Genomic DNA, 72,089 nt, shown 5'->3' with positions numbered 1-72,089 from the left:
TGAGAAAAAGATTGAAAAACACCTAACATCTCTATCAGATTATTGTGTCTACATTCTTATGTGCCCCTGTGAAAAGAAATATGTTGGGAGCACGATGTTCCCCGCAAAGAAAAGAATACTAGAGCATATGCGGGCAATTGCCAATAAAGATAAATTGTCTCCAATAGCTCGCCATTTCGAAGAGTTGCACAATGGGAATCGCAATCTTTTACGGTTCTTCGTAATTGATAGAGTCCCCCAGTCCAACAGGGGTGGTGACAGAATCCGTAAGCTGCGACAAATGGAATCTAGCGTTATTCTAGAGCTAAACACTAAGATTCCAGAAGGATTGAACTCCTAAGAGGAGATGAACTGGTTCTTAGGAGAATAACCATGCTGTAAGAGTACCTACATTAGATGCATATACATGGTCAAAATGTTACAAATGGTAGAACTTCCTTTTTGAGGTTATATTGGCCATATTACACATGTCTTTTTGTGTCCTTCGTTTGACTTCCTAGATTATTTTAAATGAATTTTAATTCACTGATTTAAGAATGTTAACATTTACAAGATAGAATGAGCCACCAATAGATGTTTCGATTTTCTTTCAGGTGCACAAATGTGAAAGTATGTCTGAAGAAGTCAGAATTGAACACTAATGACTAATTTGAATTGGAGTTTACGCATTTACCGATTAATTCTTTACCCACTGGGGATTACTATCAGTCATGGAGACTATGAAATGTCCAGTGTTCAAGGTGATATAATTACCCACTTGGGATTGAGTACTCATTTTCTGGGATTGCACGAATACACCAGGACCATTTTAAATTATGTTAAAACCCACTTGGGTTTGTATAATTTGTTACGTAATTTTCTTAGCAAACGCTTGTAGTCCGTGTGTTGTCATATATACGTTAATATGACACTAAATAATTACAGACTTACGATTGTTGCCACAAATTGAAAAGAACATGCTAGGCGGTGTTAAAGCAAGCGCTGGGCACTTTAAATGGCTTATTTCTCAAAAATGGCTCTGCAGAGCATAGGAAACACGTGAAAAGATGAAATGTTTACCATGTTAAGATGGCCGAAAGGCTTTTGTTTGTGTGTATAGTCCTATGTTTATGTTCACATTCAACACTTTGTTGCACTTTTTTTCTTTATTTAATGTCGGCTAAAGATACAAACAAATCACCCGTGACCAAGGCGAGTGTGTCGCCGAAACGCGTTGGGTTTTTTGAAAGTTTGGCTTGATATGGAATAAAGTCTTCCAAAACCATATCATTGTTTGGCGGAGATTATTGCTAAGAGTGCATCAGTACTGGAAAGTACGAGGTGGAGCGGATATATATATATATATATATATATATATATATATATATATATATATATATATATATATATATATATATATATATATATATATATATATATATATATATGCAAAAAAGAAGCATAGAACTCTGCGTAGTTCTCAAGTTTAGGTGGAAAGCAGCTCCTGCATAGAGCACTCTCAACACCAGTGACATTCTAGATCTGCTCACCTCAAATGTCTGCTTTTCGTTTAAAGTTTTTAAGCATAGGATTAGCACAGTGCCATCCACTCCGAGATAGAAAGGGACAAATTATTTTGCTATTTCTACAGCAGAGTCTTTAAGCATAGGATTAGCACAGTGCCATCCACCCTGTAAAATGACAAAAGCCATTTACCACTCCAGGTACAGTATTACAGCTTTGAATTGGGAAAATACCAACCAAGTTAACCGGAAATGTCACTTTCTGTCTCGGTGTGGATAGCACCTTGCTAATCCTATGCTTAAAGACTTTGATGGGAAAGCAGACATTTGAGGTGAGCAGATCTAGAGTGTTGCTGGTGTTGAGAGTGCTCTAGACAGGAGCTGCTTTCCACCTAAACTTGAGAACTACCCAGAGTTCTCTGCTTCTTTTTTTGCATAATTTATGAGTCACTCTATGCCTGAAAGGGTATTGTTTTGACTTATACTGGGTGCTCCCTTGTGTCTGGACAAAGCTATACTTTTCTGCAGAGCTCTAAGTAGAGCGAAACACTGTGTCAGGGGTTGCTTTAACTTATTTCAGGTTGGCTTTGTTGATAGTTTACCAATTCAAATCAGTAATACTGTGCACTCACCTGGTAAGGGGGGGCGCTGTGGTAAGCAATAACTTATGATTTAAAAACACCTGAGGCAGATTTCCTTGTGCATCCCACTTTAAGGTAGCAATAAAAATTTCAAGATAACTCTTGTGATTAATGTTCCTGCTATAGAGAGAGATTGTAGTGTTGTCTAGTGGCAGTTTTAAAGCACGATGAATATGCTTCCTCCAAAGAAAGCGTACCATGCAGATCACAGATCTGTATTTTATTTGGATAGCGGAGTGGATTACTGCTTTTGTCACAGGCATCCTTTTCTTACCTCAATTCATAAGATACAATTTAATGAGCACTCTTTATTTTCAGCAGCTTCCAATGACACACAAAGCAGTTCTGTCAAATACATAAATTCAGGAGTATAAAGCACGGTTTTATGAATAAATGAAACTAATAAACAAACTGTTGGCAAGTTTCCTTATTGTGAATAAAAGAAAAATGATAACATTTGAAGAAAAATGTCTTCTCTGTGCTTAGGCAGGCATGATAGTGACTTACAAGTGATCGTACATCAAAATACATTAACAATTATTATGAACAAGGATTGGCATAGCCAATAGGTCTAATCTTTGGGATCATATAAGTGTTTAGCCAGAGATATTGCCTTTGCCAATCGGTGCTATATAATCTCATGAGATACTTCTTGCCAGCCTCAACTTAATAATAGGGCAACCAGCACATCTGCTACCCTCTGTTTCTGTCACTCCATAAACCCTTGCCAAAAGCTCTGCATTTTTTGATTTGTTTGCAGCAGAATTACAGCGCTGACAGTGGTGAGGTAACCAGAAAAGGGGTTGTTGTTTACCTATTCCAATTAAAATAAATATTCCATACAATAAGACAAGTGTATCTGTAGTATGTAAACACCACACCATGCGAGTAAGCTTGTAGTAAAGCTTTATTGAAGTCACAGGTGCTGCACAGCAGCCGGCTCAGTCCACGACCAAACAGCAACTGCCCACCATATTCGAAAGGCAATATTCAATGTTCTACAGTGGAATACTCGCTGCCAGATCATTATGGCACGGGTATTCTAAACATGAGGAGAATAGAGAAGACCACTACATTCTCCTCCTCCTCACAAACAGAAGAAAGAAAAGAAAAGGAGAGAAGTAGTGTAGAAGAAGGGGAGAGAAAAGCAGGAATAACAGAGAGGAAAGAAAATACAATCTAACCGTACTTAGCAGGAACAAAACGTTGCCTGCAACTTCTGCGTAAGCCGACAATTGGAGAAGGAGAGGGAAGACCCTCAGCTCGACAACAGTGTGAATCTTGATTTACAGAAAGTCCAGTGGCTTTTACAATTCTAGAGACATTCCAACAAATCTTGTGATTAACCCTAACAGCATTGCCGCAAACTTTATAAAAATACAAGGTTCAGAGAATTTCGAGCTTTCTTTTTTGCTGTGCACAGGATTTTCACACGTACTACATCACCAACAACAAATGATTGAGAAACTGATATTTTCCTGGCATCAAAATAAGATTTCTGGCAAAATTGTGCTTGAGACACATTGTCTCTCATAAACCCATCCACATCACTCACAGAGTCCATCTTCACCCATTTAGACATCCATCCAGGACATACTTTAGAACACAGTTTCCTGCCTCGCAAGAGTTCATAGGGAGACACTTTGGTAGATGAGTGGGGTGCGGTGCGATAGAACCATAACATGGACCTGACAGCATTCTGGACATTACACTTCCTAGCCAACGCCCACTGTACACAGTTGTTAAGAACCCTATTCATGCGTTCCACCAAACCGTTGGTTTGTGGATATTAGAGCACACTCCTGGAATGTGATATTCCTCCTTGGCGCGGAAAACATTCAAACTCCTGACTGACAAATTGTACACCATTGTCGCTTAAAATAGTGGAGAGAAACCCCTCACGCAGGAAGAGATCTTTTAAAAAGTCGATCACATTCCTAGAATTAGGTTCACTAATGAAACGTACTTCTGGCCATTCCGAATAATAATCGATGGCCACAATCGCAAATCTTGAAGGAGAAGGGAGCATATTGAAGGGACCAACAAGGTCAATGCCAATCTTCTCCCATGGATTGGCAGGTAAGTAAATGGGTTGAAGGGGAGGAGTTCTGATATTGAAACACTTCTCAGAATTAAAACATATCACAAACTCGCCAACGAACACGTCAACGTCTTTCTCCATCTGAGGCCACCAGCAATATTCACACAAACTTCTTTTGGTAAAATTTTTACCCAAGTGTCCCTCATGTGCACCCTTGATTAACCTAGCTCTAAGCACATCAGGGGGAACCAATCTGTCACCATGCACCAATAAACCATCCTCTATAGAAAGTTCCATCAAGACTTTAACAAAAGTCTGCAGGGAGTAGTGTGCATTCTTCTCTTTTGGGCAACCATTCTTCACACAGTTGACAACCTCACAGAGTAACACATCCTTGGAGAGTTCATCCCTCCATTCTGTATCATTCACAGCACACATGTCATCCAACACTAGGGAAGCAATGAAACAATCATCATCATCGTCGTAAGGACTAAACTTCCTTATGGCCCACCAGCACGCTAATAGCTCTCTTTCAATGACAGCAAAATTCAATTCTGTCCCACGTAGCACCCTAGAGGCATAACCCAATGTTTGTTCGGTCCTGTTGATACTCTGAGTGAGAATAGTACCTAGGCCAAGGCCACTAGCTTTCACAGTAATGGTACACATTGCGTTGGGATCAAAAGGTTTGAGGACCTTAGGGCTAATTAATTGAGCCTTGATCCACTCGAACACCTCCTGACAACGGTCATCCCAGACAAAAGAAACATTCTCCTTGTGCATGTTAGACAAAGGATGAACTCTAGAAGCATAGTCTGGTATAAACCGTTAGTAAAACTCACACAGTCCAACAAATGATTAATGACCAATCTTGTTTTTAGGAACAGGACTGTCGACAATAGCTTTAACAAGACCTGGTCTTGGCTCAACACCATGCTCAGAAAGTACATGCCCCAAATATTCCACCTTCTGCACACTGAATACACATTTTTCCTTTTTTAGGACAACACCGCTTTCTTGCAAAACATCTAGGACGCGAAACATTGTGTCATTGTGCGAGACACTTGACTCACTGTGAATCAACACGTCAGCTTGGAAGACAACAACACCTTTATCCCCTTAAGCATGGACAACATGATTCTTATAAATACTGCCGCCGCAGAGGCTATCCCAGACGGCATGCAGCAGTATTGGATAGAACCAATGGGTGAAACAAACGCAGTAAGATGCCTAGAAGAGGGGTCCAAAACCACCTGGTGGTAAGCTGACACCAAGTCTAACTTGCTAAACCACTTCGAACCATTGATTAACAATAACATGTCAGAAATCTTTAGAAGAGGTTGGGAATCTATCCAAATATTTTTATTAAGACTGCATAAGTCAACCAAAAACGTGAAGTTCACCATCTTTTTTCTTCGCAACGACTAAGGGGGAAAGCCAAAGGGACGATTCAATAGGCTCAATGATTCCTTTCTTGCAAAGACCGCTAAGTTCTTGTTCCAATTGATCCCTCACACTAAACGGAACATTTCTAAGCCTGTGTTTGACAGGTATGGCGTCATCTTTAACCTTGATGGCGTGAGTGAATCCTTTTAACTTGACCAAGACCCTCACCAAAAACAGAAGGGTAGCGTTTTGTCAACTTATCAGCAAAGTCATCTGATCGGAGAATGGAAACTTGATCTCTAGTGCCTGGTCTGAGTACCATCTTGAACAATCCCTGGTGGAACCACCCAAGAATGTTTAAACCTTTAATCGCCACATACACTTCCCCAAGTATCTTCCTGCCCCTAAATTCCAGTGTGTCTTCAAAATATCCAGCCAGTTCAATGCTCCTCCCTTCGTACAAAACTGGAGACCTATCGAGAGGCTTCAAAGAACGAGACCCCCAAACCTCATTAAACAATTCCTGAGTTAACATAGTTATCCTTGCCCCCGAGTTGACTAACTGGCATACATTCTTTCCACCGATCTCATCATTAACATTTGGATCTACACGCTCAGAGATGTCACCGGTAATGGTATTCATATCTCCCACAACGACAACCATGTCTCGCAGGTCATCTTGTATGTTGCTGTAATTATCACCAGAGCATTCAGAGACGGACACATTTGCAACAGAAGAAGAAGTGTTTGAAACATGTTTTCCATCTATTGAAGAGGAAAAAACACGCTTCCCACTCTGGCATACTTTTGCAAAATGTCCCAACCTCCCTCATACTCTGCAAACCACATTTTTAGCAGGACAACGTTGTCCTGATTTGAAATGAGAGAGATTCCCACATTTAAAACATATATTAGACTGTTTGAAAAACTTATTTTTAGAACGTGCCAACACACTGCTTTTAACATCCTTTGCCCTTACAACAGCCGCAGGCTCTTCCTTCGTGACTGTGACCTTCTCATCCAATTACTTTACAGAAGACTTTGAAAGCTCAATGCTTTTCGCAATGCAGATTGTCTCTTCAAGAGAGGGGTTACCAATGGACAGCATTTTCTCCTGAATGTTCTTATCAGAACATTTACAAATGTACTGGTTTCCTATGAGTTGTTCCGTAAATGCCTCAAATTGACATTCTGTGCTCAACATCCATAAAGCAGATATGAAATTATCAACATTTTCACTATGTCTTTGTTCACATTTGAAAAACTTGTGTCTGACTACTAGTAGACTGGGCTGAACGTCAAAACGCAGCTCTAACTTCTTGACTACCTCCACAAATTCGTCTATGTTCTCATCTTCTGTGGCACGTACTAAAGGAGGCAAATGTTTATATACCGATCTCCCTTCGAACCCCTGGGCATGCAGAAGAAGACATTTTTTTCTTTCAGCCCTATAGCGAGAAGCACCTATAGCACCCTGGTAGGTGTTGAAAGCATCATAATATTTTTTCCATGAAATGGGAGGATTTCCAGGTAATACAAGGAAAGGTGGAGGTGGAGATTAAGACTGCATCATGGTTACTAAATAAGAGAGGAACAAGTTGTATGTTTTAAAAATGATATGTAAAGTACTAAGGAGATAATGTGAAAAACCAAAGGCAAATGGAAACCGTATGCAAATGGGTAATACCAAGTAACAATAAAAGTTGAATATAGTCTCCGTGGAAATCCAAGTGGACTAAAATAAGTATCTTGCTAACACGTGCAGCAGAAAAGAATAGAACTTGTAGTTGCTATTGATGCCCTAATATTTTAAACACAACCCAAAATGTACACTTTATTTCTTAAGCATAAATGTTGAATGAGAGTTTAGTAACTCAACTGACATGCCTGGTGTGCGTGTTACCCCAATACAAAGCAAAACTCGAGAACTTAACCTCTTCACAGTTCCTTAAAAGGTTCAGTATGCATTTCACCGTGAAGATGGCATGCCTTTATATTTTCCATAAGAAAAAAAAACTAAGGAATAATCGGCACAAACCCAGTTGTAAATTTGTCTGATAGCACGCCTTGTGTGCGTACCACCGATGTCAAACAGCTGATCGTAAATTGAATGGTGCGTCTGGTGTGTGTATCACCGATGTGTGATACGCGTAATGAAAACTAACTGTAATATGCTTGTTTGGTGTGCGTGTCACCGATGACAAGCACTCAACACCTTCTCTTTTAACTTTAGTGGTGTGCTTATCACCGATTGATGATGTGTCAAACCATGCTCCTTTAGATAAATTGATGGACTTTTGCTAGTGAAAACTCTCCGTTGTACAAACAAGTTTGTTGTAGAGTTCCCTTTTCGCCACACACAAGATCGTGGTTAAGTTGTGCGTAATTTCGCCACCTCTAAAATGGCCGCATCCGCAGGTTGAAACGCAATGCGGTTCACTGAATTTAAAATGTCCCCCACATTGCGTAGTAACTACAAAGATGGCGCAAAGTAGATCTACGCCGAAAAACTAGTGCGCAGACTTAACTTAGTTCCTGACGTCGTGGGGGTGCAACTGGTTCCCTCGATGTGCCGGTGCTGCAATTGAAAATAAAAGCTATTGACAGTACCTCTTGATCCTGAGCTTCGCAGTGGGGTAGAACACCAATCGCACTTCACCGGAGATGGTTTCTCCTGTCGATCTGGATACCCTCAACAGACGGCAAAACAGGAATGAGGTCCGAACAACTTCCGTGGGTTCAGCAGTCAACTGAAGATTGTCGCCATAAATGCTTTAGTATGTAAACACCAAACGACGTGAGTAAGCTTGTAGTAAAGTTTTATTGAAGTCACAGGTGCTGCGCAGCAGCCGGCTCAGTCCACTACCAAACAGTAACTGCCCAACATATTCAAAAGGCAATATTCAATGTTCTACAGTGGAATACTCGTGGCCAGAACATCATGGCGCAAGCATTTTAAACATGAGGAGAATAGAGAAGACCACTACAGTATCATCTGTACAACAAAGGTAGGAACCAGTTGCACTATGGAAAGTTATGCTGGGAAAAGAGAGATTATTCAGCCCTAGTTTTATTACTTTTCCGTATATGTAAGCATATCGGTTTATTATACAAGATGCTTTTGAACATCGCAAACTGGATTGTATGAGATGCTCACAACCCAACATGAAATAACTTCGCTACACAGTCACAACACTTCGCCGAGATCACAAAGACTGTAATTTGTCATTGAAGTCACAGGATAGTATAACATGTCCCTGAAAATTGCTATTTAGTTAAGTTGTATATGATTATATAATTATGGCGGCGTCCCCTGTAGATGTAATGTAATATAGTATACTACTGGACAAAATTAAATAGAAAGTGTGTTGCAGCAAAATGTGATTTATTTTGGCCACAGATTAATTAATAACCTTAATTCCCTTGCTCTCTAAAATCAGTCAAAGGGGGCTCCTTCTAGGAACTGAACTTGAACAAGGGACCTATTAATTTGCAGTCAAATTTCCTACCACTAAGCTATAGACCCCGCACACATAAGTTCCTCCCTCTCCTGGTCATGACTGTTTATACAGCAGTGTTCAGCTCAGAACTGATAAAGTATTTATTATCTTATGCCAAGCATGGACAGTAGCCTGACGTCAGCATGTTGTCGACGCAAAGTCAGACTGCAACAAATCAACTAACTAGGAAGGAGGGCTGTTGTGCCAAGGGTTCTAACTGGCTAGCAGAAGTTGTGTCCTATCCTTAAATGTGAGTTAATGGGGTCATTAAGTTTGCAGATTTTTTTTATAAAACCTTTTTACTTGTACCTAAATAGGCATATTTGTGTTGCAGCAGTATTCTATGTATAAGTCAGAGGAAGCGACCGAGCACCTTTCGTTTAGCAACACAGCACCTTCTGTATGGCCGCTGTGCTTCAGGAAACATGAAGTGCTGTGACATGGTGGCCGGGAACTAGGCTCTGTGATGATAAATAGTGTGCGGCCGCAGAAGCACCCACAGTAGTGCCTGTTGTACTGGAACCGGTTTCAATGCGGCCTCTGATCAGTATCCTGACAAATAGCAGTCTTGTAAAAAGTTTCTGTTAAAGCCCTTCTTTAAAGTCGGAGGAAGCAGCCGCAGGCTCTTCTGTTAACGACACAGTGCCCGCTTCACACCTGCTGCGTTTCATGAAACAGGAGGCACGCTGTTCCAGCGGCCGTGAAGTGGGGGCCATGCTGATAAAAGGTGCATTGCTGCACAAGCGCTCACGGAAGACGGGGGTGGGTGTGTGTGCAAGCGAGGAGTGTGGGGAGTTTGTGGTGGCAGGGGGCAGAAACACAGAGATGTGTTGGTTGGGGTTTGAAAGAAGCGACACATTAAAAAATGCAGACTTCTCGCTGCACTTGATGCCCAGACAGGAGGTGTATGCGTGTTGCAGGGAGTCCGCGGGTCACATGATGTTTCGCCGCACAGTGGCTGTACAAAGGCATGCACAAAGCCTTTGAAAACATGATCGCATATGAAACTACTAAGAACATGGTTGCATCTGTACAACCCTGTTCAAATGTACCAAATAACGTCCCTGAACAAAATGTAATAAAGAAAAAGCAAAAGCCTACATATCCTGTGGCTTTTCTCCAGGGAAGTGAACAACTACAAAAAGATGAGGACCAGGAATCCCAATTACCCACTGACAAGATAGGATTTTTTACAAGAGAACGGAATAGGAATATCTAAAGCCATGGGAGGAGTCTAACACCACAATGTGCATACAACAGGTCACCTCAGTGCAGTGATGGCTGACATGAGTCGCGGGTGGGAGGATCGCGGCGGGGACGTGTGGGGGGGTTGAGCAAAATAAAAAAAAATAGCTTAACTTGTCACCTGGTGCCACGTCTCTGCTCCTGCTCTCCTACCTCTGACTTCAGGAACAGGAAGCAGGCAGCCAGGCTCCCTCCCCTAAACCAATCACAACGCTGTAATGCAGCATTGTGATTTGTCTGAGCGCTGTGACACGGCACTCAGTCAGGGGCTGGAGGGGTGGGCATGTTCTTCGTGCAGGCTGTAATGCAACCTGCATGGAGAACTGGGACAGTGAGCATGACTGGTTTGGGTAGCCCCAGAGGGCCGACCAAACAATCATTGTGCACTTAGGAGCGGACAAACCACTCCTCCCCTGCCCTGCTCTAACAGCAGACTAGCACCGCCCACCCGCCGGCAAAGCAGCACACATAAAATGAAAGTTATTATCATTTTATGTTTTTGCTTCTTGCACTGCTTGAAAGCAGTGAGGCACGCTCCTCCGCCATGACGGAGAAGCCACCACTGCCTCAGCACAAGCGCTATAGGCTCGACCTAATAATGGACTCCAATAACATTGTTCATTTTCAATGTATTTTCCAAATGAATAAATACAGCTTGTGATAACCAATATGATTTAAAAACAAAAATGTTTGCATAGCCATGTGATTTTTCAATATATCACTCTTTCGGGTACACATCAAGGAACTATCAAATCATGACTGTTTGCAGTATAAAAAAATTACAATTCCCAGTATGTTTCTGTGTTTTGTCGAGCTGTACTATATGAAGAAAAACATCCTTTTTCATGTAATAAAAAGAGAAATGAGGATTGTTGCCTCTCCTTGTATATCATGCCAGCACCCTAGTTAAAATATAGGTGTATCTAAAACAGAATTGTATCTTAGTGTTAGTAATTGTTGTGTTGATTAATAGCGCATTTATTGTGGGTTGTTAACCTTTACAGTGTCAATTATTGAGATGGCCAACCTGAAGGTCATGTGAGGTCACTTCCTGAAAAGATTCAGGTGCCAAGTCAGATGATGCCACTTCCTTTGATGTCATTGAGGTCAAAGGTTGAGAGATGTCTCTACCCCAGGCCTTTTGCTGAAGCGACCGTAGGGTTCTTTATCCTATTATTACATTCTAACCTGCACAGGTTTTAGATGACTCTTTCAGACAGATTGAAACATAGTTTTTCTCTTTTCTGCTCCTTCATGAGCTGTGATTTCTCACGTTCTCCAAACTGTGCGCGCGTCGAGTTGCAGATGCTCTGCCTGGCCTTGCTCCAGGTTGTCTGGCTGCCTGGCTGGGGCGCGGGGATGTCCTCTGGAAGGGTATGTCGGCGCACAGAGTCCCTGTGTCTGCTTCCCTCTGGTTCCCAGGGAGCTCTGCGTACTCTCTTCCCTGAGCCGAGGAGGGCACACTCCTAGGACAGCTGTCAACTCGTGTGATGCTTCCCATAACACAGCGCTGATAAGCTGTTGATCTGACCTTTTCCCCTCGCATCTTCTCCTTTCGTGACTACAGAGGCGGGGCCTGAGGGCATGCCTTGAAAAAAGCTTAATGTCTTGTTTCTGTCTTTCTCAACATGAGTCTTCAGGGTGAATCTGACAGGCTGAGGCTTAGGTGCAGAATTTTTATGAGAAGCAGGTGAAATGGAGTGTTTTTTTCAAACAGTAGATTTGAAAAAAATGTCTACTTAGTCCACCTTCTTTCCTTTCCTTTCCTTTCCTTTCCTTTCCTTTCCTTTCCTTTCCTTTCCTTTCTTTTCTTATTTTTTCCTTTCCTTTCTTATTTAATTCTATCTCTTTATTTAACTTTTAGAGGGTTATAAAGGTAAAAAGCTCTTACCACTTACTTGAGGTTTGTTATCAATGGCATCATTCGTTTTTTCTTTTTATGGTACTGCTATGATAATCCTTTTTTCCTAAACATGTCTTTTTCTTTCTTTCTTTCTTTCTTTCTTCCTTTTTTCTTTCTTTTTTTCTCTTTCTTTCTTTCTTTCTTTCTTTCTTTCTTTCTTTCTTTCTTTCTTTCTTTCTTTCTTTCTTTCTTTCTTTCTTTCTTTCCTTCTTTCCCCTCCCTGTTTCTTGTTTTTTGTGTCTTCTTTGGTTCTTTCTTTTGTTTCATCACTTGTATTTTCCTCCTTGTTTCGTCTGTATTCTTTGGTTTCATTCCTCTCAGTGGTATAAATGTATCTTGTTCTTTCTTTCTTTCTTTCTTTCTTTCTTTCTTTCTTTCTTTCTTTCTTTCTTTCTTTCTTTCTTTCTTTCTTTCTTTCCTTCTTTCCCCTCCCTGTTTCTTGTTTTTTGTGTCTTCTTTGGTTCTTTCTTTTGTTTCATCACTTGTATTTTCCTCCTTGTTTCGTCTGCATTCTTTGGTTTCATTCCTCTCAGTGGTATAAATGTATCTTGTTCTTTCTTTCTTTCTTTCTTTCTTTCTTTCTTTCTTTCTTTCTTTCTTTCTTTCTTTCTTTCTTTCGTTCTTTCTTTCTTTCTTTCTTTCTTTTTCTTCTTTTATTTCTTGCTTTCCACCTGCCATAAACCCAAGAACAAATACATGATTGGATAAGTAGATATTTATAGAGTCAAATGCGATTTTAAATGCCTTTTAAATGTTCTGGTTTGTCATTTTGACTATCAGCAAAATACATTTTATAATTCCACTTAATTGAAAGTCACCTTTTTTGCCTGTACTGCATCAGCAAGCACACAAAATGACCTCTTGTTACTCTGTAAATTTCCTTTGGGATGGTAATATAAAATGGTGCTCCCCTGCTCTCCCGCGTCCCTTTACTTGATCTTTACCTAATATCTTTTACACTACTGCCCAGCATTACCTTCTTAGCATTATTTATTTTATAGAGAAAGGGCTAAGAGGAGGATTTGTGTATTTGTAAGGCAGAGATTAAGGTTAGGATGGATTATGTCCTTGGGTAATGGTCAAAATTAAGGGACTGCTATTGTTGCTGTGTGTTAGAAATGTAGAAATGAGCTCTCTAGTTGGCAGCGGTTTGCAGCCTGTCCAAGTAGGGACCCACACTATAGTCACGGTAAGTGTAGCAAACATTACGTTTACCTGTGCTCACCCTCGGGTAGCTTGCCACAGAGCAGTCAGGCTAAACTAAAGAGGCAAAGTGTAACGTATTTGCGCGCACACAATAACACAGTGAATACACCACAAAAGTACTCCACGCAGGTTTATTAAATTAGCCAAGATATGATTCCTATAATATTAGATGCCCGATGGAGCTACCTGATAGCTATAGAGGAGATGGGTTTTGGGACTTCCCCTCAACCGTCACCTACCCAGCCGGACCTTGGGCAGACTTTCCTTTCGTCTCTCTGCCGCTTCTCCCTCCCACCCCTTTACCCGTACCCCTTCCCCTCTTCACCTCAATTATCTCGTCTCCTATGCTCTTGTCATTGTTTTTCTAGCAACTGATGTAAACTGGAACTGACTTAATCTTGTAAGGTAATTTTTGTGGAACCTCATGTAAAGCGCTCTGTTACCTCCGGGACTAGCCAGCGCTATATAAAACTCTTGAATAAATAAATGAATACTCTAGCTCAGAAGACCCATCAGCCTGGTGATGGGCCATTGTGATAGCAGAGCACACCTCAGCTCTATTTGTGTGTGACTGTCTAGAGTGAATTCACAAAGCCCAACTCTCATCCAACGAAAACATGTATTCTAGGGACAGGTAGAGCCACCAAATGGTTAAAGTAAGAAAATGCCAACTTTCCAAAAGGGGTGTTTTTAGACCTGCAATTTAAAAAAACAACTGCACTAAAAGATCTGTTTTTAAATTGTGAGTCCAGAGACACCAAACTCCAATTTTCTATCAGCTCCCAATTAGAAGATTCATGTGTAAAATGTGACAGAGTAGCTCCAATGCTAACCTATGGGAGAGATGGGCCTTGCTGTAGTGAAAAGTGAATTTAGCTGCTTTTCACTACCAAGACAAGGAAAACTTAAAGGCACATGTCCCACCTTATAAATACACAGCACCTGGCACCTGGGGCTATCTAGGGCCCACCTTAGGGGTGCCTTACATATAATAAAAGGAAGGGTTTGGGGCTGGCAAGTAGGTGAACTTGACAGGTTGATATGGAAGTTTAAAACAGCACCTACAGGCTCTGCAGTGACAGACCTGAGACAGGTGTGAATGACTACTTATGTGTGTGGCGCAATCAGTACTACAGGCCCACTAGTAGCATTTGATTTACTGTCCCAGGACACATGTAGTGCATTGTACTAGGAACTTAATAGTAAATGAAAAATGCCAATCATGTATAAACGAATTGCCCTTACATTTCAGACACAGGGCACATGCACTTTAGCAATGGTCAGCAGTGGTAAAGTGCCCAGAGTCCAAACACCAGCAAAAACAAAATCCAGCATGAATTAAAAAACAGGAGGTCAGAAGCAAAAAGACAGGGGAAACCACACCAAAGATGCCAGGTCTAAATCTGTGTTGTAGTATTTATTGTTTGGCTAAGTGTGTGTGTGAAACGAAAGGAAGATGATTATGTTGGGACAATGGCAAAGGTTCTTCAACAGGTTCTTTGACTAGTTGGCAGTATGATGAGAACCCTTCTTAGCTGGCCTTCCCAGCATGAGTACTGTAAGGTAAACTGAAGGAAATATCTGATCCAGGCATATAAATACAAAGGAAATTTCTTACACCATTCTCAAGGAAACTGTCCAAGTCAGCTGGTAAAATAGGGAGAAAAAGTTGATCCGGTATTACTGTTAATGTGTATTTTTTGGTCAAATACAAGTATGAAGCCCTTCAAGATTTTATCAAATTCCAGGACTTTTTCCTTACAAATTCCATGTGCTTGAGCAATCAGCAAGTGATAATACGTATTACTGAATTTCCGGATGCTAAAAAAACCACACCCAGTAACACTTACTGTTATGCAGAATGGAATTTTCATGTAAAACTATGCAGTAATGTCGATCCATAATCCTTTAAACGAAGGCCTTAATTGAAAGATATAGTGAATGTCTTGCATTCCTAAAAGAGAGTTAAGTACAACTCCTGAAGTGGTCAGAACTGTTGATGGCTCGATGTGGGAGGCCTCCAGTCCTTTGCATGTGTCCTCTGTGTATCATACAGAAGTGTTGCCCTTTGACATTATTTCCTCTCCCAACTATATAGCCATTTTTCCAAATCCTTTTTTTAAAGAGGATTAATCCGCATGTCAATTAGTGAACTTGAACAATATCTTTGTCGCCCATTTTGGTAATGCCACTAAATGAGGCGATAAAGGAGCCCATATCAAATTACATAGGGGCATATTATCAATGGCCAGCGATAATTATCGCTGGCCGTGCTTAGCGATAAATTTCTTATCGCAGGCTATCTCTGGAATTTATCGCCCTGGTTGCGCGTTATTAACAACGCCTTTCTCCAGGGCGATACAAATCCAGAGATAGCGAGGTTATCGGTGTTTTGTAGGGAACATTGCTGGTTTTCCAGCGATGTTCCCTGCAAAACGGCAATAACCTTGCTGATACGACCCTGTGGTCGTATCAGCATAATCCACCCCCTATGTTAAACATAGGTAACTCAGGATTTTAGCAGATGTTAGATTTTGGCGAAAACGGCTGTTTTCGCCAAATGCTAACATCTGTTAAAATCATGCGGGCTGCCTTGTAAATCTCACGATGTGAACATCAGCGATATTTGCAAGGTAGTCCATCCGTGGTACGCCCAGTGATGCCCACTTTGTATCTCATTAGAGATGCAAAGAGAGGCGTTGGGAAAAAGGGTGCTAACATGCAATTATGCATGTTTGCACCCTCTTGTAAATAGGTCGATAGTTTTATCTCTGCTTTTTTGGCTTTTTAAGCCAAAAAAGCATAGATAAGCCCATGTAAATATGCCCCATAGTGGCTAATCTTGGTTCCGTGCCACAGAAGTGACACGTGTTTCTCTAGTTTTTGTCAAGCCTAAAGTTTTCTCACTTATGCGATGACTGGGACGGATTTTATATAATATAGTGCACTGTACATACAAGATGATAGATTGCATGTAAACATGATTGAATATCTTGTTAAGAGAATGTGTGTGATAGGCGTATTGCCTATAATAGTGTTTCTTAAACTTTTCACTTCTGTGATCCCCACCTGATCATTACTGGACCCGGGGACCCCCAATGAATTATTGTTAGAATCTAGGGACCTCCACTGACTCATTTAAATTTAAATTTAAAATGAAAGGTTGGAGCTTTTGCAAATTCAATTGAGGTAACCCATTGTCCTTACTGCATTCTATTTAATGCTCTTACACTTCTCCCATGAATCAATCTGAGGATACCAATTTAATTTCTAGCCTCCCAATTTCAAATTCTTTCAGACTGACAGAGTGTTTTATATTCTTGAATTTACAATTTGCTCTTTATTTATATGCACTTATCTGTTAACAATATTTTATTAAGCAGGCGCCGACCCCCTGAATAGGCGTTGCAGACCCACAGGCTTCACCACACGACAAGTTAACAACATCTGGCCTAGGAAAGTGAATGAATCATTTGAATGGTAATATTAAGTGTGTGAGTGATTACCATATTTTCTATTTAAAATCTCCATATTTTCTGATATCGTACATTCTAACATGGCAGAGACATAAAACGTTTTATTTCTCTGGTGCACATGTGGTAACTTTAGCTATAAGGGACGTTGAACTTGTAGAGATCTGTCTTGAAAGGAAAAGTGAGAAGTATCAGCAATTGTGTGAGGTTTTTTGTGGTAAAGGAGAAGCCGAGCTCGAGTGACCCCTCCTCGCTCCATAAGACATCATTAGTATACATAGTATTAATGTGGGACCAGGGTTAGACACACAGATCACTTTCTGAGGGCAGATGTTGGAGGGCTGAATTCTGACACTTGACCCAATCACAGCATAATGTATGTGGGAAACTATATGTGGATTTGACAGGGTTTAGTAAACTAGGAAAGTCATATTAGTTGAATGGCTGACAATAAACTGATAAGTTGGGTAGGGAATGGATAAAAGCGTTGGGGATTCGTAAAGAAATGTGATTTGGCCTGTTAGTGCTTTCAGCCTTAGGGTGGTCTACCTGCAAACCTTTTTCCGTACTCCTCTTTTTTTCTCATCTTGTTTTTGTTGGCCTAAGAACTCTGGGCACTTTACCACTGCTGACCAACGCTAAAGTCCCTGTGCTCCCACCCAAAAGCATGGTAGCATTGGCTTACGCCTAATTAGCACATTTGATTTACTTGTAAATCACTAGTAAAGTACCCAGGTCCTGCAAATTAAATGCTATTAGTGGTCCTGCAGCATTGCTTGTCCCACCCACTTATCTAGCCCTTTAAAATTGTCTTGGGCCTTCCATTGCAGCATGTGCGTGCAGTTTAAAACGGACCTGTTGCCAAACCTAAACCTTAATTTTTAATACAAGAAAGTCACCCCTGGGATAGGCCCTACACAACCTAAAGGGTGCAGTGTATTTGATAAAGTGGACTTGTACTTTCCACTTTCATAAGTCCTGGTAGTGATACATTCGTTTTTCACTAATGCAAGGCCTACATCTCCCATAGAAGAACACTGGGTTACCTTATTACATGTAATAAGAGATAAATTTCAATGAGAGCAAGTAGAAATGTCGAGTTTGGTGTCCAAAGAATTTGAATTTGAAAACTTCTTTAATAATAAGGTCAGGTTTTAAGTCATAATTCTGAACATGCAACTTTTGGAACGTTGGCATTTTCCTATCCCAACCATTTGGTGTCTGCAGCCTATATCCTGGGTCACATGACTAGGTGTAATTGGCAGTTGGTCTTTGTGTCAATTCTCCCTTTGTGAGACAAAGGGAGAATTGTTGTTGGCAGGATGGGCCATCTCTGAATTGATGGGGAGGAGCTTTCACCTACCACACTTACACATCACAAAAGCCATGCACAGCACACTTACGAAGGGTCTGATACTGGTCTTTTGTGCCCCCATGTAGGCTGGGGCCAGGGCAGGGAGGCAGGAAATTCCAAACACCTCTGGGGAGGAAACCTCCAGAACCTTCAATCACATTTCTTTACGAATCCCCAACGCTTTTCTCCATTCCCTACCCAAATTATCAGTTTATTGTTAGCCATTCAACTAATATGACTTTCCTAGTTTACTAAACCCTGTCAAATCCACATATAGTTTCCCACATACATTATGCTGTGATTGGGTCAAGAGTCAGAATTCAGCCCTCCAACATCGCCCCTCAGAAAGTGATCTGTGTGTCTAACCCCGGTCCCACATTAATACTATGTATACTAATGATGTCTTATGGAGCGAGGAAGGATCACTCGATCTCGGCTTCTCCTTTGCCACAAAAAACCTCCCACAATTGCTAATACTTCTAACTTTTCCTTTCAAGACAGATCTCTACAAGTTCAACGTCCCTTATAGCTACAGTTACCACATGTGCGCCAGAGAAGTAGAACGTTTTCTGTCTCTGCCATGTTAGAATGTTCGATATCAGAAAATATGGAGATTTTAAATAGAAAATATGGTAATCACTCACACACTTTTAATATTACCATTCAAATGATTCATTCACTTTCCTAGGCCAGATGTTGTTAACTTGTCGTGTGGTGAAGCCTGTGGGTCTGCAACGCCTATTCAGGGGGTCGGCGCCTGCTTAATAAAATATTGTTAACAGATAAATAAAGTGCATATAAATAAAGAGCAAACTGTAAATTCAAGAATATAAAACACTCTGTCAGTCTGAAAGAATTCGAAACTGGGAGGCTAGAAATTAAATTGGTATCCTCAGATTGATTCATGGGAGAAGTGTAAGAGCATTAAATAGAATGCAGTAAGGACAATGGGTTACCTCAATTGAATTTGCAAAAGCTCCAACCTTTCATTTTAAATTTAAATTTAAATGAGTCAGTGGAGGTCCCTAGATTCTAACAATAATTCATTGGGGGTCCCCGGGTCCAGTAATGATCAGGTGGGGATCACAGAAGTGAAAAGATTAAGAAACACTATTGTAGGCAATATGCCTATCACACACATTCTCTTAACGAGATATTCAATCATGTTTACATGCAATCTATCATCTTGTATGTACAGTGCACTATATTATATAAAATCCGTGCCAGTCATCGCATAGGTGAGAAAACTTTACGCTTGACAAAAACTAGAGAAACACGTGTCACTTCAGTGGCACGGAACAAAGATTAGCCCTTATGGGGCCTATTTACAAGGGCTTATCTATGCTTTTTTGGCTTAAAAAGCCAAAAAAGCGGACATAAAACTATCGAACTTTTTACAAGAGGGTGCAAACATGCATAATCGCTTGTTAGCACCCTTTTTCGCAACACCTCCCTTTGCATCTCTAATGAGATTCAAAGTGGGCTTTACTGGGCATACCCCGGATGGACAACCTCGCAAATATCGCTGATGTTCACATCGCAATCTTTACAAGGCAGTCCACAGGATTTTAGCAGACGTTAGCTTTTGGCGAAAATGGCTGTTTTTGCCAAAATCTAACGTCTGCTAAAATCCTGACTTACCTATGTTTGACATAGGGGGTGGATTATGCTGATACGACCACAGGATCGTATCAGCAAGGTAATTGCCGATATATAGGAGCCCCAGACCCAGCTTTTCGGTACACCTCAGGTTCTGTGGTAGACTCAGAAGGACTGCTTTGCTGTTCTGTGGAAGACGGACACCTACTCTGCTGCCTGCTGCCTGAGTAAAAAGACTGGACTTGCATCTTGAACCCAGAACCACTAGAGTGACTCCAAGGACAAGTTGGCTGACCTGATCAGGGTCTCAGGGACAGGCAAGGCTCCAGCCACCTTAAACCCAGGACCAGGACTCTCTCTGCTGCGAGTCTTGTCCCTCAAGTGGTGCCACCCCAGTCATGGACCCTTAGAAGTGTGCCTGAATGTGCTCTGCCAGCCCAGCTGTGGTCCAAGCAGAACTGATGCATTGCAACGCATCACTTCGAAGCTCCACATCGGAACCGCCGCTACACTACATATTCCTGATGCATAATCCCACAGCTCTTCCTAACTGCCACTGTGCGATGTTGCTTGTGACTTCACCCTAAGAGAAATTGTGGTGGCTGCTCAAGTAGGGTTTCACCCCCCTCAGTCAGTGACCCAATTTCCTACAGGGCCTATCTAACATTTTCTTTGTTATGCATAGTATATGGTGAGTTGTCATAATATTCAGGATCATACTGATTCCATGATATTTAGTCTAATGCAATTAAATAAACAATCATACAGATATAAAGTACCAATTTTTTGTGCATCCTGATATGTGGTTACCAGGGTGGAGCTCCATCTATTATCACCTGTTGATAATAAATTCCCGTGACAGGTTTGTCTGACTCCTAACACTCCATGTCCAACAGAGCATAACTTGGTGGAGAGGACGTGAGAGGCACTGGCGAGTTCCACTTTTCTCCATAAAGGTTATGTCTACTTTTGAGGATTTACCATGTGTGAACCCCATAATATTGAGATGAACACATGAATTGGTGCCCAGTGTATGGCTTTGCCCCTGAGGGCCCTTAAGGCTGAATAGCCTCGAAAATAAGTTAGAAATGCAAGCTCAACTGGAGACATCTGAAATCCCTTTGCAGTCCTCCTCGGTAACATGAAATGCTTACTCTTTATCTGACTGAGGTTTGTTGAGCATGTAACATGTACAAGGGGTCTGCCCAGAATAAAGTGTTGTCCAAAAAATTTCAAACCTCAGCTTCCTCTTCATTGTCATTGAACTCCATGAATTCCAGGAAACTAGAGTGGACAAACCTCATAGACAACCTTTCCAAGGTGATGGTCTGTCCATAACATATTATCAGATGTTCCCAGGTAGAGCTGTTACCTGTTATGCCACTTCCCGATTGAAGCTTATATATAAAAGGAGGTAATCACAAGAGAAAGAGAAATCTCAACTCAATAATTCCCTGATATTTTTGTCACAGTCTTCCCCCTTTTACTCCTATTTTTGGCCAATTTGTGCTTCTAGCAGTTGGAACCTCAGCTGAATTCTGCTTCTGTTTATTATGCTTGGCTTGAGGATGCTTCTGAGAACAACTGTTTCCAAAGATTTCAAGTGGTATCAAGTGAGTCCCTTGCTCTTTTAAGTTTAGACTGGACACTCTCTGCAACACCAGAAGTGAGCATTTTTGAGGCGTGAAACAGGCAAGCGCTGGACAATGAACCAACACCCCCTCTATTCCCACTCCTTTCTGTCTGCATGATGAGCTCAATGAGTCTCTCGATATTGCCCCCTTAAGTGCTCAAAAAGATGCTCTTATTAGTTTTTTGAGATCCTTCAGAAGTCTTGTGAGCTGTCTTTCTTGACTTTCAGACACTAGCCTTAGCAGGTGTACCTCCATTAACTCAACATGATATTACATCAACTGGTCTTTATGTTAACTCTGAACATTACCTCCACATGCAATTATCTGGACTTCCTCTAGCTGCCAAAGTGTTAGCACTAGAGACAGACTCAATCCCAATAAAGATCAGCCTGTGAAAGCAGGTTTAGCTACCTTACACTGCTCCTGATCACTCAATGAGAACCATGAAAGTCCAAAGATGACAAATATATTAATAGCAGCAAGGTCAATGAGCAATGAGTAGGCTATCATAGAACAATGTCTTCCCTAAAGTTATGGAACTTGACCCGCTTTGCCGCCCTTATCCATTGCAATAAAGGGTCCATAATTCAATCATAGAACACTGCTCAGTGCTATCCACTCCCCGCAATCAATTACATAAGAGGTGGACCTTGTTTATTTTTTTTTGCGATAGGCTTGATTTGAGCCACAACCAGAAATTAGGATACTTTGCCCCTCTAGCTTCATAAAACACCCTTCTCACTTTCAGAAAGCATACCTTTTCCTTCTCCTCTTTGTATAGTATCCCCTCCCCTCCATGGATCTCCCACTGCCATGATGCCATTTGAACCTGTAACAATCTATGAAAGTTTCATGCAAGAGCCAGGTGTTTTATTTATGTCCTGTTGTTCCTAATGTTCTTCTTTGGCTATGTGCATTGCGATGAGTTTGGTTTTGTGTAAAATGTCTTAACACTCTTTGATGCAGGAGTGCTATATAAAATTGTTAAGGAAATAATTAATTAAATAAATAGTCTCAGCACTGTTCCACCCCACTAATTGTGCCACCTTCTTAAGTATCCTTTTAACACATGTCTCAGACCTGTCATTGTAGCCTGCAGGAGCAGTTAAACTGCCATTTCGACCTAGAAAAATAAAACCCTTTGTCAAAGCCCAAACCATCCTTTTTAATACATATACGTCACCCCTATGGTAGGCCCTAAATTGCCCATAGGGCAGGGTGAAGTGTATTTAATAAGTTGGACATGTATTTTTAACTCTTTCACGTCCTGGTAGTGAAAAACTCTTAAATTCTTTTTTCAATACTTCAATGCCTCCCTCTCCCATAGGATAACTTCAAGCTTATTACATTTAATGAGTGATAACTTTGGATTGGGAGCTGGTTAGAATTTCGAGTTTGATGTCTGGTTAATTTTAATTTAGAGCCCTCTATAATAGTAAGGTCTGATTTGAAGTCACATTTCTGAAAATGGAACTTTTAGAAAGTTGACATTTTCTTGTCCTATCCATTTGCTGCTGAGCTACCCCTGGGTTACATGATTAGATGTAACTGACAGTTGCTTTTTGTGTATTGCTCTCAGGCAGGCACGGGAGGCGGGTGTTGGTAGGATGATCCCCTCTGACTTAATTGGGGAAGGAGCTGTCACCTACCACACTTACACATCATAAAGGCTCTGCCTGAACGCACTCACAAAGGGTTTGTCACTAGTCTTTTGTGCCCCCAGACAAGCTGAGGCCTGGACAGGGAGGAAGGGGTTCCCTGACACCTCTAAGGGATGGACACCTCCGGAAACTTCTGCTACTTCAAAGTGGGTGTAGCGTCTTCCTCAGCTCAGGAGCATGCAGATGAATTATGCCACATGGGAGCTATGGTCATGCATTACTTTATCCTTCAGGATACACTCACTCACTGCACATTACAATATACTTCCCATTAACCATACTCTAACACCTCCCCGCATATTACGTATTTCCTCTTCAGAGTCTGCCCAGATCCACAAGGGTCATAGTGTGCATAACAACAATATGCTACATCTCACACTTTGTCAAATAAAAAATGGCTGACATCAGTAAAATCACATTTCCTCAATTAGTCAGTGAGGCACTCTCACTGGTCTACCGGCTTGGGTGATCCAAGGTGATTGAGGTCCACTCTGATCAGGCAACGAGGACATAGGCCCAGGCGCTTAAGCCGGACTTGCTGGTGGGGTCACCTCACGTGTGGTTTCTGTACTCAACAAGTGTTGCTGTAGGTGTTTAAAATGTGATGTGTTCGTGAGATGGATTCGTGAGATGGATTGTCCAGGACGATGTAATTTACCCCACAATCTTTAAGGGATAAGCCGCAAAAGGAGTGTCCATTTTTCATTTCCATCGTTTACCTAGTACCCAGTCTCCTGTGTCAAAGGAAAGGGATCCCTGACAACTCAAAGGGATGGAAACCTCCAGAACCTTCTCCTACTTCAAACTGGGTGTTGCTTCTTCCCCAACTCAGGAGCATGCAGATGAATTATACCACATGGGAGCTATGGTCAAGCATTACTTTACCCTTCAGCATACACTTACACACTGCGAATTGCATCATACTTCCCATTAATTACACCCTAACACCTCCCCGCATATTATGTTTTTCCTCTTCAGAATCCACCCAGAACCACAAGGGTCGTGACACACATAACATCAATATGCTACAGTGGGCACCAGGTATAAACAAGCTTTGTAGAGCAGACAGCAAAGAATGGTGCACGCGCGCCCAGCAACATCCAGTCCAGACAGTAAATGCACACGCTCCAGGAGGCCCAAATAGAGTTCATAAGCTTCGTAGAGCACACAGCAAAGAATGGTGCTCGCGCGCCCAGCATCTGTCATCAATTACCGCGGGCCCCGAGAGCTGGTTATTGAAGAAATATGGCCTTCTGGTGCGCGTGACCGCACGCAATATGCCATAGGCGGAGTACTCTACCGCCAATGGCCTATTGCGTGCTCTCTTCTAAAATCACATGCATGCGAGGGCCAATTGCCATGCAGCTGGCAAAAAAATTTGCAAAATGCACGAGCATTCTGGAATTCAGTAGCTACGATTTGCGAACCCCTCAGAAAAGGACTCTTGGGCTCCGCCCACACTGCTATGCAGTGTGACGTAGGCCCGAGCCCTAAAAATGGACTATTAGATCCAGCTCTTCAATACACATCTGGAGATGTGGAAAACTCTGAAAAAGTACTGCTGTGCTGCTTTACGGCAAGAATGACTGCCACTCTGCTTCCCTGCTGTGCTGCCCTGTTAACCTGCTGCCATATTGCTTAAGTGAGAAGGACTGGACCTACAGCTTGATCCCAGGACCACCAGAAGCACTCCAAATGATACTTGAATAGCCACCTGGTCAGAGCCTCAAGGAAATACAGGCTTAACCAACCATGTACCCTGCATCTCTTCCAGCTGTGAGTCCTGCCCTCCCAAGTAGCACCACTACAGGCCTGGACCCTTGGAAGTGCGCCTGAAGGTACTCCACCAGCCTAGCTGCAGTCCCAGCAGAACCAACAGAGCGCGACGCATCACCCCACTGAACTCGGCTTCAGAACTGCTGCGCGGCACATCTCCAGCGCAAGACTTTACGTCACAGCCCACTGCCTCCTCAGAACCGCCACTGCGCGTTGCTACTACGACGCAGAACTTCGCATCGCAAGCCCCTCATCGATGGCATTCTTGACGACAATGTGGGACTTCGGATTGCAGAATTGCAGCTTCCAAGAACCAGGACCTTGCATCGCCTCAGCTGCATGTTGCGCATCCTCAACGTGGTATCTCGCAACACTCCACAAGCAGTATTTAAGGCACTCTTTTTCTGTGGGCCTAACATGGTCCCTGTAGCTGGCCCACCCTCCGTCACGGTTGGCCTGGACTTTTGACTTTGTACAAGTCCGGCGCAACCAGATACCCACAGTTGCCGCTTTGTGCTTTTTTGCGCTTTTATCCCTAAATTCTTTGAAACTGCATATCCCTAGTTCTTCTGACTGAATTTTTGTTGTTTTAGTCTCAAATAATTCATTACATTTTACTACATATTTCAAAATTGGTGTGTCATTTTACTTGTGGTGTGTTCTCCCTTTATTTTTGTTTGTGTGCTAAATAAATACTTTACACATTGCATCTATGTTAAGCCTAACTGCTTTTATGCGAAGCTACCAGAGTGTAAAGCGCAGGCTAACTTGGGGTTGCTTATGACTTCACCCTAATAGAAATTGTGGAGGCTGCTTGAGTTCAGCTTTACCCCCTCAACCAGTAACCCAATTTCTTACAGTCTCATCCTTCCTCTTGTCTCCCATCATGCACCAGAGGTGATAGCAAGATCATGACAGTTCCTGTGACTTAACTGTGGTTCAAAGGGCATGTGATTGCTTGGTTTTCCCGGTGAAAACAAATCTAGGCCATTTCACAATAACAGTGTGCTTCCATCCCCAGATGACTTCACGGAAATGTGACTTTATCTTCAAGTCGATCAGCATCACTCCAATATTTGACCTGATCAACGGGCTTCCAAAATGGCCGCTTTTAGAGACAGACCAGAGTGGTCGCGCGGTCCCGTCCGGACTTCCCCCTCGTCTTGTTAAGCCGAGTCTCTCTTTACAGGCTTTTCATCTACACCTGACAGCTAATGCATTTATGAATTTATGTATCGCGGGGACAGGCTTTCTCTACATTTCCCTGACGATGGATTCTCGGTGCGTGGAGGCCAAATTGAATTAAAGCCTATAAAACACGCAATCTGTCATTCCGCGATTGAATGTTAGCGGGGAAACAGATCTGTTATGACTGGGCTCAGCAGTTATTTGATGGGCACTTTTGTGCAATGCAGAAATTACAAACACGGCGCTTCTCAAAGGAAATAGGTTGGCAAACTGAACCTTTGTAGGAAACGCAGCCGGTAAAAAAAAGGGTAGATAAATAGGGAAGGTGGAAAGGTGACAAATACAGAGAGCAAAATCACCTTGCACAAGGCCAGCTTGAAGAGATGGGTAACAACATTTTGTAAGTGGCAGTCACAAGAAAATAGGAATTGTGCAAATGGAAAGTGATCTCACGGGCCAACAGCAACACGAAACATACCATAATGACAGTAGTACAGTCAGTATTTCTGACGCATCTGTAAGCGCAAGAGTGATGCATTGCTGGAGTGTGTCACAAAAATGACGCAACTCCAGCAATGCGTCCTTTCACATGGGGAAAGCCCCATGTGAAAGGGCTTGCGTCAGTCTTACGCCTGCTGTGAGGCAGGCGCAAGATTTTGACGCAACAGCATCCTAAAAGTGACGCAGTGAAATCTCATAGATTTCACTGCGTCACTATTACGAGGCTTTTTGCGGGGGAACGCCCCCTCTGCATACATTATACCTGACGCAGGTATAATGTGGCGCAGGGGTTTAAAAAGTGACGCATCTACCTAGATGCGTCACTTTTTTAAATATGGCGCAACAAGGCGCATTTTGTACGCTGCTGGTGCGTCACAAAAAGTGACGCACCGGCGGCGCAAAACTGACGCAAGGCCTCATAAATAAGGGCCATTGTTTTTTTACTAGTGCCCATGCAGCGCTTTCACATTCAGGAAGGCTGCGCCCCTTTCTTTGGACAAGCCATGTCTAAAGAAAGGGGCGTGTCGGTCATTAAAGTAAAACTGCGGCATGGGGGCTTTGACAAAAGAAAACAATTGTCAAGTTGACAAATAGATGGGGTTTTTAGGGGTAAAAGTGACCTTGCCGCGCTTTCACGACGGCCACATTTTTTAGACGCGATTTGTGTAAAGAAATGGGCGCTACCTCTATGAATATGAATGCGCCGCACGGGCGGTAGTAAACAACATAAATAAATAATTAAATAAGCGCGTCCGCACAATGCGGACCAGAATGCTAAAATAGATAAATAAATAAATGTGCCCGCTACAGTTAAAGCGGACCGCCATTAGTAGAAATTAAAATGAAAGCGGGCAGCGAGCTGCAAGGTAGTGGGTGGAATAGGGGAAGAGCATTAAATAAAATAGTTCTCACCAACATATAAAGCAGACCATGTAAGAACATCAGTAAAAGGCCCAGTCATTATGGGAGGTAACAAATTCAGATAAGGCGGTACCAAGGAGGGCCTAACAAGCCTAATACCAACTTGGAAGCCAGTGTTTACGAAGGACAATGACACAGGCCAATTAAAAATATGGGCGGAGAGTGGGCGCGGCTTCAAAGCCATACTCCACAACTGCATGCCTCGTAGCAGCGCATGCGTGCCCAGTCTTGACCTAAAAACGTATATTAACTGTGTCACTAAATGGCAAAAAAGGGTTTTATTTGCAACACACCCTGCCTACATAAGCTTTGGACAAGTGCAAAATGTGCTACAAATACATCTTGTTTTATGTTGCCGTTTGCGTAATATAAAACAGAGCAAAATGGTTACTATTTATTTATTTGTGTCATTTGTAGAGCGCCCTGAATCACCCCAAATGGGGTATCTCCGCGCTGTGGGCGTGAAGAGGTAGTGATGTAGTGATTAGAAGAGCAGAGTTTTTAATTTTTTTCTGAAGCTTAGGTAGTTAGTGGAGATGCAAATATCCAGGGGTAATTGGTTCCAGAGATTCAGAGCAAGCTAAGAGAATGATCTACCTTCAGTGGAGAAGTGTGACTCACTGGTTAGAGGAGGCAGACCCTGATGCAGAGGTCAGACCCGGGACCATGGTTCAATTCCCAACTCGTCAGGGTCTTGAGCTCAAAAATGTCCACGGACTCGATAATTCTCGCCTAAGTGCCTACTCGAATCATGGGTTCACACTCTGCAACTCTGGGCAATAGCTTGCTTAATCTCCACTACGGCCCCACCGCGATGGGATGCCTGGTCTTCACCTTGGGGATGCCCAGTAGGGGTTATCTCGCAGGGAAAGCCAGGGCGGGTTCCCAAAGCAAGCGCTAAGAGACCTGTCAGTGATTTGGCCCTATATAAATCAAAATTTACATAACATAACATTCTGGCATGTTCGATACAGGGTATGACAAGAAGGCCTTTCCCTTCTGAGCGAAGATGTATATTTGATCAGTTTATCGGCTAGATAGATTGGACCCATCTGATTGAGGTCTTTAAATACTATGCAGCTGGTTTTGAAATGAATTCTTTTGCGAATAGGTAGCCAGTGAAGTTTGCGTAGAGGGCACGGTATGGTGAACTTGTTACCAAACGGGCTGCAGTATTCTGCACCACCTGCAGACTTTGTAAGGCAGAGTCCTTGGCGAAGACCAGCAGAGCATTGCTTAAATCCAAGCGGCTAAGTACTGAGGCGTGAATCAGAGTTTTACGTGTTGAAGTAAGGAGGAAGTGAAAGACTTTACGAAGCAGGATGAGGCCGTGAAAGCAAGCTCGTTTGGTTGCTGCTATGTGTTCATCTAGGTTCAGGTTGTTACCAATAAGGACTCCTAAGTTTTTAACCACCGACTTGGGCGTTGGAGCTGAGCCAAGTTCTTCTGGCCACCAGCTGGGGGACCAGCTGGTGATTGCGTCTTTAAAAAGCATAATTTCCGTTTTTCCTGTGTTCAGCTGCAGGAAGTTACAGCTCATCCAAGATGTTATTGCTTTCATGCCATCCGCAAATATGTTTTGAATGTTGGGGGTATCCTTATTACAGGACAGTAGGAGTTGTGTGTCGTCTACAGTATATCTTATATAAATATGTCTGCTTCGAGACGGAAACAAAGTAGATTATTAAACATTTTCTTCATGTCTATGACCAATATTTTTTCCAAAAAATCATAACCCCTGAGTAACCATATGTATATTTTTTAAAGTTGTGACTACTGTGGAAAATGTATCTCTTTATGTCGTATTTTGTTAAATAAAATAGTGTGAATTCGGTCAGCTCCATATTTTGGCCTGGACTAATTTTTTTTAAGTCAGTTTGCACCATTACCTACTACACAAGTAGTAAAAATTGTGCAAATAGATTTATTGTATTTGAACTTTCAGAGTAAAGTCTCTTTACTATCACCCCTAGAGTATTCTTAAAGTGAATAGGGAAACTTTCACTGACTACGCCAATATATCTCTCGTCTTAATGGCCAAACTATTTCCTTTGCCAATGCTTGTTGTCACAGACATGCGAAAGCATGCATCAAAACAAATGAACACACATTGCTGACAATATTGGAAAGAGTTTCTTATTAAAGGAAATAATTTCCAAGATGTTGCGTGTGTGTGTGTGTATGTGTACCATGACGCATGCGTGCCTGTGTCCAATAATTCCAGTGTATGTCATGATGCGCCAATTTAAATGTACCATTCTGATACATTAAAATATTAAACAAACATGTTAAAAAAGGAAATAAAAGTGTATGCATAGCGTGAAAATGCAAGTGAGCGGCTCAGCAGTAACTTGCAACTGCCTAGTCTCGGTAAAATAAATAAATAAATAAATGTATTAATAAATACATAGGGCCCAATTCACAGAACTAACTTAAGACAAAATCCTAAACTTACTACTTTTGGTATTCTCAGAAGTTAGGATTTTGTCTTAAGTTTGTCTTAAGACAGACTTAAGTTAGGATTTTGTCTTAAATCTGTCTTAAGTCTGTCTTAAGTTTGTCTTAAGACAAACTTAAGACAAAATCCTAACTTCTGTGAATACCAAAAGTAGTAAGTTTAGGATTTTGTCTTAAGTTAGTTCTGTGAATCGGCCCCATAAATATTAAACATTTGAAACCATAGTCAATGGAAGGGGAAGCAGAATAGGGAGTGGGGCGGAAAGCATCAGGGGTGAGGAGCGGTTGTGAAACAACGTAAGTGGGTGGATGCACTATGAAAAGGAGAAGGAACAAAACACATGCACTCCCACGGAATGTCAAAAAATAAATAAAAAATATGCCATGGAAGGATACAACTTGTCCAATCACAGCACTTTGAGACCAATATGTTCCTGGGTGGGACAAACACAAGTATGGGATGGCTAGCCATCAAATCAAAAGCAACAAATGGACAACGAAGATAGTCAACAGATCCATCCAATCTTGAGCATGCGGCTGGTCCAAAGCCCATTCTGAGGGCCTCATTTACAAGAAACTGGCGTATCAGCATCGATGCAACAGTTTCCTTGTGCCGCACCGAATGTTGTTGCGATACATAGGTGCACTGTATTTACAAAGCAGGGCTACAAGGTGCATGGATTAACAGATGCGTTAGAAATTATGACACATCTTTTGGTGCAAAAGTGAAGCATTGCGGGAGTTGGTCGTAAAACTGATGCAACTCCAGCAATGCATCTGAACACATACGCAAGTCCCATAGTAAAAGCCCTGTGTCATTCCTTACGCCTGGCCTGAGCAGGCGTAAGGATTTTGATGCTGTCAAGTCATAAAGTGACAAAGTGAAATGTAAATTTCACTGCACCAGTTCTACGTGACTTTTTTTGCATGGGAACGCCTACCTTGCATACATTATACCTGGTGCAGATATATTGTGATGCAGGGCTCTACAACCTGAGACGTTGGACCCAATGCATCCGTTTCTATATATGGCATAGTGTGGCAGACTTATTGCGCTGCCACTTTATGGTGGTGCAAGGGGCTTGTGAATGAGGCCCTAACTATTTGTAATGTTTGGGAAGTAAAAGGTCTGCCTACAGAGAGAGAAAGCTGTCCCTAGTCACCACCTACACCTTCCTAAGAATTCAAATAATTTCTGGTCTGCCCTTTGAGGTTTCCCCTCTGTACGTGACCGCATCTGTTAGTCATGGGGTTCGCCTTAAGTGTACCCCAAATCTCTTTGAAGCTCAACACTGTTTCCACATGCAAGGCCGTAAGAAGACTGACTGTAAGAGGTAGCTGATTACAGGCTCAGGGACTCAGGCCACTTCATAGTTCTCCTGGTGACATTATGGCCTACTTGCCACCCTGTGTAAAATATGCCCATTCACCCATAAATGAAATGAATGCTTTTCTATAGTATAAGGTGTGTTTGAGTGTCAGTGTGTGTGTGTGAGAGAGAGAGATAATGGCCTAGATGTATCATCGTTCCTATTTGCGATTTCTTAATAGCGATTTTTACCGAATCGCTACTAAGAAATCGCAAAATGGGATGTATGTTTAAAATCGCTATTTTTTTGCGATTCCCTATTATTCCTAATTTGCGAATTCGCAAGTTGCGAATTCGCAAATAAGGAATAATTTCCCATTCATTCCTATGGGCCAGGAGGCCCATAGGAATGATTGCGAAATAATTCTCAAATTGCGAATTCGCAATTTGCTAATCGCAATTTGAGAATTATTGCAAGGGTGCAGGGGTGTCTCATGGACACCCTGCTGCACCCCTGTAACTTACATGTGTGTGCATATGGCGCACATACATGCCCTATGGGCATGTATGTGTGTCACATGCCACCCTCAAAATTGCCAAATTTTGGTTTTTGAAAGGATTTCGCAAATTAACACGAACCTCAAGTTGGTGTTTATTTGCGATTCCTTAACCTGAATGCGCAAATTAAAAAAGCTTCATACATGGCATTTAAGGAATCGCAAAATTGCGATTCCTTAAATGCTTAAGCAAAATAAGGAATCGCAATTGTTTGCGATTCCTTATTTTGCTAATTTCACATACATCCCAAAAGATGCAAAATGTCCGTTTGCGATTCGTTAAGGCCGAAATTCTGCGAATTTCTGCCTTAACGAATCGCAAAATGCTTGATTCATCTAGGCCATTGTGTATGTGTGTGAAACAGAGTCTCCGTGTGTGCGAAAGTGTGTATGTGTGTATGTATAACCCATGCTGTGAATACCGAATCGGTCATCATAGTGTGGCTAAACCCTGACAGAACCAGACAAACACTATCTTTGTGAAGACCAGTGCACTAGGAGGACCGGTCCCTGTAGTGTGCTTAGGTACTTTCGAGCGAGTGTATCAAAAAACTAAAAGCGCAGTTATATTTGCCTCTGTCTGCTTTATATAACCTACCCCACTATCAAAGCGTGTGTGGAGTTAGAATAGTAAATACACGCTTCATTGCGGTCAATGGCCGCTCCGCATAATTATAGGAATGTTATGTTGTGTCTGCCATATGCAGAACTCAAGGTGTTCTATGATGGGCACAGTGATGGCTCCACAATACTGTCGATGCTCTTCAGCGTGTGTGTATCCAGTTTCCTGACATGGTAATCTTGTTTAACATTGTCTCTGGGGCATTGCAGCAGGAACTACATTAAGATGTGGTGGGAATAGACATCTTCACCCTTCCAGCAAGAACATCTGTTGTGCAACACTGCCAGAACATCTTTCTCCCAAGGTGCTCTAATTAGTACTGCATTTGTAAAAGCAGCTACTTGCCTAGGGAGTCAGGTACATATAGGACATTTGATCATTTGATGCCAATCCTACCTTTATTCTGTGAAGTTCAGGAATAAAACATGGGAAGATACACTCTGCTGTACCTGGGGACAGAATAATTGACAGAAACACCACAATTGTGGTAACCCCGTTAGCTTGCATAGTGTGCCTTATCTGGATTTCAAGGAGGAGCCCCTGCATAGAGATGTCTTCTAGAATAAGAGCTCTGAATGTATCTAATTTTCTCAAGATAATGACCAGGGCTATGTTTCTGAAAGAATCCCTTATTCTATAGATAGCCTTAGAAGAAGGGAAAGCTGTGCTTTCTATCATAGAGAGGAGCAGGTTCCTGACCAGAGAGTGAAACAACTAAGGTCGTCCTGAGGTCGCCCTGAGGACGTGAGCCACCCAGGAGCCAAAAGGACCCTTCATCTTTGCAGCGCAAAGGTGAAATGAAGGACATTTTGTATCCATTTGGTTGAGATCCTTCAGAGAACATTACAGGACGGGGAGTTTGGTGATGCTGCATTATTTTGACTCACAGCCCAAACCAGCCAAATTTTTGAGAGCAGTATCAGATGGTGTGCAGGTGGAGTGGTGGGGTAGGCGGGATGATGGGAAGTTGGGGGGAGGGTAAATGGACAACAAATAAACATTACAAAAAAGAACTTGCCTGCTGTCCGACGCTCTTTTCTGTGTCCTCGCTGCAGCGCAGGCTCTGGATGAGTTCTCCTTCATCCTCCTGGGCTCTCCACAGCGCTAACTCAGGCAGAAATGGAAGGACTTCCTCCCTTGTACAAAGTAAATCCAACTAATCCTGGAGCTGTGATTGGTTGGAGCAGGCTAACTCAGTGCTCATTTTGAGGCTGGGTGCATGCGGCTGCAATCCCTCGGCTGTTTCCCAGTCTTGGGATTGCAGGCTCTCTGAAGTGTGTAGGTCAGATTGCCCGGCTCTAGACAGCCGGCCAATCTGACATGCGCACTGGCAGAAGGCTGCATTAATAGCGCAATTGCACTAATCAGCCCCACCCCCTGCTATCGCACTGTAACAGTGCTAGCCTGGGACACATTCATAAAATTGTATTTATTAGCATTTCATTAATATATGTGCCTGCTGCACTCACAGCAGGCAGCCGCGGTCCATGCAGGTAACAGCGGTGAGGCAGCGGGCCAGGTAAGGGGGGATTTTGAGGGACGATGCTGAGGGAAATGTAAGTATTTATTTAATTTTCCCTCTACATCGCCCCTCAAAATCCGCCCTTACTCGGCCCGCTGCCCCACCGCTGTTACCTGCACGGACCGTGGCTGGCAGCAGGTGGGGCAACGCTCCTCCTCCATAACAGAGGAGCCGTCACTGTTTGAGAAACCAAACTATGCTCATAATATTAATTTGAAGCCTGACAGGGACATTTTGTTTCTTCACCCTATTCCTCCTTTTTGTTGGTTACGACTTGTGATCCCTCTGTAGACCTATTATTTGGCTACAAATGTTAGCGCATAAAAAATGGAAAACACTAGCCTGCCAAGACTGCATCTTTTATTGAAAAGCATGCGCAGGTTGCCCTCAGACCTCCAGAAAAATGTATTCACAAAGTCCAAGGCTTTTTACAGTTTTGATAGCAGGACTCCCTTCACCGTTCTGTCAGACACGGACTGTCCACTACTTTGAATGGCAGGAACCCCCTAATTCAAAATTAGGGTAAAAAAGAAGTGTCTAGTATTTTCAGGCAGGCAAAGGCTTTCTCTTTCTAAGGGCCTGCTTCACAAAGGGCCTCTGCCCTCGTGGTGGAGGCCTTGCAGTGGTGGGGGACTCTCCACACTCAGGCGGAATCAGAATTCTCACTGTTGAGATTCCACCCGAGTGTGGAGACCCCTCCTGTAGACTGCGGGTTGCCACAAGTGCGGAGACCTTTGTGAATCAGGACCTTATGCCCACATGCATTAAAGTCAATTGCATTCGCAAACGGTGCGAATCGCAATTTTCGGCCGTTTGCGAATGCAATTGACTAATGTGGAAGGCATCATGCATTTCGGAATTTTAGGAAATGCAACCATGTTGCGATTTCTAAAATTGCGATTGCATTTAAGAAATCGCAATTTCAGATTTCTTAAATGCAATGCATGATTATTTTTAATTTGCGAATTCGCACTTTGGAAGGGGTAAATTAGCATGAAGTTGAACTTCATGCTAATTTACCGAAAACTTTCAAACATGCACTAGTTGCATATTTGAAAGTTTTAATTTTCACACACACATGTCCTTGGTTCATGTGTGTGTGTAAATTGCACCTAAAGTTAAATTTCAGGGGTGCAGGGAGGGGTTCTTTGGACCCCCCCTGCACCCTTGAAATTGCATCCACATTTTGCGAATCACAATTTGAAATTCGCAAAATGTGAATGCCTTCCCATTCATTCCTATGGGCCTTTTGGAAGGGTTTTCTTTAATTGCGATTCGCAAATTGTGAATCGCAATTAAGGAAAATACCGAATCGCAAAAAATATTGTGATTTTTTAATGCATAGCATTTTGCGATTTCTTAATTGCGAAATAACAAATCATTCATAGTTTTTGGGATACAGCAAATTTGTATTCATTTCCCAGGCTTTGCACGCACATGTTTTCCACAAAGGGACACATTTCCTGTTAAACACACATGCCTTGAGGCATCAAAACATTCTCAGTATTTCATGCTGCAAAACTCCAAAATGGTGAATTATTTGTCACATACATACAAAGTCCTATCCTGCCTTCTAGCTCTGTCACTGACCTTCTCAGGCATCTGAACTTCAATGGAAATCTTCTCTCAACCAACTTGTGGCTTAGGTCTCCGGCAGGGCATGGCTTCAGGTATTCTCTTTGGCCTATGTTACAAATGAGGAAAGCTGGTCCACATTCTATTCAAGCACAGATGCCCTCATTATAGAGGCCGAGGACAGGGTTTTAGGTGTGAGGGAAATACTGTGCGCACTGCTTGGGTTGACGTACAGGAGAACGTTGTAAGACGGAAGGTGCATGCAGGTAAGGGGCAATTCCCTGAAACCCCTCAAAATGTGCCTGGAGGACACACTACATACAGTAGAAGCAAAACCTGTTGCACACTAAGTAAAGTTTCAAGCAATAAACAGATGTCTCAATGGACATAAAGTTCATAGGTTATGGGCAAAGGATTGGACCATCAGTGTTTCAGATTTTCTTTTATTGATCCCAGAAAGCCAGCCGACACGTGTTTCGTTGCAAGAAAACACACTTTTCCGCGACCCGGAACCAAATCGCTAACCTGATCGAGACCATCACCGAATGACTCCCCGCACTACTACAGATGCCCTCATTGGCTTGCCTCCTGAGGACTCCTTTTTCCTGTCCTGAGCATTGTGTGATTAGTCCTCTGAAAAGGCAGCACAGTAGCTCAGTCACCACAAGATGGGAAATCACTGTGATTCCAGACAGGAATGGGTTTGTCATAGGGGTGGACAGAATTGATGTACTTTGATTCTGATGAATTCTGCAGGATTACATTAAAATTACATGAGATTCCTTGAAATTTTGCAACGGGGCAGAGTGAGCATTTGGTGCTATTTTCTTAGCACAAATTCATGCTGGCATCGAAAAATGGATTGGAGGATACATTTTGCACTAAGAAATAGGGCTGCCAAATACCAAATGCTGTCACACACTGCAGAGTATGCAAGGACATGAAGGTATATGCACTGTATGTGCATTTGGTATTTGGTACTGCTGTGCATACCCTTCGGCACCCTTATATAGTCTGCAGTGATTACTGCAGAGTATGCAAGGGTGCTGAGGGGAACGCATGGGCACAGAGGTATATGCACTATGGTGCATACACCTCAGCACCCTTGTTAAAGATTAGACTGCAAAACGTCAACATTATCGGCGCCATCTTGCCCCTTTCCAAGCCCATTCGTGCGCGTAAGCGGCAGCCATTTTGAGCACCATGGCCTCCCTGCCCCTCGCTGATAGCCAGCGCGTCTCTCTCTCTCCCTTAACCTCGCAAGCATCCCCCCCGCACACTGACAACCCCCGCTCTCTCATGCCTTTGGGTCATAAACCCCTCTTCAGCGCAGCTTCACCACGGAATCCCATCCTGTTCCCAGCGCGACACCTCCCCTCATTCCTTTCATGGCCTCAGATCCTTCTGATGCAAACCCCCTTTTCCTGTGTCCCCGTTTGTCTTCCTTGTTCCCAGGCCGCCACCTGGCTCTGCGGATACTGTTTATTACCCCGTACAGTAGGAAGCTTCCCCTCCCCATCAAAAGACCCCCGAACCGATCAAAGCCCCCACCCCATGAGATCCGACCAAACCCCATGCATTCCGTGAATCGGCGGAATGCCCTGCTGTGCGACAACCATCACCTGTTGTGACCGGGGTGGGGAATCCAACTGTAAATGTATGTGGGAACGGGCCTGAAGGGGAGATTCTGAGGATGTTCTTTCAAGCATCAAAGTATTACGAGAATGTGTTATGTGCAATAAAGGTCGTAAACCCTAGTATAAGAGGCCAGGCCTCAGAGATGTGGTTAGAGCACCTCGTGACGATACTTGCTGTCTGAATTGATGTGTTCTCCTCCGGAGAGAATAAAATCCTCGTTTCCTGCCTTCCAGTCTCCAGCGCCTGCTTCTTCATTGATTAATCTTGGTGGGTCATAGAGGCGATACCGCCGGGCAACATAAAAGGGTCTTTGGTTACCGGTTGTCTTTGGAACCCTTTTTAACAATTGGCGCCCAACGTGGGGCCCATCAGCGACTCGTGGATCCAGTGGGAGAGGTCCCGACGACAGAGTGAACGACTGCAACGATCGGAAGGTACCCTGTCCGATAGACCCTCGTCTGACAGCCGATCATCCGAACTTCACTGGTTCCGAACAGACCTCTCTCGAGTGATCTGCGGTCCTGACTGGGAACCATCAGGAGTGCCACGAGAAGTACGAAGAGAAGAGGACGATCGGGCGCTGGATTCGGAAGACGAGAAACTGTCCATGCGGTCCGGGTAAGGTCGTGTAAACACGACGAATTGCGAAAGTGATAGATAATTGAAAGTAATTGATAATTGTTGAGAAAATACTAGTATTACTTTTTGTTAATTTATTGGAGATTCACTGTCTACAAACGGAGAAACAACAGGCTCTCCCTTTATAAACAGCGAAGGATAGGTACGCACCCGTCGGACCTATCTTTCTCCCCCACTGAACAATTGCCCCTTCCCCCCATTGATTAACTGTTATAGATTGTTTTCTGGAGATTCTCTGTCTGCAAACAGGGAAAAATAGGTCCCCTCTTTACAGATAGTGAAAGGGTAGGTGACGCGAACCTTTGCGAGCCTACTTATTCTCCCCATTGACCATATTGATTTTTTATTTTTTGACCTAACATTGATCGCTCAGAATTGGTTCATGAGGTATTCACTACGTGCAAACAACGTAGAATAGAAATATTCTGTCTAGTCTTTGCGCGCAGTGATAAGATAGGTAGTGCTGACTATTATCCCATTGTGATCCGTCATGCCTGTCTTCTCCCCACTGATTAGTAGCCTGTTTAGCCCGGACCGCTTATTAGAGATGAACCATCCGGCTCCGCTGGAAGGCACCCCTAATAAGGACATGTTCACAAAGCATGGATTAGTCGCTATAGCCTATAGCCAGCTGTGGCATAAATATACGAAAAAGGATCGAGAAAGTCAGTGGCCACTGATAGGATCCTTCGAAGACGATAGAATAATCGCACTAGAAACAGCCCTTGGTAAAAACAAGACGACGCCCACTATGCTTGACAGCTTCGGCATGTGGCGAAAAGAAGCCGAACAGCGCAAAAAGAGAACTGAGAGTAGGTTGGGAAAAGAGCTGCGGAAAGCAGCCCACCTAGCGGCCCAGAAACTAGAGAAAGAGATAAAAGAAAGAGAGGATACCAAACAGAAGCTAGAAATAGAAACATCAAGCCAGTGTCTGGTTAGAACCCCCTCCACGCTCTACCCTGAATTACACTCAAAGCAGCGAACCAACGATGATCTGCTGCTAGGTCCTCCGATCATCCACATGCCCCCTCCATATGCCCCTTCCCAACCCTTAGCCCAACACCCACTATCCCCAGGTACCAGCGAGAGTAGCCCCACGGCTTCAGCCCCCATGGCCTCCGTGCCGGCTGAACTCCTCGTATTAGATGTTACGCAAACGACAACGCCGGACGACCCAGAAACCCGAAGGGTTGGTCCTGTTAGAGCATATAGACTAAGCAAACATGAACGAGCAGGGGTCGACAAGATAGCAAAGATACTGGTAGAGAAGAGGGAGGATGAAGAGTCCGTCACGGATGTGTTTAATTCTTATACTGGAAGTCACAGACGACACTTTACTGTACAACTGTGTTACCACGTCTTAAATGCATACGAGGACCGATATCAAGAAAAAGGTCCACAGAGCCTAACGACTCTGTACCGGAAGGTTGATATCGGGGATGAGAGTGAGAGTGATGTGACGGACCTCCTTACGCGTACGCTTAAGGTTCTCCGCCACCTCACTGAACAAAAATCAAAAATCGAATCCACTACATCTGTAGCAACCGACCCACAAACTGAACGACCTAACACTATGATGCCGATACGAGAGGCTGCCCCTTACTGGGTTCCTCCACGAGGTGAAGGGACTCACGATGACGCAAACAACAAAGATGCAAAGGGAAGGGTAGTATACAATTGGGTCTACCAACCATGGGACCGGCAAGAGATTCTGACCTTCCGGAAATCTCTGCCTGACCTACGTAAAAACCCCACTGCCTTCTATACTGAGTTGGGTACGGCCCTAGGTTCGACGATTATGACTCTAGCTGACATCGACTTGTTTTTCGGGTTATGTCTACCAGCTGATGTGTGGAAGCAAATCCGGAAAGTCGACCACTCTGAGCTGTTTGGACATAACTGGTCACAACTTGATGGCATAGACAGACAACGAGAACCCGGACAAAAGCCTTTAAAAGCCATTTTAGACCTCCCGGATAAAATCGTGCAGAAATTAAAAACCCTGATCCCAGAAAAGAAAGTGGACTGGTCGATAGTAACGGCTTGTCGCCAGAAACCTCAGGAGGATGTATCGGAATACTTCTCCCGGTTTGAAACGGTGTTCTCCGATTACAGCGGCCAGGACCTGACCACTGCAACCGGACACCATCTGTTTGTCCAGAATTACGTTAAGGGCTTATCACCGGAGGTCTCGCAGAAACTGCAGGCCAGTGAAAGTAGTTGGGCAGCCTCCAAACCTACGGCTATCCTCCAGATGGCCCAATATTATGAACATCAGAAAAACGAAAACGATAGAACAACAGAGAGGAAGAAGAAAGAATTAAAAGAGAGGGTGATGATAGCTCAACTGCAAGGGGTGACTCTGGGACGAGACCAATACCGAGGAAACCATCAGATGAATGTCCCTAAAACGGCACCTCCCAAAGACCGTGCTTCAACTCCCCACATTGGACGTACAGACATTAGAGAGGACCAGTGTGCCTTCTGTAAAGGATCGGGCCACTGGAAATCTCAGTGCCCGGTTCTTTTGGAACTCATCAGAAATAGAGATCCTAGAGATTCAGCAAACGAACCAAGAAATAGGGGACCACAGCGAGGGCCCCCAAACAACGCAACTAATGATAGATCCAGTAGACCAAACACATTTGATCGACCCCGACAGAACCAATGCCAGCAATCTGACTACGATGACGTTCATGACTTTGCATAGGACTGCCTAGGGCAAGGGAGGGATCCAGTCGAGCTCCATGTTGACCAGCAAGGCCCTTATGTCACTGCTAAGGTCTTGGGTACAAAGTCACCATTCCTGGTAGACACTGGCGCAACACGTAGTGCATTATCTAAACGACTGATTCCAAGGGCACCCTTGTCTGGCTTACTAATAACATCGACAGGTTTCGATGGGACGCCCTCCACTAACCCTTTGTCCGCCCCAATCCTCTTTGACTTAGAAAACAACACCACTGACACCACGTTTTTGCTCTCCTCCAATAGCCCTGACGCAATTATGGGACTCGACTTATTGAAACACTTCCGAGCAACGATTAGATGTTCTCAAGATGGAGTCCGAGTTTTCCTTTACGACAATCCTGTTCTGCTTAGACATTGCCCCCCCAGACACATGTTTTCCATCACCGACGCTGACACTTCCCTGCTTGACACTCTGCCTCCGTATCTGTGGGCCAAAACGGATTCGGATGTAGGACGCATGGTGATTGACCCAGTGCACATCACTGTTCGACCAGATGCAACACTCCCAAAACTTCCACAATATCGGATATCGCCCGAAGGCGAGAAGGCATTGGTAGAAATCATCCAATCACTGATAGACGCAGGAGTGGTAGAGGAAGTAGTTAGCAACGTTTGCAACAGCCCAATCTTGCCCATCATTAAGAAACAGGGAGAAGGAGATGAGAAAGCATACCGCTTCATCATTGACCTTCGAGAGATCAACAAAGTGGTGGTACCCCAGTACCCTGTGGTCTCGGACATTACCACCATCCTGACTTTGATTCCCTCCACTGCCACCACCTTCACTGTCATTGACCTCAAAAACGCATTCTTTTCCATCCCCATCCACCCAGACAGCCGATATCTCTTCGGTTTCACCCTAAAAGCCCGCTCATATAGGTTCTGCCGAGCACCCCAGGGCTACACAGAAAGCCCTAGCATCTACAGCCAGGCCCTCAAGAGACAACTGGATCAAGTCCAGTTACCCGATGGAGTGGTATTAGTACAATATGTCGATGACATCCTCTTGGCAGCCGACACCACTCCACTAGCTGTCACAGCCACCATTCAACTCCTGCATTTCCTTGCAGAAAATGGCCACAAGGTCTCTAAGAAGAAGTTGCAATTCTGCCAACCCCAGGTCACTTACCTAGGACACCTTTTGTCCAAAGACGGAAGGAAACTGACTCCTGACTGGATCCAAACCATTCTCGACACCCCCGTCCCTAAGACCCAGAAACAGGTCCGCTCCCTACTAGGTGGATGAGGTAGCAAAGGTCCAAGGATTTCAAGGCTTTAGACAACACTTGAATAAGTGTGGTTAGTTAGCGGATGGAGACACACTCGAAGCTCTGGACCTCTTGGGCTTCAGGGTTAAGGAAACAGTTTTAAGAAGTTGTGAGTGTGATCTCCAAGTAAGATTGAATTTGTTTGCCAGGATTAATATCCGTTTTTTCAGCTCTTGATATGAAGGACAAAAATCTTTCTGTTTGTAGAAAAATTACTTTATTTTAATTCATACGATGAGGACAGCCGACACGTGTTTCACCCCCTCTTGGCGATTTGCGCCGGGGCAAATCGCCAAGAGGGGGTGAAACACGTGTCGGCTGTCCTCATCGTATGAATTAAAATAAAGTAATTTTTCTACAAACAGAAAGATTTTTGTCCTTCATATCAAGAGCTGAAAAAACGGATATTAATCCTGGCAAACAAATTCAATCTTACTTGGAGATCACACCGCTCCCTACTAGGCCTCACCTCCTTCTGCCGACAGTGGTTGCCCAACTTTAGCCTTGTAGTAAAACCACTGCTTTCATTGTTAGCAAAGGACATCCCTCTCCCACTCCCTTGGACCCCTGAGTGTCAGGCTTCTTTCATGCAACTACGAGATGCCCTCTGCTCGGCCCCTGTGTTGGGTACCCCCGATTACACAAAGCCCTTCTCCCTTTACACCCATGAAAGGGAGGGGTGCGCTTTATCTGTCCTGACCCAGTCCATCGGCTCAAAGCAACGACCATGCGCTTACTTCTCAGCCACTCTTGACCCTGTAGCCAGAGCCCTGCCTGCTTGCCTTCGAGCCGTAGCTGCTGCTGCGATCTCTATCCGACAGAGTGAGGGGATCGTGCTCTCGAATTCCCTCACAGTACTGGTACCCCATGCAGTTGACACCCTCCTAAACCAAACCAAAACGCAACACCTGACGAGTGCACGACTGACAGGATACGAACTGACTCTGCTCGCACCCCACATCACTCTGAAGAGATGCACCACACTGAACCCAGCAACCCTGCTGCCCTTACCAGAAAACGATCCCAATGCGCACCCTGTACACGACTGTGTGACCCTCACAGACGAACAGACTAGAAGTAGGGTTGACCTCAGAGACACGGCTTTCCCCGACCCCGACGGAGAGCTGTGGGTGGACGGTTCTTGCATCAAACTCCCCGATGGCACCACTTCAGCTGCCTATGCAGTCACCACCGCTCGAACTGTAGTCGAGACAGCCCGCATAACGCAACGATCTGCCCAGGCAGCGGAACTGATTGCCCTGACACGAGCCTGTATCCTAGCAGCAGGAACCACAGCAAACATTTACACCGACAGCCAGTATGCCTTCGGGGTGGTTCACCATTTTGGGCTCCTTTGGAGGGAGAGGGGATTCTTGACCTCACACGGCACCCCCATTTTGCACGGGGACCTAGTCTCCGCCTTGATCGAAGCCGTCCTTCTCCCCAAAAAGCTTGCAGTCATCAAATGCCAGGCACACAAAAAGGTGACAGACATTATTGGACAGGGAAATGCACTAGCCGACCTCACTGCCCGAGCGACAGCTGAAAATAGGACGACAACACGCATGTACGTGACCAGGTCACAAGCAGAAAAATGGTCTGACGCTAGGGACACTATCAGAGACATTCAAATGGCTAGCACACAACACGAACTGACTGAATGGACACGGGTGGGATTGAAAGATGACGAAGGCTGCTGGCGGACAAAAGACACAAACAAATGGTTGTTACCTGACTCATACCTGATTCCCATACTGACTATGGCACATTCCCCTGCCCACATAGGATCAGCCCCCATGATTGAACTTGTCTCCAGAGTTTGGCACAATGATAAGATCACAGAGTCCGCCAAACGCCTGGTCCAACAATGTTTGATATGCCTGCAACACAATCCCGGGAAAGGAACTGTAGTACCCCGGGGAGGGTTCGGGGTCCCGAATCACCCATTTGAAGTCCTGCAGATGGACTACATCCAACTAGACAGATGTCAAGGCCTGAAATATGTACTTGTGGTGGTATGCGCATTTAGCAAATGGGTGGAAGCATATCCAACCCGTGACAACACTGCTATGGCCACAGCAAAAGTACTGTTAAAGGAGTTTTTCCCCCGTTACGGCCTTTGTCGAATTTTGTGGAGCGACAATGGCCCCCACTTCGTAGCCGAAGTTATCCAACTCATTTTGAAGGGGTTGGGTGTAAAACAAAAGTTCCACGCAGTCTTCCACCCCCAATCTGCTGGACTAGTTGAACGACATAACGCCACACTGAAACTAAAATTGGCCAAAATAGTGGCTACCACAGGACTGAAATGGCCAGACGCACTCCCCCTGGCGTTGCTTTCAATGCGTTCCACCCCCACCAAACACAACTTAACGCCATACGAGGTTGTTTTCGGCCGGCCTATGAATGTCTGGTCTGCACCGAAACCAACTTCCATTCATGACGTCCCGGACGTCCTAATGTCTGATTACTTATGTCAGTTGACTAAAACGCTGTCTGTTATCCATCAACAGGTGCTGCATGCCATCCCTGACACTTCCAGGGGTCCCGGACACACCATTCAGCCTGGGGATTTTGTCCTGATCCGGAATTTCCAGCGTGCCAAGAGTCTGGAACCCCGGTGGACGGGCCCCTGGCAAGTCCTCATCACCACCCGAACAGCACTACGGGTGGAGGGAAAACGCAACTGGCTGCATGCACACCACTGTAAGAAGATCTCCTCGACCCTGACCTCGACTGAAAACCTCGACAGCCAAGAAGAGCTCCTGAACAAGGACCGACCGTCACTAACCTGCTATCCTGATACCGACACACTTGAACTTTCAAAATTCTCTGATCCCACAGTGCCATCAAAAGAAGGGTATTTCCTGCGTCGAAAGGGGGGAGTCTCGGCTAAGTAGACCACGGACCGAGTTAAACCTCAGAACGGTGACCTAAACACTACCAAGGGTTACCTGGAGAGAAGCAAAACAAAGTCTGTGGTTCTGCCCGCTACCGAGCCCCTTGAAGATGATGGAAGCGCCAGATAAGAAGATGATGGAAGCGCCAAATAAGAAGATGATGAAGGTAACAGGAAATACCCTCCGCAGAAACCCAAAAGCAGACAGACTCCATAGCCCAAAGACTATTGCGCTCTTCATCACAATCCTCTTCTGCTTTCTCCTCATGACCACACTCTGGATTGTGGAAGAAAATGCACCTGCTCACGAAACCTTCTTGACCACTGTCCAGCCTACCACCATGAAGGAACATCATCTGATTTCGCTCTCTCCCCAACTCAGAGAGAGGCGAAAGGAATTTTGGAATAACTCCTTCGTGCAACTACTTCACCAGCACAACCTTGCCACCAATGCCACCAACTGTTGGATCTGTGGGTTGCTACCCCACGCCACTGGACATTCGATACCATTCATCCCTTCACCTTTCTCAGTTCACGGCTCCTGTCTTGCCTGGCTGATGCTTCTGCAAGAAAGCTTTAAAGACAATGCCACCTCCAGCAAAACCGTAACGCATTTCTACACGGGGTCTGGCGGAACAGAACAAAGACACACTTCTGCCCGCAGACCAACAACAACACAATCCACTTGGACATCCCTGCTAAAGAACAAGTTGAAATGCAAGTGTTCAATAATCCAACCAGAACCACCTTCTCCTACCTGCGAAAACGAACGGCTGCCACTCTGACTGTGGCCCTGTCAGTCATCAACGTCACCGGCCACATGTGCATGGAAGGGCTTGGGACTCAGCTGGTAGGCCACAGTGCCTGCCGGTTTTCTAGAACTCTGGACTCTGCCGACCCACCTTCCTTTGTGGCATCTCCAAACATGTATTTCGTCTGCGGCACGAAGGCTTACACCTGGCTCCCCAAAGGCTGGGGGGGTACTTGTTTCATTTCCTTCATCCTTCCTCCGACTTATGTGGCACCGGCAAATCATCACAGACAAAAACGAGCCAAGGACATCGAACAAGCCGATTCAACAGGAGCGCAATTCATCGATGCTATGAAAGGACTTGTCCCCCTCTGGGGCCCGATGGCAAACAGCCGTGCCATCCGACATCTGACTCAAGCAGTTGAGACAACAATGAACATCACGGCGGGTATCCTTGCTAACAACACCGCCGAACTTCAAGCGGTCCGCTTGGTGGCCCTCCAGAACCGCCTTGTCCTGGATGTGGTTCTTGCGGACCGTGGTGGAGCATGCCGCATCATTGGGTCCAGCTGCTGTACATACATACCGGACAACTCACCCTCAGTGTACAAAGCCATCGAACATCTTCACAGACTCTCTTCAGAAGTACACCAGGAACAAGAAGAATGGTCGCTTGGTGGTTGGTTCTGGAACACCGTTAAGAACTGGGGTTGGAGACTGTTCACCATTATCCTGATTCCTGTAGTTGTGATGTGCGGTCTATGCTTAGGAATTCAATGTCTGCCACCTCTGTGTTCATTATGTGCAAATTGTATTTGCCCTAAGACTGTGAACTTTGAAAACGAACGTATGAGAGCGATATATGATGCCGAGGTTAGGAATTTGATGAAGATTGACATTGAGTAAGCAAGTTGGCTAAGATATGTTGAAAAGGGAGGACTGTTAAAGATTAGACTGCAAAACGTCAACATTATCGGCGCCATCTTGCCCCTTTCCAAGCCCATTCGTGCGCGTAAGCGGCAGCCATTTTGAGCACCATGGCCTCCCTGCCCCTCGCTGATAGCCAGCGCGTCTCTCTCTCTCCCTTAACCTCGCAAGCATCCCCCCCGCACACTGACAACCCCCGCTCTCTCATGCCTTTGGGTCATAAACCCCTCTTCAGCGCAGCTTCACCACGGAATCCCATCCTGTTCCCAGCGCGACACCTCCCCTCATTCCTTTCATGGCCTCAGATCCTTCTGATGCAAACCCCCTTTTCCTGTGTCCCCGTTTGTCTTCCTTGTTCCCAGGCCGCCACCTGGATCTGCAGATACTGTTTATTACCCCGTACAGTAGGAAGCTTCCCCTCCCCATCAAAAGACCCCCGAACCGATCAAAGCCCCCACCCCATGAGATCCGACCAAACCCCATGCATTCCGTGAATCGGCGGAATGCCCTGCTGTGCGACAACCATCACCTGTTGTGACCGGGGTGGGGAATCCAACTGTAAATGTATGTGGGAACGGGCCTGAAGGGGAGATTCTGAGGATGTTCTTTCAAGCATCAAAGTATTACGAGAATGTGTTATGTGCAATAAAGGTCGTAAACCCTAGTATAAGAGGCCAGGCCTCAGAGATGTGGTTAGAGCACCTCGTGACGATACTTGCTGTCTGAATTGATGTGTTCTCCTCCGGAGAGAATAAAATCCTCGTTTCCTGCCTTCCAGTCTCCAGCGCCTGCTTCTTCATTGATTAATCTTGGTGGGTCATAGAGGCGATACCGCCGGGCAACATAAAAGGGTCTTTGGTTACCGGTTGTCTTTGGAACCCTTTTTAACACCCTTGCATACTCAGCAATAATCACTGCAGAGTATGAAGGGGTATGCACTACAGTGCATACCCCTCGGTGCCCGTGCATACCCCTCTGCACCTGTGCATACTCTGCAGTAATCACTGCAGAGTTTCCAAGGGCACAGAGGGGTATGAACTCAAGTGCATAATTCTCAGCACCCTTGCATACTTTGCAGTGATTACTGCAGAGTATATAAGGGTGCAGAGGGCAAAGAGCAAAGAGCCATTGGTTACATGAGTACTATAGAAATCTTATCGCCGCTTTATCGGCAGTTTTCTGCCGATAAAGCAGCGATAATTTTATCTCCTGTCTTGATAATATGCCCCTCTGTTCCCCTTCCTTGCAGTCTCACATCCCCTCTCTCTGTTCTCGTTGTGTGGCTCCTCTGCTGCTTGCTGTCTTCCCATCCTTCTCCCATGCCTGATCAATCAATGCTGCTGATACCCTGGAAGGTGTAGACAGCCACCCAAGGACTGAACAGCCGACATCTCCCCGGCGCGGTGGTTTATTAAAACAAATCTAGCAGGAAAGACAAGAGTTTCCTCGTTGATCACTCCCGCCTGTCCAGCGCTGACAGCTGTCTCAGCACCAAGGCTGAGGTGGTTCTGCTCCAGAAAGCCCACACCACGTGCGCTGGCAGCAAGACGCGATGATTAATACCACGAGAAAGGCACAAAGTCAGTGAAAATCCATCCGCGTCACTGTTCATCAGCTCATGTAACATTATCACCAGCGTCCCTGGGTAACGGGTGCCCTGGACCGGAAGTGGAACATACCGATGGTCAGGTCATTCAGATGCTGCGGTAAAAGAGCCAAACAGCGCGTGCATGGCGTGCACCACCCGTCTGACACTGTCACCTGGCCTGGTCACATCTGAGTCAGCGGTTGAGTACATAAAAACAAGCATTTGCAATGCAATCAGTCTCGCCTTTGGGACTTTATATGTATTTAGCTATGCAGCACATTAGTCTGGGTGCTGAAACATCTACTGTTCTTTAACATGGAGGGAATGTAAGCACCCTACTGTTTGACGCACCAGATAGCACATGGAGAGAAATATTGCCTTTTAGCGGGAAATGGTATAATCCAAACCTCTGTTTTTAATATAAAATCAGCGCCTTCGGTGGTCATAGCACTGAAAATACAAGATTTAAAAAATATATTATTGTCTACGGGTGCTCGTGGAAGACAATTTCTATGGACTGGAATCTAGTGAATGCTAAAGTGATTCTGGTATTTTACTGACCTCTGCTGGTCGTTTTCTATCAAGACAGTTAAATAGAGGCAGTTGAACAGAAAAGAAAGACCCTAAGCAGAAGCAGACAAGTCCTAGGGCTGATCTCCAGAGCCCACAAAGTACATAAACATATAAGTATACATTAAGTATATACTAAAGTATATACAAGAGGTCTCGAATGCTCGAACTAAAAAGTAAAGGGTCTGTGATGCATAGGGGTGGGGTCACAGTTGTGGCTAAAAATACAAATATTCTGTATCTTTTTTTTGATCTTTCACCTTCAGGTACGTACATATAAAATAACAGTTTAAATGTAAAATAAATTCAAATTAAGTGAATCAGTGGGAGATGCACTATCGTACTTTATGAAACCTCTAGTAAAGGTCTGTTTCTGTAAACAGAGAGCCACAGAATTGAATCCTGGAAGGAGCAGTGGTGAATAGTTAGAGGGGTAATATGGGCCCCTGCTGCCGGGCATGCATTAATCCCCTTTATAAAGCACAATCTTTGTGACTCAGCAGGTAATAACTTTCCAAAACCACTCAAAAATAATAAATCTTTGTCATCAGGAAGTGTCAAGTGATTCCATTAAATAAAGCCAATACATTTGCAGATTGACCCGTTGTGCAAATGTACATTTCTTTCAGGTAAGCAAGCACCCTGGCAAGAGGGCTTGTTTAGCTGTCTGCCTGCCTTCGGTTTCACAGCACAGGAGACTCCCTGCCTTACACTGCAACTAAAGCACTTACACTCTCGTAATTAACCATCCCGGGACTTTATCTTTTCAAAGAAAGTGGGGAACTGTGGGGCATATTACCAAGCAATAGCGATAATTATCGCTATTGCTTGGTTAGAGACAAAAATTTACCGCTGAGCTGCGGCGATTTTACCGCAAATAAACCTTGGTATTACCAAGGTTTAACGCAAATGCGGTAAAAATCGCCGCAAAGCATGAATATCGCTGAAAAGTCAGCGATATTCATGCATTAGCGAGCTAATGCTCTTAGCCATGTTATCCACCTCCCATTGGATAACATGGCTAAGAACTGCTCAGGGCAGGTGTTAGCTTTTGGAGATATTCGCGCTAAGTTGGTAATAGGAGATAGCGATGTTAGCGACTGTTTTCAGTCTCTAACATCTTGGCACGCCCACTTTGCATCTCATTAGTGATAAATATCACTGACATGCAAAGTGGGGCCCAAGATGGTCGCTATCTCCTACTAGCTGTCGCTAACTGGTGTTAGCAGCAGCTAGGTAATAGGGAGATAAATTTATCTCCGCTTTCTTGGCTTTTAAAGTCAAAAAAGCGGAGATAAACCCCCTTAATAATATGCCCCTGTTTTCCTTAAATTAAAAGTATGGACACATTGTGACTCTCCAATCCAACCCACTTCGACCACTGATCTGAGTTCATACTGCTTAATGTAAACTCCTGGGTGCCCACCTGCAGGTGCTGGCACTTCCACTGACCTCTGTAGTCCGACTAAGCCTCTGTGACGTAGCTGTCAATGGTGCAGCAGGTACAGTGTCACTGGAGCGCAATAGTCAGAGGAACCGACCTAACCCTGGTAAATACAGTATGCAGGGTCGGCTCCTCCAATAAGGCGGAGAAGCGTTGCTCAACTACTCTTTGAGCGGGAAAAATAAAAAGATAATAACATAGTTATTTTTTCAGGTTCAGGGATGGGTAATTGCGGGGCGGAGCTGGAGGTACAGGGTAGGAGTGGTCTGCGCACTCCAAGTGCTCATGACTGCTTGGCCGGCAGTCTTTGCCCAGCGAAATGGTCATGCACACTTTGCATGTTCCCCACCAGGCTACATTACACAGCCAGGTGGGGAACATGCCCAGGCCCCCAGTCCCCATCTGAGCGCTGATCCACAGCGCTCAGACCAATCACACTGCTGCATTGCAGCATTGTTATTGGCTTAGTGGAGCCAATCACAACGCTGCTTTGAAGTGTTGTGATTGGCAATAGGGAGCCTGGATGCTTCCTGGTTCCGGGACTCGCAGTAGAAGCGAGAAGAGATCCGGCCGGCGAAAGAGGTAGGTGGTATTTTTTTAAACTATTATTTTGTCCCCTATGCCATGCCCCTCCACCCTTATTCTCTGCCAGCTGCTACTGCCAGTATGTTGCTATCCATCCTTCTGTTGGTGGGGTCATTTTACCGGCCTGCATTAGGGCCCTTGTCACACTTGCTCCGCCATTGCATGCCCTGTGACCTGTGGGCTGCATGGAGGACTTCGACGACAGTCATATGCTTCTGCAACATACATGTGGCAGCAGAGCTGAAGGATGGTGCATGAACCCTATGAACTGCACATGGCAGTGCTGATGTCTGTCATGGGGACCAGATAACACTGCATACAACTAAGCATTTTACTTCCCCTGGAATATTCGAACAGTGCGCAGAGTACTTCCTTTTAGGGGAAGTGGAGGTCTGACTCTGATCAGAGCCTCACTGGAAAATCTTTTTAGGTCTGGGTGCAAAGTGGACCATAGATGAAACTGGTGGGGTGAAGAGCAAATCTTTAACAGCTTTATCTGTGTTCCTACCAGAGCCCCCACTAATGTCCCACTGTATCCTACACTTTATCACGTCTCACCATTATGCAATTTTAGTTCTTGTGGGTTCTAAATGATCTGTCTCCCTATTTTACAAATCAGTTAATAGTCACAATTGCTTTACATTTCGACCATTTTCCCGACACACATTGTTCACCCAAATCTATTTTCCTCTGTCCTCGTGAACAGTCGTTGCTCTTTCTTTTTTTCTTTCTTGAGACTTGCAGTTCCACCTCTGGCCTTCTTGATATCACTAATGCATCTAAACTATGTATCATCTCACTGTGTCCTTTCTAGCCTTTCTCCCAGATGAGCCTTTGCTCTTATGTAATTGCTTTTCCTGCAGCCCTTCACTTTTTGAAATACACTTTCCTGTTCTCCTGATGAGATTTTGTATGCTTCAAGTTCAGATTTTGTATACTTCAAGTCCAATATATTTCCACTCACTTCATTTGACAGTCTCTGTTAGTCCCTCCCTGGGCTTTAGTGATTCCATTATTCTTCCATTCACATATTATAAAAGTTATAAAAAATAATCCGTTTCTCTATCTGTACTGTTTTCTATTCCATGAAAGTGCTCCTCTGAATTGGTTCTTTAGCATAACATTTTTCTCTGAGAAGTTGTCTTTTCCTACAGTTCATGACCCTTTTCTTCTATTTTTCTGCACCACTTAGTGAGTCTTCCTGTAATTACGTCATTCCGCAACTGTTGCAGTTTCTGCATGAATATGAATTTTCCACACTTGCAGAATTATCACCCATCCACATCTAAATATGTAGTTTCAAAAATAATTTCCTACTCATGCATATTTAAAGTTTTTAGAAGGTTGCACAATAGACACAGTACTATGCCTGACATTTCGTAAATGGTAACTGGTCACCTATTGACTGCTGTGTCCAGTCATATGAAGATGTGATTGGTTGACTGAGGGAGTCGCTTTAATCTACAACATGACAAAAACGCGGTGCAAAATTAAATATAATTAAAAAATTGTGTAAAGAATTGTCCCTTCTGTGTTAAGAAATTGTTTTATTAGCTCTTCATGCAAGTTTCAAGTTTCTCTTGGCATCATAGACGGGGGGTGGGGGGGCGATTCACAGAACTAACTTAAGACAAAATCCTAAACTTACTATTTTTGGTATTCACAGAAGTTAGGATTTTGTCCTAAGTTTGTCTTAAGACAAACCTAAGACAGACTTAAGACAAACTTAAGACAAAATCCTAACTTAATTCTGTCTTAAGTCTGTCTTAAGTCTGTCTTAAGTCTGTCTTTAGACAAACTTAAGACAAAATCCTAACTTAATTCTGTCTTTAGACAAACTTAAGACAAAATCCAAACTTCTGTGAATACCAAAAGTAGTAAGTTTAGGATTTTGTCTTAAGTTAGTTCTGTAAATCGGGCCCACTGTTATCAAAGAATCAGTTTTTTTAAGAGGACACTCAGAGTGATGAAGAATGTAAAACATGTTGCATCCATTTTAAGAGTGAACGTCTTGAATCTTAAAATGCCTCCTAGTGAGACATAAACATAATAAATATTTAGGACATCATCTAGTACACAATGTCCCGGCGCCACAAGCCATTTAGCTGCACCGAGCTGTGTCATTTTCAAAGCACATGGATGTGTTGTATTAACAACAATACAACGCATACTTGTACTTTCCCCTGCGCGGGTGCACAATTGGGTGCCATGCACCAGCGGAGACACAATCGTGCCATGGTGCAAGGACGCCTGCGTTACAGATATGATTGTTTTTGTACAGGAAAGTGTCCCTTCCTGCACAAAAACAATCACTGATGGCATTTTCTTCTTTCTATGTGTGCTGCAGAAAGAAGCTCACAAAGAAAGAGGAAAAAACAAAGAGAAATAAAAGTATTTCTCTTTGTTGTGGCACTCCTATGCTTGCTTTGGGGAGGCAGAGGCTTTTGACGCATTCCGAGGTTTACGACACTTTGTAAATCTGGGAATGGGTCAGGTTCCATGGATGTTGAAGTGGAAACACCCACAGCAACATTCATGGAATGCCCCTTTCATGCTGAGTAATGTGTGAAAGGGCCCATATTACAAGGCTGTGAAAAGTCACGCAGGTGACTTCACCTGGCATTGTATATAAGGGCAGGCACACAGTGCCGCTGGTGCATCAAAAAAGGTGACACGCCGGCGGTGCAATGGCCTTGCTAATGGGGCCCATAATGTACAGCACTGTTCTATTTTCTTTAATAAAAACCTGCGTAAATTCTATAGTACTTGTCACTTTTTATCACAATTTGATAATAAGTCCATCCAGGTAGGTATATTTATATACAATGTTCTACATTAATTCTTTCACTTGCCTCAGGATTTGATCAACCCTGCCACATAATTTGTTTCTTACTGCCACATAATTTCAGGCGGTATGAAATTAGTGTTCTCCAGATTCCAAGTGTGCTCTATGTACTGTTTCTCTTGCTTCCCTTCTTTCCTGGGAACCATGTATTGTCCAATTTAGGAAGTTCAGAATATCTCTTATTTTCCCAATTTCTGGATTTATTCAACAAGTGCTTTGATTATTTAACCCCCTGGTGAAAGTTAATGATAATGCAAAACAAAAATTATGATATATGGAGCTCTGAACCTTTTTAGACACTCACCCCCAGCCACTAGTAGATCTAGGTTAAATCCATCATCGTTCTTTAGCTCACTTCCTCACCCCAGTTCAGACCCAAGCATATGCAAATCAGTCTTGACCCTGTTACTCATGGGAACAGTCCACGCCGAACTGCCGAGCCATGTCTTTTCTGGACCAGAAACAAGCATCCTGGGACCAGGTTTGGTGTAACATTCCTCATCAACCAGGTTCGCTTGAATCCAGTGGAAAAGTGAGACAGGGACTCACGTCAGCCAACTTAGGGCAAACAATGCAAACACAATAGGATGATGGACAGAGCGCTGAAACTTTTCAGACACTCACCCCAAGTCACTATTGGTTCTGGGTTGAATCCATCATTGTTTTTTTAGCTCACTTCCTCACCCCAGCACAGACCCAGCCATATGCAAATCAGTCTTGACCCTGTTCCTCATTGGAACAATCCAGCCGGAACTGCCAAGCCAGGTCTTCCCTGGACCGGAAACAAGCATTTTGAAATACCCATATGTATTAGAGCCCTATTGTCTTATCTCTGGAGAGACTCAGAGTGCCTTCTGGTTCAGGAAGATCTCCAGATGAAACATTTTATCAGCGGTTTCAGGATGTCTTGAGAGTGAAGATGTGCTGTTACTTTGGCTGTTACACTGTTTTGTCCAGAGTTTTTGGACTCTCACCCTGAACATCTTTGCATGATGCCTATGCTTAATCAATTAGAAAACTATGTCAGCCAAACACAACAGAATGTGGGATCATGCCAATGTGCACAAGTGTCCATGTCTACATATTTCTTCCTAAGTGCCCCCTTCCTGCAATCACATTGATCCCCAGGAGCTTCAACAGCTAGTTTGTGATTGTGTAATCTTTGGCGAAAGCTATCTGTCTGATGTCCTTGTGAATTAAAGATTGTCATTACATCAGTTCATGCTTGTTTCAGGAGTGCCATTGATTCTGACAACATTAGGGCAAGTACCTGAAGGAAGCCAAGATGCCCCAGAGCTACTACTGTCAATCTCTAACAAATCCATGTGTAATCCATTTCCACTAGTCATGTGGTAAGATCTTACTTGGATTGAGGTTCTGAGCCTTGTTTGTGACCTGCCTTTGCCTGCCTGTTACTACCACTAGAGATATGTGAGATGGAGCATCTTCAAATAAATGTAAACCACTTGTCTCTTGTGGTGCGCCCTCCCATAACATCCCTCTGCCAACACTGTTCCATTTCCCACTCACGGAAACCACTTGGCTTGTTGCAAATACTGCCACATTGCAATTCAATTTACTCCTGTGGTCTTGTTTACCAATCACATCAGTGCTGTGCCGATGAAGCATTGGAAGGCATTTTGTGTTAGGGTTAGGGCTTGTCTTTTTCGTACGATGCCAGATGTCTGTGAGTAACAGTCAACATGGAAAGGAGAGATCCCAGTTAACTTCCCTTTTTCGGAAAATTTAATTTTAAGGGAAATAATAAGCATTCAGTGGTTTAACAATCCCTGCCCATAAAGTAGGGCTGGTCAGGCAATGCTTAATTTGAGCCGGTGGCTGTAGGTGGGGCAGTGCTTAATTTGTAAATAAATAAATACCAGGGCTCTCGTCAGGATACTACTGCAGTGGTACCACAAGTTGCCCGTGCCACGCTGTCAGTGATAGCAACAACACAACTTTCATTGTGAAGGCATGATTGCCCCAGCCCCCCTTCTGTGAGCCCTAAAATTCACACCTCCTGCGTTTTAAATCTACCTTCCCCAGCCTTATTAACTACCCCAACCCCCTACCCTGAGCCCTAAAACCCGACCCCCTAGCCCAAAACAAGTACCCCGACCCCAGCACCCTCACCCTGACCCCTACAAACTGGCTCCCAGCCCTGAAAACTGCCCCTTCCCACCTTCCCAGACCCCCAAATTCAGCCCCCTGCCCTTAAAACAACCCCGACCCCAGCCCCCTGCCCTCAGCACTAAAACCAGACCCCACCCCTAAACCTCCCCTCAGTCCCAGCCCAGCGTACCAAGCCGCGTTCTGGTCCTCCTTCCTGCCGCGATCCTTCCGGTTCCTCTCCCCGCCCTTCCGCTCAGACAGCTAGAACACCGACTGCCTTAACCATGCATATACGTGTTTAAGGCATATGCATGGTTAAGGGAAGCGTTGTCCGCTTGCCAGAAAACGGCACACACAGTTTAAGCTCGTGTTGTAAAGGCTGTTCAGAAGGTGAATGAGAAATAAATATACCTTTAGATTTTGTTTGCTATCTTATTACTTTTACTCGACATTCACAGGAAGAAATCAAATATCTATCTATGTCTTATGTCAAATTGTTGCTTTTTCTTTAAAAAGGGAGGTTGGTGTTTACTTTTCTTTCTCTGACTGCAATTTGAAAAGATTTTGTAAATTGAACAATGAGCCAATCTTTATGGGGTATAGGAAGTGTGGAATGAAAAGCTGCCGGATGTAAAAAAACACACAAAATTTAAATACCGGTATATGATCTGTACAAATGTTTCTAAATATCAGCATTTAAGAAAGCACAAATGATGCACATTTTTGGCATAATAGAAAAAAGATTTTAGTACAACCAAAGCAAATCAAAATACTATACTTGGTTGAAGTGCCAATTATAAATATTTGTGAAATTCGATTTCCACACATTATTGCTTTTGTTCTGTAGAGTTTAATCATTAAAACTCCATATCTGTGCAAATTTAGCACTCATTTCAATGGAAAGTATGCTGTCCAGAGCGTCCCATCACGATATGGAATTGTATTTTTTCTATATATTTTTGTGTTTGCTTTTATGGTTAATTTCTAACTGAATAAAGCTATTGGAAAGAAAATCAAATAAATATGCTGTCTGTAAAAGTCTGTGTGTTACCACACCTTACTTTAGTAATATCTGTACAACAATGTGCTCTAAAACGCACCATTAGCTATTTACAATACCCTTACCACTTTCTTGCTGAATGGCCTGGCTCCTTTCCTACACTTGTTCTAAGTGTGATGGTTGAATTTTCACAGTTCCTATTGCTACAGTGATGTAATATTGATGGCAGCACCCCACTCTGAAAATTGCTCCAGTACCAAAGGTGACAAGGCATCAACACTTTGACATGATTAGGAGTTCAAAGGGCATGTGATGTTCCTTCTGCCAACCCTTGACATTTTGAAGAACTGGTGTCTATGCGTCGACCCAGTGCTTAATTTGTAAAACATAAAGGGCCTGATTAGGATGTTGGTTGGCAAGCCTCCAACCACTCGTTTGAGGCTTACCGACCAACATCCTTGGTTTGAAGTCCGACTGCTGTATTGCAATGACGGCGGTCAGATTCCAAACTGGCAAATAAATCCGATTCGGTACCGAGGGGGTCAGTCGGAACCGCCACATAATCCATTACGGATGGCATTACCGCCGTCGGGATAATGATGTCAGTTTCCAACAGTCTTTCCATGTCTGGCTTTCCAACATGAAAAGCCTGTTGGGAAGCAACTTTGGGGGCCCCGAGCAGGGCCTCCCTCCTTCCGCAGTCTCTGTTTGTGGGCCGGGTGGCACCTATGGTGCTCCCCTCTAAATCCCTGCACTGTGTGCACACATTGCAGGGATTTACAGAAACTCCCATATCTCTATGGGAGCTTGTGTTGCGGCCGGTTACCAACCACCGCACAAGCTCCCATAGGGAAATGGGTGTTTGTGAGTGCACCATGAGTGGTCACATCGTAATTGTGGTTTCGGACCGCAGACCACAATGTGGTCGGTACTGAAACCGCAGAGCTGTCAGTCAGAGGCAACTCCCACCAACGCCCTTCTCGGGAAGCCACTGCAGCTTGCACCATGCATACCCCTGCCAGCACTGCCAATGACAGTACCAACATAACACCTAACCATCACACTCCTACAAGTGTGACAATTCATACTATTTCAAGCCACACAAAGCAATAATAATGGCGTGGGAGGCTGGCATTATTAATTTTGAATGCCATTTGAGTTAATAAAAATGGTTGTTGTGCACATCTCTGACAGCGCCACCATGTAGTGGACTGTCACTAGAGCCCGTGCTGACAATTAAGTGCTGGTGCTCAGCACCGAAAACCAGCGGCTCAAATTAAGCACTGCATTGGCCACACAACAGCGTGGCATGTTAAAACGTATGTCCATCCTTCAAAGAAAGTTCACAGGAATTCTCTGCATAGAAGCCCAGAGAAAGAAATAGGAATATTGTCTATCGTTGTTCCATACTCTGCCTCTCTTTTCATTTCAAGTTTGAAAGAAAACTGTGTTTAACAATAGGAGAATGTTTTTGCTTTCCAAATGAAGATGAAATCGATTATAGAGTTTGAATAGACTTGACCTGAGAATGTGGTTAACCTGGCAGTCTCCGAAATAAATGCCTCCGATTTTGCAGTAAAAAAGATTACAGTGAACAAATTATTTTTTTTTATGAAAAAGAAAAGCTGCAGGAGATCCTGAACCAATGTGGTGTATTTTAGTGCTAGCTTTTATAACTTCTTACTTTTGATTTTAAAAAAGCATCGCTATTTCACACACTATAAAAACTTCATAATTAATTTTATTTTAGTGCATCTTCACTTCAACTACCATTCAATTTCTTTTGTGCAAAGGACGATGGTAAGAATGAAGAAAGATAGAAAGAAAGAAAGAAAGAAAGAAAGAAAGAAAAGTATATAACACTGAGAGAAATGAAACCAAAGAAGACACTAAAAGTAAGAAACAAGGAGAGGAATACAAGAGAAAGAAAAAAAGAAAAAAGAAAAAAGAAAGAAAGAAAGAAAGAAAGAAAGAAAGAAAGAAAGAAAGAAAGAAAGAAAGAAAGAAAGAAAGAAAAGTATATAACACTGAGAGAAATGAAACCAAAGAAGACACTAAAAACAAGAAACAAGGAGGGGAATACTAGAAAAAGAAAGAAAGAAAGAAAGAAAGAAAGAAAGAAAGAAAGAAAGAAAGAAAGAAAGAAAGAAAGAAAGAAAGAAAGAAAGAAAGAAAGAAAGATCTGCCACTTCTAAAGAGGTCTAACACCCAGGGCCCTTTTAAAAATGGTTTGCATTGTCCATCAGTACAAACCTGATATACAAGGTGTCCTGAATTTGAATGTGATTGCACTTCTTTAAAAGCAAAATAGTTTCAGATGCGCACTTTAAAAAAAATCTATCTATTGCAGAAATCTCATTTTACTTGTACCTACCTGTAGTGATGGTGTGTCATGTGGTCTTTGCACCTCCCCGGTCCACCACACCATTAGCGGGCTGATTGTTGTGGAGGGAGTACTGCTTTGACCTGGCCAGCATGTTCCCACTTCCGGTTGCCGTTCACTGCCGCCATCTTGTCAGGGGAGGCGGTCTAGCCTTTCCACCCCCTTTGGTCCTGGACAAACTATTTAGGATGCCCATGGCGCGGGAGCGCAGCATGTGCGCGCAGCTGGTGCGTCAAAGGCAAGCCCGTATGCCCCCGTCCGTGCCTGGACGTCGCCAGACGCCAGAAATGCTGGCGGTTCTAAGTCGGTGTGCCAGTTTACTCCAGGAAGCTCCTGATGTCCATCGGCCAGCGGGTAAGCGCATGCGGACAGTTCTTGGTGGATGCTGTGGAAGGGTCTTTCTGGTTGCACAGCAATTTGTGTGCAAAAGAACACAGAGGTACGTATTTACAAAGAAATGTTGGAGCGCGGTGCAGGTATTCCCTGGCGTTCATTTTTGGCGCTGCGTCAGCGCTGTAAATCTGAAGCAGTGTCAAAAAGCAATGGTTGTTGCGGCAGAACACCCACTGCAATACCCACTGGATGCCCCTTTGTCACAGAGAACTCTGCAGGAAAGGGCATATTTACAAGGTGGCATGAAGCCACTTTAAGTGGCTTAGTGCCAGCTTGTAAATAAGGGAAAAGGCATTGCGCCACCTAGCGTCAAAGAACGTGCCACTCGGTGGCTATAGGGGCTTGCCCCAGAGACTGCTTTGCGACCACGCCCACCATAGTGCATTGGGACATAGTTTCTTAAACCAATCTATATTTGTTGCATGATTTCATGTTGCCTTGCTTTTCTGTTTTTTGTCTGGCATTCTTTTCGTAAACCACAAAGTGTCATTTTTGATATATTTTAGTTCTGCTTTCCTATCTGTACTTACATCAACCATTCTCTTTCCGTCTTCTCTCTGCCATCTGCAACTCTGGCAGGGATCTTTAAATCCACATTCCCTCCATTTAAGCCTCTTGATCCTTCTTGAATAGTTTTTGAAATATTTCCCTTCCTCCCCAACCCTGAGGTTGAGAAATGGTGGAGATCTGTTTTATGCTAGCATTAAAAACACTTGACATTTCAAACACGCTCATATATTTTTTTTCATGCTAGAAAAACACAAAATTTCCATTGCCTGTGCCTGCGAATTCACACATTGTCATTCACCAAGCAAGACCTGCCAAACCACAAATCACCCGTTTAATGTCTGCTTTGATTCTGGGGTGAACACAATCGATCAATGACTATAGAACCCTGTATGGCGTGTAAATGACACCGAAAACTTTTTTTACTCCTGCACATTACACTCCATTTTTCATTTTAGTTTTTCTTTCCTCGCCATTTCTCTGATGATGATGCCTTAGTCGACCCTCAAGCATCCTTAATCCCAAATCACACTAGAACCTACCGCAACGATGAGCGCGTGAATTCACAATGTGTCTGTGATTACTGGGTGTCGCTGAGAAGCGCCTTTCTTTATACAATAGTGTGTTTAAAGGGATATCATTGGACCAACAAAGATGCCATTCCTGTGAACCTTTCCACGCTCATTGGGTCTTTTTATGATGTGATTCGAGAAAGAAATTCCTTGATGAATGTTAGAAGCTGTGTTGATCAACAATGAGAGGAAAATTACTAATATCTGTTTTCTAAAACATGCAACAATATGTGTTCTTAATTTTATAGGGATGGCCTTGCTCCGATTTGAGTTCCGAGTTTTGGAAAAACTCCGCAAACGGCCGCGTGGCATAGTTTTCTCTCTCGTGTGGCTCGCCAATAATAAAATAATAAAAAGAGCTTATAGAGCGCTCAGTAACGCCATCACGGCGTGTCCCCGCGCTGAAGCTATCAATGAAACAGCATAAAAGCCCAGGCTCTATGCGGTATATAGATGTGTTTTGAGCAAAGCCCTAAACCGCAATTCACTGCTCTCCAGTCTGAGAGCAGGAGGAAGTTTGTTCCATTGTTGAGCTGCTTGGAGCGCAAAGGAGCGTCCACCCATTCTAGCCTTCCTAATCCTGGGGACTGTCAGCAGTCCGGTACCCTCCGAAAGGAGGGTCCTAGTAAGTTCATATCGGCTGACTAGATCCTTTAGGTATGTCGGTGACCTGTCCCAGACAATACGGTGACAGAAGAGGAGGCACTTAAATAGCACACGCTTCTTCACAGGCAGCCAATGAAGCGCATCCAGCGCCATTTTCGAGCTGGCTCTCCTGGGTCTTCTTAACACCAGTCTGGCGGCGGAGTTCTGTATGATTTGTAGGCGACCTATGCTGCCCTCGGTTGCCCCAAGGAACAGAATGTTGCCATAATCTAACCGCGAGGTCACCAGTGCCTGCGTTAGTGTCCTTCTGGCCGATAAAGGGAGGAGGTCTAAAGTTTTGTTTAGGGTCTTTAGTACTCCAAAACATTTGCCCACAAGACGCCTTATGTGGCCATCATATGAGAGAGAGGGATTCATCCAGATTCCTAAATTCTTAGCCTCCTGACATGGTATGGGGGTAGGGCCCAGACATGAAGGCCACCACTCATCCGACCATTTTTTGCTTTTTCCCCCTACCACCAGCACCTCTGTTTTAGAGCCATTGAGTTTTAAGCAATGGGCATCCATCCACTCTGCTAGTGCCTGCATACAGGATTTAAAGTTGTTAGGGGTGTTGGAGGTGCTCTGCGATAGGGAGATCAGCAGCTGGGTGTCGTCAGCGTACGACACCAATTCCACCCCAAAAGAATGTACAACTTTCGCCAGGGAGGCCATGTATAGGTTAAAAAGAGTGGGGCTCAGAGCTGAGCCCTGAGGCACTCCCTGGTCTAGTGACATCTCCACTGAGCGGCATGTCCCTTGCTGTACCTGGAAACATCTTTCCGTAAGAAACGATTGCAGCCAGCACAGCGCAGGACCAACGACCCCGGCTTCGCTCAGACACCGTAGCAGGATGGAATGCGCTACGGTGTCAAAAGCCACGCTTAGGTCGAGCATGATCAAGGCCATTGTATGACCTGCATCTGCCCCTGCTCTTAAGGTCTCAGTGGCTCGTAGGAGGGCCGTCTCCATAGAGTAGCCCGCCTTAAATCCTGATTGTGAGGGATGGAGTAAATTCCATTTTTCCAGGTGCTCCGTGAGCTGAGCGTTAACCACCTTCTCGGCCACCTTCGCCATGTACGGCAATAAGGAAATGGGTCTAAGGTTTTCTAGCACCTCCAAGCTTACATTCGGTTTTTTCCTTATTGGCAGTACTATGGCCAACATTAATATGGCGAGCGTGAGTGAGAAAATCAAGCACTAGACCTCCTCCCGGCGAGATTTCTCAACGCTGGCAGTTGCGGCAGTTCGCTACTGCTCACGTTGAGAAAGCTGCTGCTCGAGTAAAATCTACTTGAGTGGCTGAAAGAAGAAGCGTCTTCTTTCAAGCTGCGTGGTGCAGTATGCACTAATTTTCCAGCATGGAACAATCTCCCAGTGCTAAAAATCAGCGTGAGCAGAGCGACGTACCACAAATCCACAGCTCGCGGAACTCCAAGAGTTTATGTGTAACTGCGAAATTCTGCGGAGTATAACTCTGCGAGGTCCGCCATCTCTAAATTTTTATTTTAATATGTTAAGACTTCTAGCAAAGTAAAATTTATCTTAATCAAAACTTTGCATGGTCAATAACATCCTGTCTAATGTTTTTTCAGCCAGTGTTGGTAGATTGGCAGTCAATGGCAGCTCTAAATGGGAGATAATGTACATAAGTCAATGTTTATTTTTTATTTTGGTTTGGTAGATGTGAACTGTTTGACCATGAGTGGATCCCAGACCAATAAGGGAGAGGAGTGCTCGAATGTGCGTGCCACCTCACAGTTCTGCCAATATGTTTAACCATGTGTAGGGCTTTGCACGCGGCATGAAGTCCAAGGTATATAGCCTTACTACCCGCTGCCAGGACTATACCAGTTATTTAAGGCCCTGAACTCGAGCTATAGGCCCGAGCTGTGGGCAAGGGCCCATAATGAGGAGGAGGTCGTTAATAGCTTTGGGCAGAAGGGCTTTAAGGCTTTTAGAATGTTTCACTGACTGAGGGTAGAATGTTGTAAATTACAAATGGAAAAACAGAAAGACAAACATTAGAATGCTGGGACAGAAGGCTTATACCTGCCATTAGAACATTGGAATGTTAGGAGCTCTATTAAAGACAATGGAGTGCCCTGGGCTTCTTATGGCTGATAGAAGCCTTGAACTCTAAAATTCCAATGTTTGTTGCTCACAGTTGTAGCAGTGAACAAAGTCCTCATGTAGCCCAAGGGGAATCCCTTCGGCTCACTGAAGCCTTTGTTTTATATGTTAGAACATTCTGCCCTCTAGTGTTGGAATGTTCTAATAGCCTAACAGCCTGCCGTATCTGGGCTATGCCAGCCGTTAAAGGGCCGCTCCCTTGTTAAAGGCCTTCGCCTTCGGCTCAAGCCTTTAACCTGAAGCTGACCTTTAATGGCGGGTATAGCCCACTACGGCAGGCTATCAGGCTATGTTAGAAACCCGAGCTACTTCATTGTCTTCAATGGAGCTCACAAAAATCCACTGTTCTAACAGAAATTGAATAGACATATCCTTGTCCTCCGAAGTTTTAAAGGATAGTTGAAAAGATCTTTTCAATTCCGTTTGTCACTCTAGTCAATCATGGCGCTACTGGGAGCATTTGAAAAAAAGACTGGTTCTCTTTTCCTCCAGTAAGAACCGCATCAGTCGAGATATGCATATCAGAGTCAAAGAATGCACCATTGTATGTTTTGCACTAATGTCTGGAATCTAACTAACAACAATCAGTCAGGGCAACAGTCACCCTTTTCCAGTGCAAATCTGTATAATTTGCTCTGAAGGGTAAGGACCGGACTGTTCCAATTCCCATATTTATTAATGTTGTTTGCTGGAATAACGTGACTTAAAGCAGCACAAAGTGGCAGCAGGGATTTACCGTCCACCAGAAAAGGTGTTTTGCACTGGAAAAATGCATTGTTCCCATTGACAAGTCCACTTTGTGGCACTTTGGGTTGAAGAAACGTTACTGGGGACAGATCAGGTCTAACTCCTTAGGTTTAACCGCAAGGCCCGAGAATGACTGGCCTTTCCATGAAAAACTAATGCCTAGAGGAAGCAGTGTTTAATTTGAGCCACTGGTTTCCGGTGCTCAGCAGCGGCACTTAATCATCAAAACTGGCGCTTTTTATGAGCATCAGTTAAGGACACATTCATTTGCGGGGAGATTAAGAAATATGCCCAGAATCAACGCCAAGACTCAAACCTGGTCCCCCAGCTCCAAAGTCGTCAGCTCAGGCCATTATGCCACATCCTCTCCCCACTTTTATGGTTAGTAGTCAGTTCTGTTTTAGGCGATGCTAACAGGAGAAATGGGCTGGTGCAAGCTGCATCCTGACGAGAGCCCCAGCACTTATTTTTTCACAAATTAACCGCTGAGTGGAAGTTACTGCTAACAAGGCAGAATGCAGTGATTTCCCACACAGATCAATGCATTACATGTGTGCTGCAGGGCACAGCGCACATCCAATAGTCAGACCCATCTGTGGTTGCCTATACCTACGGTTATATTGGAACACTATGCTTGGAGGTGGTTTGTCCTGATTCATTTAGGTGAGGATACCAACATTTTGTTGAACATCAACATCTGGACTCCCCTTTTGGAGCACTCTTTTCGTGCAATGGACTGTGCGTGTTGGTGGAAGAACTTTAGTTTTCACAAACTGAACCCCTCTGATGTATTAATTACCCACATTTCCTAAAAATGTAGGATGCAGAGTTATGGCTGAGCTACTTGTGGCTATGTCCCACTCTAGCTAAAATTATTAGGAACCTGGGATTTGAGGTTAAGGCACACTCATGATAGTCAACCAGAACACAACTGTTTCTGGATATTTCATTTACATTTGAATAGTTATCTAGAATTGCTATCTCATGCAAACTTATGGTATTTAATTATTTTTATATAAGCTTATTTACATTTTTGCAACATTAATTATCGAGGATTCATCAGTAAAGCCTTAAAAAGCTGCAGCGCATCCACAATGTTACTGTCAGGGGGCTCTGTAGCGTTTGCTGTGAGGCTAACGCCGAGTGAGCGGCCTCCTAATGCTAATAACCACAGGAGCCAAGTTAACAGTTCACGCGTGGCTCCCGACTGACGCCGTAGCCCCACCTCTTTATTTTATAGGCTCCCGCGTCTGACGTCACGCATCAGCGCGGGGACGCTCCGGTGACGCGGGTCAGCTAGACCGCTGCCCTGCGCCCCGGAACACTACATTCCTTCTAACCTTTATCAAAATAGAGAAACATCAACATTACAGTATATTATAAACGATGGATCTGTTACCAGTCTGTTAGTGTTCATTCAGGGAGTCAGTCCACCAGGTAATAAGCTAGCTGGGAGGATGGTGCAGGATTCCGCCGCAGTCCATACCTGGACTGCCCCCCTCTGGATGTTGCGGCTCTCGGTGTGCCCGGAATCGGGGTGCTGTTTCATCCAGCTGGAGAAAACAGGCTCGACATTGTGCTTTCAGGGGTAGCTGGAACTTGGGATGTGTCTCGGTCTTCTGGGCCTTCTTCATCTGACATGTACGGCTCCGTCTCCGGCTCCACTCCTGGCAGTGTGATCGGACTGGACTGTGTTGGCCCCCGTGAATTGCTCTGATGTGCTTTCTTGAAAAATGAGATGTCCCTGGTGACTGTCTCAGCTCCTCTCTGGGCTGTCACCATGGTCCCGGTCCGGCGAGTGACGGTCCACGGTCGGTGTTCAAACAGGAGTCGGAATTTGCTTCCTGGGTAGCGGTCTTTGACATAGACTTGGTCGCTTGTTTGAATCGTAGATTCATGGGCCCCTCGTTGTTTGCTGGCTTGCTCATTGGAGTGAGTCCGCTTTGCCAGAGCCTTTTCCTTGCTGGCTCGCTCGGGAACCCACGTGGAGAGGTTCGGGAGAGTGTCTTTCACAATCCGGACCGTGGTTGACACACTCGGTGCAGCCTTCGTAGTGACGTGTGGGGTCATGCGATATTCCCTCAGGAAGCTGTAAATGGCCTTTTCTAGGGGTGACCCATCTGCAAGGGCAATGTGGATAGTCTTGTTGAGCGTGCGCATGAATCTCTCAACTTCTCCGTTAGCCTGGGGCCAGCGCGGGGTTATCTTGCGATGATGGATGCCCCAGCCCTTGAGGTACTCTGCAAATTCTTGACTTTGGAAAGGTGGTCCATTGTCTGTTTTGACTACCCCGAAGATGCAATGAGTGGCGATCGTCTTCTCAAATTTGCCGATGACTTCTGTGGCCATTTGGCTCCCCACGATCTCTACTTCCGGGTACTTGGTGAAGCCATCAATTATCACGAGCGCGTATCGCCCGTCTGGAAGGTGGCCAAAGTCCGCATTTATGCATTCCCACGGTCTCTGAGGGTTGTCTTCGGTTACCACTGGGTGAGGGCGGTCCGGCGGTCCCACCGCTTGACACCAGTTGCAGGATCTGACGGCTTGTTCCACCATGGGGTCAATGCCCGGGAACCACACCTTCGCCCTCAGTCGGCTCTTGGTTTTCACCATGCCTTGGTGTCCTCTGTGCGCTAGTTCAACCGCTTGATGTGTCAGGTTGGCCGGCAGGACTAGGCGGGGGCCTCGTCGGAGGCATCGTTGGCTGTCGAGGGACAGTTCTTCCTTGATTCTCAGTACGGACTCCAGGGTCATTTTTGCTTGCGGTGTCCTTTTGCTGAAGGATTCCTGGATGGGGCGCCAGTTCCCTGACCTGACTGCATCGGCGACTAGTTGGAGGCACTCGTCATTCTGAGATGCTTCAATGATGGACTCGAGGCTCATGGGAAGTGGTGGGGATCTTTCCGTCACCAAACGGACATACTCCTCGGTGTCTTCCGCTTCTTCCTTCTCTTTCAGGGTGGCTTCTCGGGGGTGCCTTGACAGGTAGTCCGCGGAATTAGTTGACCCTGGCTTATACTCTACTCGGTAGTCGTATCCTTGTAGCTGAAGGATCCACTTCTCGATTCTCAGAGGTGGTTTTGACACTGAGCCTTGGAACAGGGGTAAGAGTGGCTTGTGGTCTGTGGTCACCGTGAAAGGGTGGCCGTACACGTAGACATGAAAGTGACGGCATGCCCAGTGGATGGCTATGGTCTCTCTCTCAATCTGTGAATACCTCTGCTCCGTGTCTGTCAATGAGCGGCTGGCGTAGGCGATGGGCGCCCACTCTCCGTTGTTCAGAAGCTGCGTCAGCACTGCCCCCAGGCTGAAAGGGCTGGTTTCTACGGCCATGTTGGTGGGCGTGGAAGGGTCAAAGTATGAGAGGGAGGTGTCAGCCGATAGGGCTGCCTTTGTGTCTCGGAATGCTTTCTCTTGCTCCGGGCCCCATTGCCACGTGGTTGCTGACTTGCTCAGTTCTCGGAGTGGTTTGGTGAGGGTGGAGAGATCCGGGATGAAACGCCCACAGAAGTTCACCATGCCCAGGAAGCTCCTTGCTTCTGAGGCATTCGTTGGGGCTGGGGCCTCTTGGACATCCTTTACCTTGTCGGGATCCGGTGCCACTCCTTGGTGGGAGAAGGTGTACCCGAAGAAGCTAATATTGTGCTGCAGGAATTGGCACTTTTCTCGGTGTAGGATTAAGCCTGACTCTTTGATTCTTCGGAGAACTCCTCGTAGTCTTTGGTGATTTTCTTCAACGGATGTCGCATAGAAGAGGAGGTCATCGCTCACGTTTAGAACTCCTGGGAGTCCACTGAGGACTTCGCGGATGGTGTTCTGGAACACCTCTGCTGCACTCGATATCCCGAAGTTAAGGCGTCTATATTGTCTTAGTCCTACATGAGTGGAGAAGGTGGTTATATACCTTGAGTCAGGGTGGAGCGGTAGTTGATGATATCCTGATCAAAGATCCACCTTGGAGAACCACTTCGCACCATTGAGTTCCCTTAGGATATCGTCTATTGTGGGGGTCAGGTGCCGTTCTCTCTTCACCGCTGCGTTCGGGAGGCACATATCCACACAGATGCGGACTTGTCCTGGTTGCTTGGGTTTTCGGGCCACTACAATTGGAGATACCCATGGGGTGGGTCCACTGACCATTTCTATGATCCCCTGTCTCTCTAGTGTTTCGAGTTCCTCTTCACCTTTTTTCCTTACATGGAACGCTATGCGCCGATGTCTCAGCGCGACTGGTTGGACTGACGGGTCGATGTGGAGAGACACCTCTTTCCCTTTTAGGCATCCGATGCCTTTGAACACGTCTTCAAACTCCTCCATTATGGTGTTGAGTTCTTCTTCGAGTACTGCCAGGGCGCATGATATGAGTTTGAGATCTTCGACCGACTGTCCACTCAGCAGTATGCCACTGCCCTCCTTCGTAACATAGATCGTCGAGGGTACCGTTGCCTCGTGCTGTTGTAAATCTGTTTTGAAGCACCCGATTAGAGGGATTGGCATCTTCTGGCCGTATGCCCATACTCTAATCTCGGCTTCGCGTAATGGAGGTTTTGTCCTTAATTGGTTGTATACATTCGCCGCCATCAGTTCAATGGACGCCCCTGTGTCAATGGTGGCTCTCACCTCTTGCTGGTGAATCTTAATGCAGCATTTTGGGAAGCGGCGCTTCTTCCTTTCTGGTTGATTGATGGCGTACATGTAGTGGACTGGATAGTCTTCAGTATTGTCATCCATATCTCCACTGTCCCTTTCTTCTCTCACCACGTGTGCCGCTTCCTTTTTGACTCTCATGGACCTGCATACTGCTGCAAAGTTGTTCATCCACCCGCATGCGCTACATTTCTTTCCTCTCGCCGGGCAGTCTTGCGTGCGGTGGGGCTGTCCTCCGCAATACCCACACTCCTTCCTTTTGTCTGGTTGCTTTCTTCCGCCCATTTGTCTTCCCTTGGGGCTGACCACATTCACCTTTTCCGCTGTGTTAACTTGCTCAGATTTGACCGGTCGGTGTAGGGCCGACTCCATGTGGGAAGGCCTCGCTTGAGACAGTTCTTTAGATAGGCCTAGCTTGAGTATGGCTGCAAGGGGTTTGTCGTATTTTTGGAGTATGGCTACTCGGAGTTTGGACGAGAAGCAGCCTTGGATGATCTGCCCTCGGATTTCCTCTTGTTTGTCCCGGAACCTGCAGGAGCTAGCCAGTTCTTTCAGTCTGCCATAGAAAGCATCTAGTGACTCATTGGCCTCTTGCTTCGCCTGGCGGAAGATGAACCTCTCATAGTCCTTACTCACCATAGGTTCAAAGTAGGCGGTCAGTGATGTGATGAGGGTTTGGTACGTCTTCTGGGTGGCTTCTGTCAGCGTTTTATATATGCGGTGGATGTCTTTGCCCCCTAGGTGTAGAAGGAGGGCTCTGCGCCTTTCTCTGGAAATTCCCGCATCCTCAAAGTAGATTTGAAGGCGGTCCATCCAATCCCTTCAGCGTTGAGCAAGGGATGATGGAGCTCCGTCTACTACGAAGCGTTCTAGGGCGGGAATGGACGCCATTTTGGCACGTGTGCGGTGCGCCACCCCGAGTCTGGGATTCTCCTGGGAGGTGGCAGTGGTCCTGGGGACCGACAAACGTCCCTTCTGCGGGCGACAGTATGGGCACCTCGGTATGGGGCACGCTCTTATGACCGGGTTCGGGGCCTCGGTGGTGATGCGCAAATTTACTTCCCCGGGGCGAGTCTTGGTCTGAGGTGACAGCGTGGTGTGCTGTCCTTACCCACTCTGACGTCATGGGAGGTGCTGGTGCCGCTCCGCAGGCTTTGCCTTCGCCTCTGTTCCTTGCATGCTGGCTATGTCGTGTGCAAGGCCGCTGCGCCCGTGGCTACAGGCCTTTCAACTGATCCCCCCAGAGAGACCACCAGGCTAGGAGGGCGTAATGCAGGCAATGAGGTGGGTTCTGTGGGACCCTCATCGCCAGTGTAGCGTTTGCTGTGAGGCTAACGCCGAGTGAGCGGCTTCCTAACGCTAAGAACCACAGGAACCAAGTTAACAGTTCACGCGTGGCTCCCGACTGACGTCGTAGCCCCGCCCTTTTATTTTATAGGCTCCCACGTCTGACGTCACGCGTCAGAGCGGGGACGCTCCGGTGACGCGGGTCAGCTAGACTGCTGCCCTGCGCCCCAGAACACTACAGGCTCCTTGGTGTCAAGCAATTCAGTTCGTTCCACAAGGAAGAGAATGGGGTCTATTCACAAACATATACATTTTGTCTTATACTTTTGAGTAGCTTTAGTACTTTTGGCTGTTCACAAAGTGTGAGTATATTGTTACATAAGGCTGTGTGCAGTGGGTGGTGGTTATTTGGCTAACCCTGTGGGTTGGACACAGGGCCTTTCCACAGGCCAACCTCCACAGGTCAACCACTGCTTCACGTGGCTGGAAAATCTTGATTTGCATTAGACCAGACCCTGCCGCAAACCCCCACTTCGCATGGCCGAAGGCACACAGGGAGATAGCTGACCCTTGGAGGGTAGGGTCAGGGCCATGCACAGTGGGTTGATAATCTAGCAGCAGGTAGCGCAGACTGTCTGGCCAACCCCCGCTTCACAGTTAAAAATACTCACACAAATATGGCCAGGGCACAGCATGTTGACACACCCAAGTGCAAGTCCCTAATGAGAGTAACGTGGCAGCAACTTGTTTACAACCATCTCCCACTACAGTAATCCTTGAGCTGTCACATCAGAAAGACTTCAAAGTAGAGTAATAACAATCCACCCTTAAATGCCTATTGACTTTCAGCTATACTTTCTTCAATGCATGCCTCAGGCCTTCTACCTTTATCTGAACATTCTATAATAAACAGATCAAGCCCATGTAATTGTTGACTTGCTACCATAACCAGTCTCTCTTTATTGAATACAACCTTTGACACCAGCCAAAAAAGTGCAAAACAATCACTCTTTTCAAGTGGAAGTACACTAATTTGGATTTTGATATAATGTACTCAGGAAAACCTACATGTGGGTGGAGCTTAAGCCTCTTTCTATTTTGATGATCACATAAGGTCAAGCAACATCTGCGCTGCTAAGCCAGACCTAAACATCTGTGTAGAAAAGTGTAACCCTGGCCTGAAATCTATAGGTAATGATGGAAGAGGAGGGTGCGGGAAGTGGAAAAAAGCAATAGATTCCTTATGACTGCCGACAAACACCATCAATTTCATACGTATCTATAGCCCCTTAACTGCTGCCGTCGGCCAACGGTCGTCACAAGCACTACCTCCCCAGTGCTGCGCACGACCGTTGGCCGACGGGCCAGCATTCGTTATCCGAACGTTCAGCACTGGGCGCTGAACGTTCGACGCTCTGATGAGGTTAAACTTTAACAGCATTATGGTGCCATGTATGTGTGCTGGTTCCGGCTGCTGGATAAACAAAGTAATCATAGCTGTGTGGAGGACATGCACTTTTTTATTGAAGAACACAACTTTTGCACAATCAAAACATGTACTTCTGTCCATCAACATAGGGGTGGAGCCAAAGCCTCGCACGTTAGTCCTATCGAAAACATTTTTTTAGGTTGTTCGCATAAGGTCCAGCGACAGCTGCACTGTCAAGCCAAACCTAAAAACAACAAGATTGACAACAAGTGGTAACCTCCACTATTGCACTTATCTGACTTTTTCCAGTGACAGGGGATAATATTGTCTCACTCCTATGAGCAAGTTGCTCCCAACTCTGAGGACGTCAAGCGCTGGAAATCTGATATAAACTGACCTGTTTCGCTGTCATACAGATAGAGAGAGGAATCAGATTATCTGTTTCTTTTATAAGTACAGGCACGCAACAGTTAATACACATTGATTTCTATTGCATTTATTTAAATGCAATTTTATTTTTAAATAACATTATGAAGACATGCACTTTATTAGAGTGTCTCTGAAGGCTGACGTTTATTGCAGAATGTACTTAACAGAGCCTGAATTATAGAATTATGGACGTGAAATGTATTGCACAAACCAAGCCATTTGTATTACTTTTAATGGAAAGACAAATGTTATTGATTGTGGCGTCTAAGTAGGTAATACATGAATATATGTATGAGTTCAGTCTGAGCAGAAAATAAAGCAAACAGG

Source organism: Lissotriton vulgaris, chromosome 11 (assembly GCF_964263255.1).
Source record: "Lissotriton vulgaris chromosome 11, aLisVul1.2, whole genome shotgun sequence".
Taxonomy (NCBI): Eukaryota; Metazoa; Chordata; class Amphibia; order Caudata; family Salamandridae; genus Lissotriton; species Lissotriton vulgaris.
The sequence above is the reverse complement of the archived record's forward strand: the minus strand, read 5'-3'. Positions refer to the sequence as shown.